At 38.7% G+C, this 72,089-nt stretch overlaps 1 protein-coding gene across 1 annotated transcript; it reads left to right on the forward strand.

Annotated features, from left to right (window-relative positions):
• The first annotated feature begins 2,670 nt into the window (after window positions 1–2,670).
• On the forward strand, window positions 2,671–55,210 carry ADAMTS5 (ADAM metallopeptidase with thrombospondin type 1 motif 5). The gene is made up of 9 exons (XM_055279384.2): window positions 2,671–2,721; window positions 3,030–4,888; window positions 15,406–15,538; window positions 26,748–26,915; window positions 35,595–35,878; window positions 37,298–37,481; window positions 38,207–38,382; window positions 40,331–40,506; window positions 45,772–55,210. Exons 2-9 carry the CDS (start codon window positions 3,785–3,787, stop codon window positions 46,343–46,345), a joined length of 2,799 nt encoding a protein of 932 aa, XP_055135359.2. The 5' UTR covers window positions 2,671–2,721; window positions 3,030–3,784; the 3' UTR covers window positions 46,346–55,210.
• The last annotated feature ends 16,879 nt before the right edge of the window (window positions 55,211–72,089 follow it).

Raw genomic sequence — 72,089 nt, forward strand, 5'->3', positions numbered from 1 at the left:
GAAATTTCTCATTAAATATGCACAAATAGGCCGGGCGCGGTGGCTCACGCTTGTAATCCTAGCACTTTGGGAGGCCGAGGCGGGCGGATCACAAGGTCAGGAGATCGAGACCATGGTGAAACCCCGTCTCTACTAAAAATACAAAAAATTAGCCGGGTGTGGTGGCGGGCGCCTGTAGTCCCAGCTACTCAGAGAGGCTGAGGCAGGAGAATGGCGTGAACCCGGGAAGCTGAGCTTGCAGTGAGCCGAGATTGCGCCACTGCACTCCAGCCTGGGCGACAGAGCGAGACTCCGTCTCAAAAAAAAAAAAAATATGCACAAATAAAACTGTTACTTGGAATAAGTAGCAGTTAGTCTGCTTAAACATGATTGCTAATATATTTTTTTTACTGTAAAAATAAAAACTTCAGCTACTTTTATCCAGTGTAAATTACTTCCTTAGAGTGACAGATAGTAATTTTTTCCACAACATAGCAGCTCATCCTAATCCACTAGTGTAATGTTTTAAAAATACTACCAAATGAAACTTCTGAAGTGTCCAAGTTACTTTCTAAAAAAAAAAATTATATCCAAGTAGAAATTTTCTGAGATTTAAGAATTTACTCATTGTATTCATAAGATTTAGTATTTATTTCCTTGTGAATATGTAGCTCTAGTAAATATTCTGTGCTTGATATTCAAGTTTGAAACTTTATCTGTGTCTATCCTGTTCTCCCTATGTATTTTTAAATATTTGAATAAACTGTGTACGAATGTCACTATATAATTAAACTTAAAGGCATAATATTCAGATTCAGGATTCAGCACAGAGTTTGTGAAAGAGGAGAAAAGCTTCATTAAGAAGAAAATTCAAGCTGGCACTGTGTCTCACGCCTGCAATCACAGGTAATCAGGAGGCTGAGGTGGGAGAATCCCTGGAGGTTATGAGTTTAAGACCACCAAAGAAAAGAGAATCTGTTGGAATTTCCTGAAATCCTAAATAACAAATCTGTCTGTGAATGAAAATAATTGCAATGAACAAATTTTAACCACTGTCACCTAAAATGCCTGTCTATTAAAATGATTCTTTGACATGAACAATGACGAAATTGTTAAATTTATTGAATCAAGGTTGTATTAGAAATGGTGTTTAGTGCCAAATATTTGACTCTTTTTCACTGTAACTGGTTAAAAAGATAAAGTTTTCTATTTGTAGGTGCAAAGCAAGGACCACAAAAGAGAATGGCTAAGGCAAGGCTCGAAGGCCTTGGTGGGATAGAGAAGATGGCTGGAACCTCCTATTCTGACCCATCCAGCTGTTAGCATTGGCCTGGGGCAACTGGCCACTGAGAGGCTGAGGCATTGTGGAATTATAAAGCAATGGCCTTCAGCAATAGTAACTTCCTCCCCGGTCCTGATGTATTTCAGAATCCATCAGGGGCTGTTGGGTGTCCCCAAGGCCCCAGTGATTTCTTAATTTATGAGTTAAAACAAGATGTTACATAGGCCCCTTCCAAGACTCCAGAGGGTGTTCCAGGCACAGGGCAATGGGTATTGTTGCTGGGCAATTCTGAAATTCCTTCCAGAGGATCACTGCCACTCTGAGAACCTCCATCCAGCCCTGGACCCTCATGGTTCCCTCCCAGAGAAAGTGATCAGCTTGGGGCTCCATTAAGGCACCCGCCCTGCTATCCCCAGCATAGCCAAAGTTAAACGTAGAAAAAGATGGAAATGTACAAATTACACCACATTCATTTTTCACTGGTGCATTAGTTAATTAGCCTGAAGAATAATTTGGGGATGGAGGCAGCTCTTACCCCTACAGTAGAAGGTAGACCTTCTAACCATAAGTCGTCAGGTTTTCCTTCTCCCTTCTTAGAATGATAATTAGAGGAAACGAAGAGGTCAGAGGAAACGAGTAGCAGTGATAATGTCACCCGCGTACTAATAAGCACCAATCTTCCTTCCGCCAAAAGTATTCTTTTTCTTCTAAAAGGAATTTCTGAGAATGAAGGTAGGTCAAGGCCTATGGCGATAAGTGGTTGCTTTAGAAGAGACAAAAACAGATATAGGAATTTATTATTAAATTATCATTTAAGCAAAAAAATAAAAAATAAAAGTGTGAGCGCAAAATTTTAAAATCTTTCGGAAAAAAAAAAAAAAAATGAGCGGAATTCCCTTTAAGAGTTAACTCTTTCCCGCCCTGCCTTTTTAGAGCAAAGGAAGTTCTAGTGGGCTGGGATTAAGGGACAGATTGTGGACCCTGACGAAAGGCGTGCTGGCGAAAGCTGGGAGCCCACCGTTCGCACACAAAGCTGCGGAGTTCCCAAGCGGCGGGCGTTCTCGCCCCGGGGTACCGCAGCGCGCCAGGAAGCGCCCTGGGCTGTCTGGCTGCCCAGCCGCTCTGCTGGTGGCCGGGAGAAGTTAGTCACCCGGAGCCCGAATCCAGCGAGCGTCAAAGCATGAAGAGGCTGAAGAATGGGAAGGGAGGACACCGGGTGCCGGGACCGAGGGGAGGAAGCAAAGGAAACGCGGTGGTTAGGGGACGCACGGGAAGCTGAAAAGCTCTGGCTGGTGGATGGAGTTGCACGGTCTGCGAGGCCAGAGCGCACGGGTGTGCAAAGGGGAAAAACTTGCGGCAGGAACTTCCCACCGAGGGCGAGAAAAGCAGGCAAGAAGGAGGCAGGGAGAGACTTGAAACGTCTCAATAACTTTAACCAAAACACCCGTTCAGGAGATGAGGTAAGCCAAGGTTAGCCAACCCCAATTGGTTGTGAAATATCAGACAGACCCGGAGCCGCTGTGGCTTTAAAAGTGGCCAAGGAAATCTGTTTTTCTTGCCCCATTACTTTTTTTTTCCCCTCGTCCCTCCCTCCACCTCGCCGGGTCCCAGTCCCTTCCTCCTACTCCGTCTCCCTTTCCTCGATCACCCTCCTCTTTTGCCCTCCCCCATCTGATTAGGCGCGGACTGGGAAGGGTGGGAGTGGTGGGGGAAGCTCTCCCTTTAAGAGGCAGCGTGCAGTGACGAATTGTTGAAATTGCCATTGCAGGATGGCATGCCGCTATAAATTCATTGTTCCACCTCCTCGCATCTTCACAGCGCTCGCGCTGCTCTCGGCGCTCGCAGCGGCCGACTGGGGATGACGGCGGGCAGGAAGACACCGCAGCTGAAGGGACACAGACACGCCGCTTCACCAGCTCGCCTCAGGCTGCCCCCTGCATTTTCGTTTTAATTTTTATGGTTTTTTCCCCTCTCTTTCTTCCCTTCCTCCTGGTCCCAGCAGAGCCAAGGAAACCCACAAAATAAGAAAGGAAGTGGGCCCCGGAGCTTGGAACCTCCGCAGCCGGCTTGTCCAGCGCAGCGCGGGGGCGGGAGGCTGCGCGCACCAGTTGCCAGCCGGGTGCGCGGTACCTGGCCTTACTTTTCTTGAAACAGCGATCGTGCCTGCATTTGGTGGTCTTTTTGTTTTTGTTTTTTTTCCTTTTCCCGTATTTGCTGAATCTCCACTATCCGACTTTTTTTTTTTTTAAATCTTTTCTTTCTTTCTTTCTTTCTTTTTTTTCCTCCTCCTCTTTCTGGAGCACGAATCCAAACATTTTCCCAAGCAACAAAGAAAAGTTCGCACGCTGGCACCGCAGCCGGGACAGGCTGGCGCTGCTGCCGGGCCCCCCTCCCTCCGACACTTGACTCAATCCTGCAAGCAAGTGTGTGTGTGTCCCCATCCCCCGCCCCGTTAACTTCATAGCAAATAACAAATACCCATAAAGTCCCAGTCGCGCAGCCCCTCCCCGCGGGCAGCGCACTATGCTGCTCGGGTGGGCGTCCCTGCTGCTGTGCGCGTTCCGCCTGCCCCTGGCCGCGGCCGGCCCCGCCGCGGCACCTGCCCAGGATAAAGCCGGGCAGCCTCCGACTGCTGCAGCAGCCGCCCAGCCCCGCCGGCGGCAGGGGGAGGAGGTGCAGGAGCGGGCCGAGCCTCCCGGCCACCCGCACCCCCTGGCGCAGCGGCGCAGGAGCAAGGGGCTCGTGCAGAACATCGACCAACTCTACTCCGGCGGCGGCAAGGTGGGCTACCTCGTCTACGCGGGCGGCCGGAGGTTCCTCTTGGACCTGGAGCGAGATGGTTCGGTGGGCATTGCTGGCTTCGTGCCCGCAGGAGGCGGGACGAGTGCGCCCTGGCGCCACCGGAGCCACTGCTTCTATCGGGGCACAGTGGACGGTAGTCCCCGCTCTCTGGCTGTCTTTGACCTCTGTGGGGGTCTCGACGGCTTCTTCGCGGTCAAGCACGCGCGCTACACCCTAAAGCCGCTGCTGCGCGGACCCTGGGCGGAGGAGGAAACGGGGCGCGTGTATGGGGATGGGTCCGCACGGATCCTGCACGTCTACACCCGCGAGGGCTTCAGCTTCGAGGCCCTGCCGCCGCGCGCCAGCTGCGAAACCCCCGTGTCCACGCCGGAGCCCCACGAGCATCCTCCGGCACACACCAACCCGAGCGGACGCGCAGCACTGGCCTCACAGCTCTTGGACCAGTCCGCTCTCTCGCCCGCTGGGGGCTCAGGACCGCAGACGTGGTGGCGGCGGCGGCGCCGCTCCATCTCCCGGGCCCGCCAGGTGGAGCTGCTTCTGGTGGCTGACGCGTCCATGGCGCGGTTGTATGGCCGGGGCCTGCAGCATTACTTGCTGACCCTGGCCTCCATCGCCAATAGGCTGTACAGCCATGCTAGCATCGAGAACCACATCCGCCTGGCCGTGGTGAAGGTGGTGGTGCTAGGCGACAAGGACAAGAGCCTGGAGGTGAGCAAGAACGCGGCCACCACACTCAAGAACTTTTGCAAGTGGCAGCACCAACACAACCAGCTGGGAGATGACCATGAGGAGCACTACGACGCAGCTATCCTGTTTACTCGGGAGGTAGGTCCAGCCGGGATGCGGGGGTCCCAGCCCTGGGATCAGGAGGTAGGTGGAAGGGAATCTTGCTGGTGGCTTTGCTTCTCCCTCAAACCTCCTGCAGCTGTGGATGTGTTTAACTACTTCTTGCAGGAAATCCAACCAGCCTTCAACTCTGCTCCTGTATTCACGTTAGCCCCGCAGAAATTTTTGCCTTAAATGCCAAGACTTGCTTAGTAATGATAAAGACTCAGTAGTGCTGCATGTCATCTAGTCTGAAGTGCTGTGGCATAGGAACGTAAACATAAGAAGGCACTAGGATGCTTGGGGAAATGATACAGTTAAATGGGGAAAAGAAAGGAAAACAAAGTGGCCTTTGGGATCATGGGTCTTCTTCTTTCCAGTGAAAATAAAATATAACCTTGTCCAAACTAATGGAAAGGGCTGGATGGTTCATTCACGGTAGTCACTGTTATCCGATGACCGTCTTTTGTAAGTGTCCACACCTTTTTACTAGAACCCCTTCTGTTACACAGAGGACGGGAAAACTTTCTCAAGGACTCTCTTTTTCCAGGGATTCCTAATGTTCTTCCGTGTCCACCTTGGAATGTCAGTTCCTGGGAAGGAAGGAATGTGGGCGGGCCAGCAGGGTATAGAGACCCAATCAGATGAGAGGACAAACTTGTGAGGTTCCTTAACAACTCCTTTGCTTAGTAGACCAGTGCGTCGCAAGCACTGCCCAGGCCAACTCCGCCGCCTAGGGAGGGTCACATCCCGTTTGAGTGTTTGGGTTTTGGATGAATATGTTTCCGAAGCCCCAGTGCAGGAGATCTGGGCGAAGAGTCAAGACAGAAGGAAGAAATGTTTTCCCAGCATTTCCCCCTTTTAAGAAAGATGGTTATGGGGAAGGAAAGAAATGGATCTTTAAGGCTCAGAGGCTCTGGGAGGAATGCAGTATCTATTTATACAGTATTTGACCACCATGTTAGTGTGACATTTACGCAAAAAGTCTGGGTTGGTTTGGGGCCTGGCTTGCACATAGTTCTAAGCCTCAGTTGTCACAACTCGACTCTGATTGGCAGTTTTAAGTTGTGCCTCTTAAATGCCTGGTAAGAATTGACTTCTAAAGCTCATTCTTTAAGTATTTGAGACCCATCCAGAATAGATTAAGGATTACAGGCTTTGAAGTATTATGTAAAATCGTGGTATGAAATGAAGCAAACAGAACAAGGATAGGAAATTAAATGATGGATTGCAGGAGACTTTAGAATCACACAGCTTCACTACCTAATTCTTCTATTTTTACTAAGGCACCCCTGGTATGAAGGAAAAGTGTTGATAAATTTGGAGTAGAGAAACACTTGTGGTTCATAGGGTGGACATTAATGTAAACCACATGTAAACAAAGATGCTGGAGGGCGGCAGTTTAGGGACAGCCAAGCAGCGCTCAGTGCTGTGCACAATGGAAAACATTTTTTTTTCCTCATTAAGTGATTTTCTGGAAGCTATCCTTTAATTCCTCTGCACAACATTAGTCTTTGAAGCGGTAGAACATTCATTTGTAGCCTTCTCTGCAAAATGAAGTTCTGTAAAACTATCCACTTCTTGTTTGGTTTCCAAGCTCCTTTTTTTTTTTTTTTTTTTTTTTTTTTTTTTTTTTTTTTTTGGTAAGCAACTTTCCATGTCTGGGGTTCCTTGCTCTGCTACATCACAAGAGGATGCCAAGAAGGAGGCTTTGGAGAGTTTATGGAAGGAGGTTCTCTAAAGCAAGAGGAAGAAATACTTTCATAAGCATACTGCGCCAAGGAGTGGGTCATTTTAGTAGTTCACTTTCATTTTTAAACACAAATCCACATTTCATAATTTTAAAATAAATAAAAATTAATAGAAGGTCTGTTACTTCCTACCTCCTGCCCCATAACGTTCGTAATTGTTTCCCAGAAAACAGGAAACTACTCAGTGCTTCTCAATGATTTGTCAATTACTTTTTCTGAATTTGTTTTTTGTCTGGATAGTTAAGTGTCCCTATTTTTCCGAAGTCTGAAACTTAACAGCGTATTTTAAATAGATAAAAAGCAAGGGACAAAAAAATTAATGGTCCATCTTAATTTTTGTCAGTATTATAAGGACATGCATTTTTCAAACTAGTCTACACATGGAAAATATTTCACATGGGCCCTCTCTGGTCTCCTTGCCAAGCAGAAGCATACTTTTAGGAAAGCAAATTTCATTTGTGGTTGGCCCTGTAGTATATACATCTAACTTCACAAGAAGCAAATGTTTGAAATGCATGTGTATATTCAATAGATGCGCCCAATTTAAAAGAGTGTTACTAATTAGGGGGCTGAAAAAATATTTCAAGGCATTTATGCAGCATTCATTTGAGAGTATTTCACAGTGCAAAGTTAATCTCTGCCTAATACTTCAGAGCATGAAAAAAAAAGAAGGCTGGAGGAGAGATGATCTGAGGTCTTCCATCTCATGAAAATCAGATATCTTAAGGCCCGAAGAAAAACTTGCAGAGCTATTTCCTTTTCAGTGAGAAATACCCAGAGTTGGCACCAAGATTCTACTTTTACAACTCTGTTTTGAATGTAAGAAGTGCGTTGCTTAGCAGCCAGACGCCAAGCCATGAAATCCATGTTTTGATGGGCTCTGAGTCCTGTTCAAATTAGGAGAAGTCCAGATGTCTTCTGCTAAATTGCTTGTTTTTTAGGCATGAAGCAAATATATGAGGATATGGTTTATACCTCTGTTTACTAGCTGAGGCCACCTTGAAAGTTGCATCTGGAAGTCAGCAGAATAGAGCTAGTAACTCATTTATCAAACAAACACACTTCACTGTCAGGACCGTACCCAGCACTCCAGTACTATTCTAATTAGAGAGAGTTAGCACCAGTCAATTTCCTGGCATAGAAGCTGTTTTCATTCTGAAATGGCACTAATGCTGGAATTCACACCACTTCTGCCATCAAACAGTAGAAATCCAATCTCCCCAGGATTTAACTTTGCTTTCCAGAATCCTTTCCTTGTTCTGGGCATCCTCTTTTATTTCAAGATAATTTCTTCAAAGACAAACTCTTACAGTCGTTTTTTTTAGACCATTTGCTCTTTAGAAACAAAAGCCTACCTGCTTGCTAACAAAATAGGAAATTGTTTAACATCCCTCCACCTTTTCATGAAAGCAGCAAAAACCTTACTCTTTCATAGATTGAAACACTGAATTAAAATTGAACCAACTAAGAAATTGTGCAATATAAAAAGCTAATTCCCTTTCATTAACTATCAGTATGCCAGTTGATAGATCACTGTCTCAGCTAAAACTCTCTACATTCTGCCTTACATTGCTGGGGCCGGGTCCCCCCACACAGCATTTATCCTTTACCACGTGGCTCCTGGCTTGATTCTGACAACAGGGGGCAGTAGAGGAAGACCAGAAGTTTGGAAGAGGGAGAGGGATGTGCGTTTTCTTATTGGTTTGCTGCCTGGACTAATTCAGTCACATATTTGAGTCGAAATCTCATTTAAAGTCGAAAGTGAACCCTTGTCAAGGAATCAGAGCCTATAGGTCAATTCTAATCAATAAAAGGATAAATAACTCAGAAATGGGGAGACTGGTAGCAGACTAAGCAGCTCTAATTAACATTTTTACAATAAACTGTGAGGGATATTATGAAAAGTCTAAAATCTGTGCAGTATCTGCCTACATGCAGCTCCTATGTGTGAGACTCATGTAGGCAGTTTAAGGTAGCGAGATAGAAATACCTGCTCCCTGCCCACTAGGCGTATCCTCAGCAGAGAGGAAACAGATACATGTGGAAATCGCACTAATGTTAGGAAAACCGATAAATCCCATACTGAGATATAAACAAAGTCTGTGAAAGGAAAAGGAAGGTAACAGTTAATTCTGCCTATGGACCTTTCTATAGGTCTCACTGCAAATATAGAATTGAATTGGTCCTCAAAGGATGGATAGATTGGACTTAGATTCAGCCAGCTGTTATTGGGCATTTCTTATGTACTATCCATGGCCACAAACTATTTTACAATTAATCATTTCAACAATCTGTAACCATTGTATAATTATCTTGACAGAATTCATATGAAGAGAAACAAAGATAAACTTCTTAGAGTAACAGCTAACAAACGGCAGACAGAGAAGAGAGTCCTGTCTAGTGCTCTCTAAACTAAAAGCATTATCACTAATTTATTCAAACCTTTAATATGCTCCTCGTAGGCAGAGAGGGATTCAGAGATTTAAAAAGTAGCCCCTTTCTTAAGAATCTATTCCTGGAAACAGAAAGGGAAATGGTCATTGCTGCACAGCATGATGACTCTTACAGTAGATGTATTTGCAAGGTATTATGGAAGTGCATTAGAAGATTGCTCACTCCATCTGAGTTCAATTTTGAAGAAAGAGTGGGAGTTAGCCAGATACATGAGGAGGAGATAGGCATTGCAGACATCAGCAAACCATCATGTTCAATGGGAAATGGTAATAGATTAGTTTGGAGAAGATAATAACAACCCAACTATGGAAAAACAAAACTATACACTATGTCTACTAGTCTGCTCAGGCCACCGTAACAGAGTATTGTACAATGGGTGGCTTTAACAACCGAAGTATGTCTTCTCACAGTTCTGGAGGCCGGAAAGTCCAAGACCAAGGTTGCAGCCAATTTGATTTCTAGTGAGGGCTCTCTTCCTGCCCTGTAAATGGCCACGCTCTCACTGTGTACTCACAAAGCCTTTCCACTGCCTGCAAGTAGAAACAGAGTGAACGTTCTTGGGTATCACTTCTTCTAAGGACACTAATCCTATCTGATTAGAGTCCTGTCCTCATGACCTCATTTAACCTCATTTACCTCCTTATAGGCCCTATCTCCAAATAGATGAATTTGGAGAGGACACGATTCAGTCTACTCCACCATGCCGACAAGTTTTAATTGTAAATTAAGTGCAATGGCAATCATTGAAAAGAACATTAGTAGGAAGACAGCAATGATCAGAGGTGTGTTCTGAAATGAACCTTCTGGTCTAAGTAGTGGAATGGATCCTGGGTGAGCAGGCTGTTTCAGAAATCTTCAAGAGGAGGCTCAAGGTGGTCTAAACTAAAGCAGTGGCATTAGGAATTGAGAGGCATAGACTGGGTCAAGAAATGTTAGGAAGAGGTGGATGTGAGTAAAAATTCTTTGTAGCAGAAGGAATGTCTTGGGCTCAGCTTCCGAGGCCAAAATGTTTATGAGATATGCACAAAATAGTGGACAGAATGGAGCAGGAAGGTACAGTGGAGGCAGACAGAAAGACTGAGGCTGTATTGTGCCAGGTTTTGAATGCCAGGCTAAGGCTGACATGAAGGACTGGAGGAATGTAATAAGATCTGTGCTCTAAGAAGGTGACTGACTGGAGCATATAGATAGGGAAGTTACAGGAGGAAAAGGGACCAGTTAGAAGTCTCAGGTTATAATTCAGGCAGGAAGTAATAATGGAAAAAAATGAGAAATAGAAGACAACTACAGTGACTTACAGTGGCTAATTAGATGTGACAGGTGAGAGAAGGAGGCGAGTTAATGATGTCACCAGGTTTCTTATCCAGTGCTTCCATTTTCTTGTTTTCTGGAATATCTTTCACAGTGTATTTTATATATTTAGTATACCTCTAAATTATCTAGTTTTTCCAACACAGCATAGAGATAAAACCAGGATATTCTTTATTTGCTACAAGAAAGAAATTTGCTTAACCAAGTGTAGATCATGAATACAAAAGATAAGGTTAATGTCAAGAATAACGTATGTGATGATTTAACAAAACCATGCTGAAGTAAGTTCAGGATTCTGAGTGTTTAGATATAGGTTTGAGTTTCATCTTCGGTATGGACAAGCTTGAGATTTGGAGCATTTAATGCCCCTGAGCTTTAATTTCTTTATAAATTGGAATGCTTTTAGTTAATATCAAGACATGCATAGCTGAAACAAACCCTAGAGATGACCTGGACCAAACTCCTGATGTTAATGATGAAGGAACTTTGTCTCAAAGCACGTAAATGATTTACACAGTGCTTCTTACTAACAGCGTTGAATTAAAAAGCAATTTACCATCCATTCACTCTCTAACCAGCTTCCATTTCTGTTTACCAAAATGACTCCATCAACCATCTAGTCCCCCGCTCCCTGTCTCCAACTTGCTCCGTCTCTTCTTCCCCTTCTTACCTCACATTTGTCAGAGAAAGCTTCCTGACTTGGAACTCTGGGCCCAGACTCTCTTTCCAGCTTCCCTGCTAGCCCTCCGCTCAACAGATCCTGCGTTCCAGCCAAAATAAACTTCTTGTCATTCTCAAAAGACTCTGCCTTTTCCCATTCCATTATGTTTTCACTAGTCTTTCCTTGCCAGAGTATCCTTCCTCCCAGGCTATCAGATGCACTCACTTCCGTGGAGACACCTTTATTGATTCCCTCAAGGAGAATTCATCAATGCCTCTTCTGTTCTCCCTCAACAATCTGTTCATTATGGAAGTCACAGTTTGCTTTGTTCTTGACATATCTGTTTTGCTCCTTAGAGCCTGATGTTCCTTAAAGCTTGTGCTCAGATCTTATTTCATCTATTTACCACAGTGTCAGCACTTCCACAGTGTCTGGCAGATTGTAGGCACACAATAATTGTTTTAGGAATAAACACATCTGGATCTCTGGGCCCCTAACCCATCTGGGCTCTGTGTGTTTGGTATCCCTTAGGTGTATCAAGAGACAAGGATAGAGATTGTATAAAATGGGTCATCGTAATGGTTGGCCTAACAGTTCCAATTAATGTAGTCTCTACTGAAGTCTAAAATTAAAACCCCTATCATTGGGGATTGCTGGATAGGTAGCCAGAAAGGCCAAGGACTTCTCATGAATCAGATCCACAGAACAAATATGCAGGGGTGTGTGTGTGTGTGTGTGTATGTGTGGGTGTGTGCATGGGTGTATGTAAGTAATACTTATGACTAAAACATGTACCACACCAGATTAAGTCTTCTATCACTAATCTCTCTTCAATAAGAATTGTGTGGACAGATGGGTAGATATCTGAAACCTAGTTAAACTCTCTTTCATGCTCTTCCCTTGAGCTCCATGCTTGCCCTTACCAAGGGGTAAGATCTATAGAAACAGAAGTTGCTATTATTTAACTCCTATATAAGGTGTTCTTCCTTAATTTCAGCTGCTGTTGCTGCAGCTGTGATGGTATCTACCTGTATCAGCATTGGTGTTGCCTCTGGCTCCCTCCCTCAGCATATTTGCACTGCATGTGAAAACAATCTCTCAGTCAAGACAAGAAATCCTATGAGTCCTGTGATTTGTCCACCTTAGGACATTTGTGTCTGACTGGTTCATTTTCACCACCCAGTACTGTCCACTGGGATTTTCAAAGTTCACACTATCTTCTGAGCATCTGCTTCTCAAGGCAGCATCCTTTACTGGCTCCCTGTCTCCCATCCCATCCCCAAGAAGTGCCCAGTAGATCTTGGGTATTATTACGGCTTCAAAATTCTGTGATAAATCACAAGCTTGGCCATATTTATAGTCTTCTAAAAGGTCATACCTGGTGAATGGTCACAGTGTCAATGACCTTCCTCTCAAATCTCTGCTGGTGGTGCACACCACCATGAATACACTTCTGAGTTAGATACAATGTCTCAGTCTTGTATCCTGGCCAGCACCATACCACAAAACTACTATATAAATCTCTGCAACCTTTGCAACCTTTATATTTTACTAAATCTTCCATTGCATTACTCTCCACACAGTGGTGATAAGATATTGATCCTGCATAAAACAAGCCTTATTTGATATGACAAAGATATCACTTACCTTCAGATCTACACTGAACAAGCAGATAAGCTTTTGTCAGAACTTTTAATTCGTTTACCTCTTACATGGTATTGTATGTGATTCACATCTCTCCAGTATCTCCTGCTTCCAGGTCTGGATTATATCTATCTATCTATCTATAGATACACACACATATATGTGTATCACATATATGTGTGTGTATACATACACATATATAATAGCAAATGTGTATATATGTATACACATATACACATATACTATTGCCCCAATAATATCTTTACTCCTGCTCAGAATTTACGAATTTAAGAAAATGTTCCATAAACTTCAAATAAGGTTACACCTATAAATGTTAGAAATCATCAACAGAAAGTAGACATGAATGTGAGATGGTGTATTCTTAACAATTTGATGCACATTAGTTTTAATTCATTGAAACAAACGTTGTTCACAAAGAAATTCAGATGTTCATTATAAGCCTTGAGGCTGAAACTGTAACTGTTTGCCAAGATTTGAAATTGTGTGAGTGAAACGGAAAGGTTGCCAGTTTACATAATTATAGCTACAGAAATATATAGTGCGGCTGAGTAGTCAAGGAGTTTAATCAGTGTGGTTAAAAAAATAACAAGTGCTTCTGTTCACAATTTTGTCACATTTCCGTGGCAAAAGGCCAAATGCATTTAATCCCATTCAAGGATGACAAGGAGGGTTGATGGCCTCTAATGAGCAATTGATTAGCAGTAAACAGAGAGATATTAAGAATCTAGTTTACTCTCTATTGAGAACAGGAGGGTCATTTCCCTTTGCTGTGGCTCTTCATCTTAGCTTATTTGTAGGGTAAGAAGGGAAAATGTAATTCTTGGATTTTATTATTCAAAGATAAATACCCCAAATTGCGATATAAACATAAATCTTGTTTTAAAAAAATGTATGCAGATATAACCTAAAGTGTCTAGCAGCTCCCTTAAGGCATGACCTAGGTTTTTGGTCCTAGAGATAGTGAAATGATTGTGAGGGAGGTACTTAATGTCTTGTGCTATATTATTATCTCAAAGACTGATTATTATGCAAAAGTGTGTTCCAATTTCAATTTGAAAAACTACTAATTTGTACTCAACAGCTGTAATTTGGCATCCCATGGGATGACATGTGAGGATATATAGGAAACGTCGGAAGGCTGTTGGTTTTGTGACATGATTAACCAAGCCTACTTGGCTGAGATTTCCAGTGTCTAAAGCTACAGTAATGTGGTGGCCACACTGTAACTAATCTCAGCTGGGAACTCATAATAAACAGAACACAATGAGGACCTGAGCATATAGTAAGAGAAGAGAATACAGCTGAGTTTTTAAATACTCTTCACCTTGGTAGGATTTTTATGCAGCAAAATAGCAAAGGGTTAGAAGAGTATGTTGCCGTTGAGTATGTAGCATTGGTTATGTAGTCACACTGCCTTGTGCTGGTTGTCTGGAGCCTGCTGAGGTCCTGCTGGCATACAGCATATTAAAGATGTGGGAGCACTATAATGTATCTGACTGTAGGTCACAATTCAACTCAATGAAACAAATGTTTGCTGAGTTCCTACTATATAAGCTGGAGAATATGGAAGTTGGGCATATAAAGATGATTGCTGTATAATGGAAACATGTATTATTTTAACTAATAAACAGTTGTCTTTACAATAATTAATATATTTTTAAAACTTTTCCTTTTGGAGTTCGTAACTTACGGCTTACTAGAAACATGATCTTGCTCTTTGGGAATATAAATGAGCACGTTGTTAGTAAATTTTCATGGAAAATTGTGGTCAAGCACAAGAAATGCTAATGTCCATTAATACTCAAATAGCATTTAAAGGGAAAGTTTATCGTCATGAATCTGTCATGACAAAAAGTTGCGGCTTATATTTTCTCTTTATGTTTCATATCTTGAGGCTCGTTGATGTCCCTTTCATCTAAATTGATCATTTTTCACCATTATTGGGGTGGAATCATGTTCCTATTTGAGAATCTCTTAAAAGATTATATGACATCTATGAAAAGCTATGACTTTTTACCAGAAAAATGCATGTATTCATGTATACACAATTAATATATGACATATATTTTCTGCAGATTGGTCAGGTTGAGAAATGCTACATTAAATGTTATGAGTAAAAATGTACAGATTTCAGAAGACACAATCTATGAAATTACAGCTCATTTGGGGAGTAAAAGATGACCTTTCCTCAGATTATGAATTAAAATTTAGTTTTCTATCCAAATTTCTAATAAATTTATACTCTGCTGCAGATGTCTGGCTACAGTTTGCCCCTGTAATAGAAAACAAATTATGAGGCCAGATTTTGATAAATTTAGCATGAATTTCCATCAGAATTTTAGGACTTTCCTAAGCATGACCATATGGGAAAGTGATCGGAGACGTATATGCATTATGGCTTTGTTAAAGCTGCGGGTGCTATTGTAATAGACAAGTTACAGTCCTAAGACATCTTTTTAAATGTAATTGAGTTCCATTATCCTTCTGTGTTTCTGGGTCCCAGAGCGGTTTAGAAGAGTCTCTGCCTTGAGTTTCCCTTTGGAACGTTTCCAGAGAGGAACAGGTGATATCATAAACACATCCCCGTTACCATTTGGGGTAAGCAAGTGGCTCTATGCGGCGGCTCCTTCTGGACGTAAATTGATTGTAATGATTTCTTTCTTTCTCCTGGGCAGGATTTATGTGGGCATCATTCATGTGACACCCTGGGAATGGCAGACGTTGGGACCATATGTTCTCCAGAGCGCAGCTGTGCTGTGATTGAAGACGATGGCCTCCATGCAGCTTTCACTGTGGCTCACGAAATCGGTATGCAGCGCCTTTTCTTTTCCCTCACCAAATCAAACACTTGTAACAGCTGCAATAGGAACCAAAATACTTAGCAATTAATTCCAGATTTCTCCTGGTTCAGATGTACCATGGGGGATTAAATTTGTTTATATTTACACTTTTAAGGTTAACTAATATGAGCGAGAGAGTAGGCAAAGTCAGCAACACGGTGGTGGATGTTTTCTTCTGACGGTGTCATTTAAAAGTTCAAGAGGAATTTGCTACTGCTACTGCCTTCCTTCTATCTTTTTAAGCATCCCTAAATGACCCCTGGATGAAATTTGTCACAGGCAACTTTGGTATGCAGAGATGTCCTTCTTAGAAGTTACTGCAGACAATATTGGCTCATCCAGGGCTAATCAGTTTGCACAGAAATTTAACATGTTTTATTTCATTGTCAGTGATAATTGTAGGCTCTTGTCAAAGGTCATCAATGGCTTATGGTAAATATTTCTGTCTGGTTCTTAACAGCAAGGAAAGGAAGCCAAGCCTGACACTCAACAGGGTTTGCTTTAAAATGTCACTTACCTAATTTGTTTGTTATAAGAAATACATCTAAATCCCACGTCTATAAATACAGGACTGAGTTGATTGCTAAAAAATATTTCCAAAATAAAGAATATGTGCTTCCTAATGACTGACCTAGGTTACTAGGTGTATGAGAAATTGGCTTAGTACATTTAGGACTAGATGTTGGAATTAGACACAATTTTTATGTCTAATTTTTTTCTGTCTAATTCCAACATCTAGTCCTAAATGAGCTCAATTTTTGCTAAGTTACGTTCTACCTATGTCACACTGGTCTAATTATTTAAACTCACTGAGCTCCAGTTTTCATATCTGAAACATAGGGATAATAGTGCCTATTTCAGGGAGTTGTTTTGGGGAACAAATTGGGTAGAGTTTAGATAGTAGATGTTATTTATATCCACATGTACTTATGTTTTGCTTTTTAGCTAAATAGTTCATTTGCTTTTGAAATGTCTGTATCAACTCAGCATCACCTTTTTGGGAGCAAAGCATGGTTTGATAATTATTGTACCTTTTGCCATCTATAGCAAAAAAGATTTTGATTTAAACAGATTTTGATTTTTAAGGTTAAAATTATAAGTTTTAAATGGGAATTAAAACTACTTTTTTACATTCCTAATAGGCAGAGAATATTTTCACAAAGCATCCATTTCTAACTGCTATGTTTTCTTTGGGGAGTTAAATAACTTCTAATCCAAGGTACAGTGTAATTGCATAATTCACAATATTGCCCCAGTAAAAGAGAATTCAGTAGTTAAATGTCAATTCTTAAGTATGGCATTAATGTTCCTGACACGTTTCTTACCTCCTAAGCAGAAAAACACAAACATAAAACCTAAACGTAAATAATTATCCAATAGCATCACTGAGAATAATTCAGTGTTTTATTGATTAGGCATCTTTGGCTTCAGCAGTCAAAGATCTGAGCGGAGTCCCAGCTCTCTCTCTGGGCTCTCTGTTTTATCTCAGACAAGTGATTTAGATACTTTGAGTCTCCACTTCTTCCCTATAATGTGGGCTAATGAGGAGGCATGGCTGTCTTCTCAGCTGCACGAAGAGAACTGGTCAGCCTGAAAGCGTCTTTAAAACACATGCTATTTAGGCTGCAGGGTAGGGATTATGTCTCTCATTTATGCCTATGAATCCTTACTGATAAAAACACAGCCTAATACAGAACCTTAATCAATATTTATTACATATCTATGTATGTGCTTGACTGCGTAAGCGGGAGAAAGAAACATGAGACTTGCTCAAGGCAACATTCCGATCTGCAGCGGAAACTAAGAGGAATTAGTCCAAATACTCAGGAGGATGTAATTAAATAGAGGAGACTTTTAGAATACACTAGTAATTAATCACCATCATTCAGAGTGAGAGGAGTCCCGTAAGAAAGGTTCTAAGTCCCTGGAAAGGCAGAAGCTGATTCGTCACAGGTCAAGTGGAGAAATTATGGGGAATAAGCAGCAGAGTTGAATGTTGGCATCATCCATCCACAGGATTACGGGCTCCAAATCCTGATCTTCAAAAGGAAAGATTCCACATTCCTTAAAGGAAGGGCAGTTTCTTTCCTTTCTAGTGATTGGTTTTCACACATTGACTGCATCTGGGAGATTTCTCTGTATGTGGCAATAAATGCAGCTTCTTCAGTGCTGCTTTGACCTCAAGTTAACTAGGGTGGAATGAAAAGCCCTGCAGGGTCACCTTGCCCAGCTCTCCTGAATTCCTAAGGCAATCTTGGGTTACAGGGCTGATGCAGCAGTCTGAGAGGCAGGAAGCCAGATGCTGATAAGCACAACGTTATATTAAAACTAAATATATACATGTGTGTGTACACACACAGTAAGAACTTTTCTCAATAGTACAAGAATATTAGACATAGTTATACAAGGAAACAATGTAGGAGAAAGGTGGGCTTCTCTATGAAACCTCAAACCTAAATCTTTGATACATGATTGTGCCCTTCTGTGCACTTAAATTTTTGGTTGGATCATCTTTGTTTATTTCTTTGGAAGTCCCTGTAATTCATTGTCCAATCAAACACTCTCTACTTAACTTCCCTTTTGTGTTACATATGCACTAATCTGAGCTATTTAAGGTCTGGAAGTGGGGGAATATGGATTCAATTCTGCTTTCATAAAAGAATCTGGCTTTCATTCAGTTTATTTTCTAATCTCTTTATTATTCTTTAATTTCACTTTTTGCGTAAATATTATGAACATGTGTTACAAAAAATAAGCCTTCAACGTTTAGGAAAGATAGCCTGACAAAAGATTTCCTGATCATCTGTGTATTATTACAGTCTTGCCCCTCCAGCCAGTGTGATCTTGGATAATGCAGCTTGCTGGTTTGTTTCCCATGCTGTACTTTTTGGATTGCTGTGTGAAGCTCTCAGTCTGAGCTAACCATGCTCTCGATTCTAATTCTCCTCAATTCCTGCAATCTTCTCTCTTCCTATTTTTTTTTTTTTTTTTTTTTTTTTTTTTGAGATGGAGGGTCACTCTTGTTGCCCAGGCTGGAGTGCAATGGCGCAGGCTCAGCTCACTGCAACCTCCGCCTCCCAGGTTCAAGAGATTCTCCTGCCTCAGCCCCCCAGGCAGCTGGGATTATAGGCACCTGCCACCACACCCGGCTAATTTTTGTATTTTTAGTAGAGATGGGGTTTCACCATCCCCCTTCCTTTTTACTAGACATTTGTGACTTTCTAGATTTGGAAGTTGTGTATATGGTCAAAGTATGGCGATGAAAATGGCGTTTTGAATGCTCAGTTTTCCAGTGTTTTAAATTTACTCTAGCCTCATTCCAAAATGTGTAATTTCCTTTACGCAAAGTGTGAATGTGTTACTGTGCTCAAAACACAAGCTAGGAGAAGATTCTCAGGCTGTTCTCATAATTTTTCTACTTTATTTCTTCTATAAGCAGTAAAAGGATATATTTGAGCAAGAATAACACTTCCATTTACGTACTTACAGGTTCTCCTGGAAATGCACAACTGTTTCCTCTTTCTCTTCATAGTGGTTTAAAATAGAAAGTCATATCTATTTTGTGCATGAAGAAACTGAATCAAAATTTTCTTTTTAGTTCATGAACAGCCTGGGCAACATAGGGAGACCCTGTCTCTACAAAAAATAAAAAAAAAAAATAGCTGGGCATGGTGGTGCATGCCTGTAGTCCCAGCTACTCAGAAGGCTGAGGTGGGAGGATTGCTTGAGCCCAGGAGACAGAGGATAAAATGAGCTATGATTACACTGCTGCACTCCAGCCTGGGTGACAGAGTGAGCCCCCCACCTAAAAAAAAATCTTACCTTAATAATTAACTCATAATGGAAATAGAGGCAGAGCTGAAGTCTCTATCTGACACCATTTCTATTCATGGCATTAGATTACTTGAAGTCAAAATGACACAGGTTAAAAATGAACAATTACGAAAACTTACTCTATTCATATACCATTTGATAACTAGAACACTTCTTTCTGCTAATTTTTTCAAAAAAGCTGCTAGATTTTGAAGGTAACTAATCAACTGATGCCCATACAGACTTCTGGGAGATGGATATTGATTGACATTGACTCTGGATAGGCAGTCATAAAGTGCTTTCCTTCTTGTGTTATATGCATGTAAATGTTGGCTAAATTGTTAAGGCATTTCAGAAAGTCACTTCAAACTATCAAAAACACAGTCCCCATCCATGTTCCTTGAGTGGAGGCAGGAATGTGTTTACAGCCACTTTATAATCCAAATGTGAACTGCAGAAAGTTTTCAAGTTAGTTTAAGTTTACATTTTGAGTTTATATTTTAACTTGTCAAACTTTTATTATTGACTTGTAATAATAAAGATTTCACCTGCTGCACACATGGTTCTTAAAAACAATAATTTCACTGATGTTGGGCCAGCTTCTAATACACTAGGAGGAACAATCTGATTTTATTTAGACAAATGAAATCCATAATCTGCAAACATGCCGAAGCTTTGCTTTATAGTAGTTAATTATAAAATGCACCAAGTGAATCTCTCCACTGTGAAAGACTCCAGTGTGCTTCCTAAGCTAAACTCAGGCAACTTAAAAAGTCAAGACCAAATATACTCAGCTGAGACTTAGGAAGTGGTTGAGACACAACAGCAAAGCCGCCTGTGTTTTGGTGTGGTTAAAAGGTGTTCCCTGGTTGTGCTGATCTGTGTGTGACTCTGCTTCTGTAGATGATTAGATTAAATACGGCCATATTTTGCAGAGCTGCAGAGGTTCTTGAAATACCACAGACCAAATCCAAATACACAGAATCAGATGTCCAGGCTTGTTGTAAGATGCAAAGTTAGAAGGAAACCAGGATTAAACTTGATATTTGCCCACAAACCCATTGCTTTAATCAACAAGCAGTTTGGAGGAAAGCCACACTATATCTTTCTTGGCCCCCAAATAAAATGTGGGAATAAGTTTTTGCTATATGTTGAGGAATATTGAGATATTTTGTGTCTATTGTCAGTTTTTTAAAAACTTAATCCCAATTCATGTTTCTCTAGGGAGAAACCCATAGATTATCTGCCACATGTGTGGAAACCAGCAAATTGAAGGTGGCATAAAAAGTAACTCTATCACACACTTGCTGAGTGATGTTTTTTTCCTTTGTTTAGGAAATTTCCTCTTCCCTCCCACATAAAGAGTGTCTAGTAATATCAAAGCTTGTTGGCTGGTGTGGTGGCTTATGCTTGTAATCCCAACAGTTTGAGACAAGCCCTGGCATCATAGTGAGACCCTGTCTCTACAAAAAGTAAAAAAAATAAAAAAATTAATAAATAAATTAGCCAAGGGTGGTGGTGTGCATCTGTAGTCCCAGCTAGCCAGAAGGTATGGGGATCATTTGAACCCAGGAGATGGAGGCTGCAGTGGACTTTGATAGCATGACTGCACACCAGCCTGGGTGATACAGCAAGACTCTCTCCTCTCTCTCTCTCTCTCTCTCCATATATATGTATGTGTGTGTGTGTGTATATATATATATATGTATATGTATACATATGTGTGTGTGTGTATATATATATATATATATCTCACTGATTACTAGAATACTCATAAGTAAAAGTATATAACAATCCCAGAATATCAATGAGGACAATAAAGTTAGCTAACAATCACTGGTCCTTTGATATATGTCAAGCACATATTCTACTTACTTTGCATGTTTTATATCATTTAATTCTTACAAAATGCCATGAGGTAAGTACCATTAGTGGGTCACCCAAGAGAGAAAATGAAGCTAACACACAGGGTACTTTCTAAACCCGCCTAAGGTCAACAACTAATATACTGCTAAAGTGAGATTCAAACCCAATCCATCTGGCTCCAGAGCTCAAGATGTTTACACGCTTCTAGAATTTTTTTTAGACAGTTTTTACTTTAAAGGCTTAATTCTGAAATGGATTCAAAAGGATATTGACACAGCTAGTTATAAGGTGAAAAAGTTAGAGTTTCTTCCTTCCAAATTACATAATTGATACCACATTTACCATTCATGTTTAATGTTTTGAAATGGGAGTTTTAAGAGTTTTATCACATCTATGTAAAGACTCATGTTTGAATAAGCATGCATGATCCAATGACTGGAGCTCATGGTTCCCTTCTTCAAGGATTCTAGATTCTGATTCCATGTGAGCAGTTGACTCACTTTTCAACCCCCGGCAAGACCTTGCACCTCCATAATCCCAGCTGGAAAATTAGGTAAAATAAAAACATGACCTCATTAAGAAACAGATGCTTCATCTGAGCAGTGCTTTCCCAAGTAAACACATTACAGAGCTTCTTGTGACATTTTTTTAGGATGTGGTACTGTGTCCCCTTGACCATTGGTCAGTTTGGGATCAGGAGACAAGAGCTTGAAATTCTGTTTAATTTGCAGACCAAAGTTTAGAAAAACAACCAATTTCCTTCCTGAGGTTAATGTTATAAGTCAGCCCTGGTTGTACAGTAATACCTGGGTGGAATAAGAAGCTGAACCAACAGTTTCCTTTAAAGCGATGTGTCTTCATCTGGCTACACATTATCACAGATTTTCTAACACCAGATTCTCTTGTGAATTTAATGAAGCAAGGTGTTCTTAAAATCTGTATTGGGAATATCAAAGATAACATTTATTTTATAAAATGTCACCCCTTTGCCAATTCAAAAAGAGGATTTTCATACCAGAAAAGTTATCAGGTGACGACTTGTTTGCTATTTCTGAGCTCACAATGTAACTCAAACTCTCAGCCCTATAGACTTTACTCTGACATAATTTATCATTACATTTATTTTCTTAGATTAATTCAAATAAACTCCTTTCTGATGTTACTTGCTGACAGACACTCAGCATGACTGTTGTATTTAAGACATGATTTAACATCAATTAAGAATAGGTCAACATCATCTAACACAATTTATACCTTAGCTTTTACTAATTATTTCAAACAGTGAAATACAGTTCTGGCTGGGCATGGTAGCTCACACCTGTAATCCCAGCACTTTGGGAGGCCAAGACAGGTGAATCAACTGAGGTCAGGAGTTCGAGACCAGCCCGGCCAACATGGTGAAACTCTGTCTCTACTGAAAATACAAAAAAATTAGCCAGGAATGGTGGTGTGCACCTGTAATGCCAGTTACTCAGAAGGCTGAGGCAGGAGAATAACTCGAACTCGGGAGGTGGAGATTGCAGTGAGCTGAGATCTTGCCATTGTACTCCAGCCTGGACAACAAGAGAGAAACTCCATCTCAAAAAAAAAAAAAAAAAAAAAAGAAAAGAAAAAAGGAAAAAAGAAAAAAAAGAAAATAAATATAGTTCTGAGGTATGCACCGCTTGGAAAATATTCGTGGATTAGACAGTTACATTATTCTCTGAATTTCACTCTGGCTTCTATCTCCCCTCCCCAGTTAAAACCTTATTTAGCGTATAAATACAGAGGCCATTAACAAGTGCATCTATTACACAAGTGAGTTTGGTCCTTAATTGCCTCAGGGTTTTAGGTGAAAAGCTTCCAATTACATCATCAAGAATTAAAGATAGCCGAGAAAGATAGTATTGTAAACAAAATTGCTCAAGCAAACTGCTTTTTGATCTTTTGCATGTCTGCTGATTATAAATGGTCCTAAACACAAATACTAATTCTTCCCTAAAGCAAGACTTCACTACCTCTGCTTTAAATCCTGACAGCAGATAGTTACCTCGAAACCCACCTCTGCCTTTTCTCTTGCTAGGAGTTTCGCATCCTATTTTAGTAAGGGAGCTTTCTCAAATCTTTGTCAAAATGGCTTTCAGTCCTCCCCACCCTTCTCTTGCAACACTCTGACTCTCCAAAAAGAACTCTTTCTCTTTTCGAAGGGTAAGGATTGCCATTCTATGTGGATTTCTCGATTCCATCCCCCTGCCTCCTCTAAAACCTCACCCTCAACTAACTCTGTTGCTCTGTATTGCTCTAAAAACTCATCATGTAATATAATTTGATGTAAACAACAAATTACTTTTGGCATTGTACACATTTTCTCCATACTCTTATATTCTTCATGTGCTGTTTTACTCTCTGAGACAGGGATATCTAATCCTATCTGCTGCTAATGCTCCTGGGGTCTGCTTGTCCAAGAAATGCTTAATCTCCAAACCACACCATTCATTTTAAACATCTCTGTGAATGATTTATGAACAAACTCTCCCTGAAAAGGCAGATGTCTTCAAAGCTATTAGCTTTTCCAATTCCCCTTCACAATCCCTACTTGAAATACACAGTTGTCAGCTGTGACATTGTATTTTAAATTCCCCGGATTCTGGATTTTCTCTGGTAGTTAGCTTTTAGTATCATAACGGGCCACCTTTACTGTGAGCACTCCTTTAAAATTGCTTATACTTGTGTATACTTTTGCTATTTCAAGGCTGATTTCAACTAACAGTAAATGTCTTGGCATAATTGACTGGGGGCTCGAATTAGAAAATACCGCTCCTTTTGCTGTTTGCAGCCCTTAGAATGTGTGTCACGTCTTTCCTGAAGAGCATCCAAACATCCCTCACATTGATCTTCCCTTTCATATCCTGTCCAGCTCCTGAAGGGAAGTCACGTGGTTCTCTCGCCATGCCCTGATTCCAGCTACTCTGGAACTGGGCCTGTTACTTTGGGTGCTTAAGTGTTCTTCACATTGCCCAGGACTCTCACTGCCCTTGAGAGAGCATGCCTCTCCCAGACAGCTGACAGGCTTTCTTCATGGAGGACAGAATGTTCATTCGCCCTCAAAAGAGTGGATCTCTTTCAGTTGACTCTAAGCAGGCTGTTTCTGCCTGACTTTTGGAGATCTTACAAAAGTCACATCCCCTTGCTGAGGTGAAGCAAAGATTTGTTCATGCTTGAATGGCAGTCTTTCGCAGTGCAATTTCTTCTATGCATCTTCAGTGGCAATTAAGTTTCAGTGGAAAATGAGTAAATTTGGGGAGCATATAAGTCATAATATTGTATTAACTAGCATTCCAAAAGATTCATAAATGATGCCAAAATATTTCAAAATTAAATTGACTTGCTTACATAATTGAAACCTTTAAAATTATATGCTTCACCTCTCTGTTTGAAAGAAAGAATGAAGGTACTTTCTCAGGTCCCTCAAAGTGAATTTCGTGTCTGCCATGTGTCCTATATTTTAAATCAGAATTATAAAATCTACCCTCCAAATGAAGTGAAAATCTCTTGATAAAATAATAAAAAGGCATATGGAAAGTGCTATGTATTTATATAGATTTGGAGGGAAAGGCCATTACTTCATTAAATAAATATAAATACCCTATGAAGTAAAATGTATTCGTCACATTCTTTAAGTAAAAACCTGGATTCAAATAAATATTATGTTGCAGAGGTCACTTGGAGACACTTTTCTTCTATGCCAGAGTAAAAAACTCAAGAGTGAAATGTCCACCATATCCCTCAGTGTTAACTGATAAATCTTCTATCTTGGAAAATTTCAGGAAGTGTAGAATGCATTATCAACAAGTATTTCATGTACTAAGTAACTTTAAGTCGTTTCTAATAGTACATGAATGAAAGATTCTTTATTTTTTTTTTCTGTGAGCTGTGAGTTTCTTGAAAAACTCAACAAACACTCAAAAATTAGATGAGCTCCTGCTAATTTCCTTTGCAAGTTATTTGGGACATACTTTATATATAGACTATAATGCACACTTATGCTACTGACCAAACAAAATGTTAAGTGGTGGTGGGAGAACTTCCCAGAGAAAACTTGTTAGCCTAGTAAATGCTGTGGAAGTAAATATCTGGATAAATAACATAAAAATGTGGAGACTTGGAAGGTCACCGAGCCCTAGCCACTTATTTTCAGCCATAACAGCAGTCAGTTGCTCAGTGGACAATTTTGTTATGAGGTGTTGGTAATTTAACAAGTTGGCCCAAAGTAGTCGGAATATAAAGTGAAAGATTTCATTTCTGTTGGGTTTTATTGGTGCAAACTGGACTCTTTTGCTAGAATGGCCAAAGTTTTCTGCATTTGGCATTCAAGATCCCAAGGAGAAGGTAGTCATCAGTTTGCTACAGTGTTTCCTACATTCGTTTTAGTGGTTTGTGTAAGATTCTAGAAAACTTTGTTAAAAACACTACTAGGATGACTTGCTGTCTACTTTTTAGAGTTTGTAATTGCTCAAACTACTGTCCTAGATGTTTTAAATAGCATTGTAAATTTGTTGGGGAATATCATTTTATCCTTAGCCTGCATGAAAATTGATCTTAAGTAATAAAAAGCAATTTACTTGGATTATAAGAATGCAATTATGGGCTCTGTGAAATAATATCGAGCTTGACTGGAACTGCAGAGAACATTGTTGGTTGAGAGGCTTAAGCACAAATATCACCTGGCTGAGTGGTTTTGAACACTCACAACAATCACTTGGGAAACCAAGCTGTCCTTTCTTCAAGCTCTCAAACTCCACGTTATTGGTATTTTGACATTTTAAAATGTAAATGGGTATGTTTTCAAAATGAGCTATATGTTTGTGACAATAGTAAACATTTATAACTCACTAAATCACCAAAAGAAATGAACGGATGAAGCAGGCTCAGTTTTGCATGAAACCGGAAAGTTCCTCATTTCACTTCTCTTTCGTCTCCCCTAGTCCTCCCTTTTGTTAGCCACCTATTTACTTGACTAAGAAAATAAGTCACTGACATTCAGAAACCATCTATTAAGTGTTTGCAACTTGCATAGCACTAAGTTCAATACAGAGGTTTCAACAGTATATGGGAGCAAATGCACTTTGATCTCATGGGGCTTGATTAGAGAAGGCAGAAAATTAGACAATAAAAATGATATGTGGTGAGGGCTATGACATAATCCCACAATTGTCTCGCAAACTCTAGATTCTAAATAAGGCTTTGTTTCCACATGTCATTAAGCATATGTGATCCAGATGAATTATGGGAACATCTAGTCTTTTTCAGTTTCCATCGAAATGTTCACCAAAAGCAACTGCTACACTATCTCCATGCAACTTTTATTTCCCTGGAGGTCCAGTCTCCGGGTGAGAAAGCAGTTAAAGTGAACTCATCTACAATTAGGGGAAAAAAATCAAGCCCTAGCATAATTGTCATGGAAAAAACAGAAATACACAATTACGGATTATGTGTACTTCCTCTGTTGTCTCCCTTAGGACATCTACTTGGCCTCTCCCATGACGATTCCAAATTCTGTGAAGAGACCTTTGGTTCCACAGAAGATAAGCGCTTAATGTCTTCCATCCTTACCAGCATTGATGCGTCTAAGCCCTGGTCCAAATGCACTTCAGCCACCATCACAGAATTCCTGGATGATGGCCATGGTATGTATCATTTAGGAGAACACAGGCTGAGAAACAAGATTTGGGATTCTTAGGAGTTTGACTTCATTATATCCTGATAATATTCATCTTTCCCTCTAAGACAATAGTTGTTTGGATACTGTCAGAAGAAAGACCAAGGAAATTGATCATATGTGGGTATGTACTGCCAACGTCCTTGGTGGCATTTTAGCTATGGTATTTTGGCTTTTGAATTGAAAAAGTTCAAAGGAGAAGCAGTGTGGAAGACCACACAGAATGCCTAGCTAGTGCCCTGAAAGTCTGGCTTTTATTCCTTCTTTTACCACTAGCTTCCTGTGAGAACTTTGGCAGACATCTTGGTTTCCCTGCTATTAATATCACTCTCAGAATTATTTGTTACATGCCTATTACAGGGGTGCAGTTAAGGTGTAGGTGACAATTCTACTGGATTCTCTTTATGGCAACATAAACCCAGAAGAGGAAGCTTTCTAGATTTGCACTGACTAGAAGAATTTGGTTTTATCCTGATAGCAGATTCTCCTGAAAGTAGAGTAAAAACTGCAGAACAGAAATAGAAAAGAAATCTGAATGATGGGAAAACACTTTAACAATTTCAAAAGAAAATCTTTGGCTTTATCCTTTAAATATAGTTCAAGAGCACAGCATACTTTATTAAATTCTGTAAGACTAGGATTAGTGCTGTAAATTATATTAAAATACTGAAGAAGTTACAATTTTTAGAAATAATAAATTCTGACCTCTAAGTAATCTTTGAAACAAGCTGTTGCAAATTTCCTAGCATTCTTTAGTACTTTAAGATAATAAAAACACAGGAGGATAGATGCATTGGCACTGTAAAGAATCTTCAGACATTATGTAGCTTAAATTTCCTATCTTATAGAAATGGGCATATCTCATTTATTTTATGTTCTCTTAAAATTTGTGTTTCTAAAACTAATAGTTAAATTGAAATTATTGATCATAATAATTTTCTATAAAATTATCTCATGATATACAGTTCAAAGTTGAATAATCTATGAAAACTGTCTTTTTCCCACTTCCCCAAGTTTATGACTTAATGTCCCATAATTTTTTAGTATGTTGACTGTTTTGAACTGTGGCTACATAATACCAGAACAATGGAAAAATTCAAATTATTTCAGACATAAAGAAATTCAGCTGCACAGTTCTCTGATACCATGGAGTCAAAATATGTTCATTAACTCATTCTGGCTCCATTCGTGGTGAACAGGTAAGGCTTTAGCTGCCTGTTACTACATATTTGTAGGTCTCATTTTGAAAAGCAATCTGGGCCCAGCTTGGTTTAAAATATATCTCAATACAGAAAAAAAAGTTCCTTTCCGGTTGAAGAAATATGTCAATAATTTAAAGACTTAGAAACAACAATAAGAATTAATGTATGAAGCTTTTTCTTTAGACCAATAATACTATGGTAATTTTATGTTTAGCTCAGTTTACATTGTGGATTAAATGCAGATAAAGTCCTAAAATGAATGTTACCTTACTATCATCCTATCTACACTCATCAGGACAATATCTCATAAAGTCCTTCTTGGTTGGAATCTTAAGTCTCTACCCATAATATTGCTTTCCTGTTTTACTTCTTTTCAGGTTTTCTGAAAATAACGTAACATTAATATTTTATTTCAAAATCACACGTTACACATTCCAAGAAGTTGAGCTAAACCTTGAATCACTAAATGAATGGATTTAGTTGCTAAGGCAGCAAATACTTATGGCTAAAATGAGACCAAATTTTTTTCCCTGTGCAAGTATTAGGTCAGCTAATTACAATGCTGTGGAGAATTTTGTTCCTAATTTTGAAATGACTCATTTATTTCACGTTTATGGAATTTGTGATCTTAATTTCTATGCAGTAAATATGCTTTCAGCATTGTCTTCATTTCTAACATTAATTCTATATTTAAAGGAGTCCATGCTCTGATTTTTTAAAGATTTTATAACAAATTTACATACTTTTAAATCTCTGTTTCTGTTCCAAAGGACTCATGATAGAGAACAACTAAGAACATAATTTTAATAGAAATAGATCTTGTTCATTTGCACTAATAAAAAAGTATCTAAATTTCTCATATATATATTAAATACATTCAATTATCAAAATTCCTTGAGCAGAATATGCTTACAGTTTACTTATTTAATTTTTTTCATCCAATCAAGACTTTCTCACTTTTGAATATGTTGGTTTGGTTAGGCAGCCTTTTGTTTCAATAAAAATAATCCTATTTTATCAGTAGCTTATAACATGAATAAAGTGATTTCAAAATAACAGAAGCCAAAGAAAAGCAGTGTGGCACAATGACAAAGCTCAGTTATGTCTTCGCTTCAAAAGAGCACACTCAGATTCCGAATTGAAACAGTGGTACTCCCTGTAGTGCTATTATTTAAAGATGAATTGAAATAACTGAACTTTTAAATTGTAACCAAAAAGCTGACTTAAGTCAATATAAGTGAAAGTGTGGCCATAGAAACTACTAAACCCACTTTAGAGATGATTGAGGTGCTAACATTTCAACTACAGAGCATGAGAGAGAACTAAGAAGACAGTCACAGTCCAAGATGATAGAATAACAAACAGATGCATCTTTGTTAGAAGACTAAACGATGTCACAAAACTATATTATAAAACCTTTTAACTTTACTCATAGAAAGCTACACAGGCTTCCACTCAGAGCCCATTTATTCGTATTTTACAGTTCTACCATTTTTCTGTTCTAATTTTCTAGGACACTCAATTTTTTAAGCAATAAAATAGTCATGATGGATGAGGGTAGGGAGACTTTAGACAGGTAATCTGAGAGCAAGAAATGATATTATTTAACAATAAGAGGAAAGCTATAAATAGCAGCCCAAAAACATGAAAGGCACAGTGGTCTGGTACCATTTTCTAAAGGTCAAAAACCCTATCTCACCAACACGGTCCCTCAAGTTAGTACTATATTTCAGCATGATAGAATAATTGACACACAGAAAAAAATGATTTTCAGTTATCTAGGAAAGTTAAACTGTGACCACTATAAAGGCAGAAAAGCAATTGCTATTTTTAAGCAGGTAATCTCACAACACATGTACAATTTGTCAATGGTACCTAAAGAGTACATTATAAATGGGAATTCCATTTATGTCTAATATCTTACCCCACCCCCTCTCACCTTCAGCAATACTGGAGAAATGAGGTCAGAGAGTAAAGTTAAATTCAAAGCATTTGATTTATTTTTAAAATTATTAGCCTTAAGTAGCTGGACATTTGTAGCACTCGTCCACTGCCAAATGTAAATTCATTAGTACTGAGTGTTTCCTGATTTAGTTCCAACAAGAAATATGCAGCAATTAGGTTATGGTTGAAAAACCAGTGTGCTCACTCTAAAGTCACTGCATCTGTAGATTTGTGATTCAGAAAAGGAGAAGCCATGTCTCATGGGACCCCCCTACTCCCAACCTTGGCCAAGATACTTGTAGACATTCTGCAGTATTTATACAAGCTAGCTCTAGGCAAGCTGGCTAGGAGTATGATCCTCAAAACTAAAGGTAAGCACTGGCAAAGAAATTGTGCAGTGAAAGCAGGTTATTGAATTTCCTTTCTCAAATGCTTACTAACCTTGCGTCCAGAAAAGATAGCTGTGTCTGCTGTATCCCTGAGTCAACAGTGCCAGATGATGAGAAAGGCCATGACTTATGTAGATACAGCTCAAGAACACTCACAACACAGGTTGCTAAGGAAAATCTATAGATGGTTTTGAAAATTCGTCATGTAGTGTAAAGAGCTAAGTTTACAGCCACTTAACTGAACACAGAACTTTGCACATAAAATGATATTGGAAAACCAGTTCTCCGAATCTTTTGTTAAGTATAGACTGTAAAGCTAGCCAGGAGAGCTTAACATCAGTTTTTAAGGTGGCGTTAATAAAATTCAAAGCCAACACTATGGTTGTATCTTGATTTTCATAGTAAATATGCTCTTTAGTAGAGTGTGCAAATAAGACATATAGTTTAAGGCCATGGTGACTTATATTTTTAAAAACATTCCTTTATCCTCTATCACAGGGAATCTTTAATTTAATTTCCTTGCCATTACATCTGCTAAACTGTATACCTAATGCATCTAACAGTTTCACACCCAGACCCCTCGAACTGCTTTTCGACAACAATTGTCTGGTGTTTTGAAGTGCTCTTGTTCCTTCTTGTATCACTGGGCCCAAAATGAGTGATCAAAGAGCAGGCAAATGCACCCATTTTTCTTTTAACATTAGACATTCAAGTAAAGACCTAAAAGCAGAGGGGCAAAGGCAGTGAGATGAAGAGCGGAAGCAAAGGGAGATTGTAAGCAGTGGTGTTAGGCTTCTTCAGATGAGTTTTGTTAGGAACATTAATTGATTTCTCCTAGATCATGAATATTTGGGTCATGCTTAATTTCATACCTGCATATTGAAAAGAAAGAGAAGATGGAAATAATTTTGGTGCTAGAAATAGGGAAGAAAAAATTGAAAACAATGAAGAACAACAACTTTCAGACCGGGCATGGTGGCTCACGCCCTGTAATCCCAGCATTTTGGCAAGCCAAGGTGGGCGGATCACCTGAGGTCAGGAGTTTGAAACCAGCCTGGCCAACACGGCGAAACACCGTCTCTACTAAAAATACAAAAATCAGCTGGGCATGTTGGCGCATGCCTGTAATCACAGCTACTCAGGAGGCTGAGGCAGGAAAATCACTTGAATCTGGGAGATGGAAGTTGCAGTGAGCCGAGATTGCACCACTGCATTCCAGCCTGGACAACAGGGCTAGACTCCATCTAAAAGCAAAACAAAACAAAACAAAAAAAAACTTTGATAACTTTGGTTAATCATTAATATGAGAGACAAATAGTATTGTAAGTCAGACACATAAAACTAGAGATATTTCTGTTCCATTTCCTGGAGGCATGGCATTCCTTCCAACACCTTTAGTGGAATTCCGCCAACACATTTTCTTACTGGTTCGTCTCAAATCACAGCATTTTACTTTTTATTTTTTTGCCTCATTTTAAGCATTTCATTTAACATGAATGGTAAAAACATGTATGCAATATGCACACATTCCTGTTGACTTTCTTTTTTTTTTTTTTTTTTGAGATGGAGTTTTGCTCTTTGCTGCCCAGGCTGGAGCGCAATGGTGCGATCTTGACTCACTGCAACTTCTGCCTCCCGGGTTCAAGTGATTCTCCTGCCTCAGCCTCCCTCCCGAGTAGCTGGGACTACAGGCACCCACCACCATGCCCAGCTAATTTTTGTATTTTTAGTAGAGACAGAGTTTCACCATGTTGGCCAGGCTGGTCGCGAACTCTTGACCTCAGGTGATCCACCTGCCTCAGCCTCCCAAAGTGCTGGGATTACAGGTATGAGCCATCGCAACTGGCCTGACTTTATTTTATAGTCTATCCCTTTATATATATACAATGTTAAAAAAAGGAAGAAGGAAGGAAAGGGGAAAGGGAGGGAAGGAGGGAAGAAGAAACTTGTCAATTTGTAGAACAGACCAAACAAAATGTTTTCAGCAAGGTCCAGATCAAATTTCAGACTGTGATGAATTAGAAAATATGTGAAGTAGATGTGAAGAAGTGGTTGAGGATAAAAGTAAAACAGATTAAGAAAAAAATCAGCAGTAGGTTGGATGCCTCTAGAGGTCATTAGAAATGATACTGAAAGGTTGATCAGTTTCCCCTTTTACTCCTTCCCCAAACTGTATACATTTTTTAAACATATAAAATGTATATCCAATCTGTTATTACTTAGATTGTAAACATTTTATACTGTGAGATTTAGACTTAGGCTCTGTACTGATTTTTGTTATTGTTTCTTGGCACCATTCTGCCATTTGGTAGAGATGCTTGTACCTATTTTGTTGCAAAAGGACATAATTCAATGTAAAAATGAAATCGTATATACTTTGGCATAAACAGAAATTGATGCAGCTACAAATCCTAGTACTGAGAACATTGGCATAACACATTAATTGCAATTCTGAAATAAATGTTTTATTTTAAGCAAGAAAAGGTCATCTCTACATGTATGACCTCTAAGGGAAAATTACAGAGCTGATATATCTTGTTTTGAATAGAAAGCTAATGTGTTATTTATTTTTAAAACTTACAGTTCTAAGTTAAGCTTTTTAAAGAGATGCCACATCTTGAAGTCTCCTTGTTGGAAGCCGATTTCAAATTGTTTGCATTACACGTTTCTTTTTCACTTGTCATCTACTAGTGAGGTAGAACAGGTGTCAGTGACTGTGTATGCATAGTCAGGTGGTGAGTTATTTTGACTCCAGAAAAATGAGGTAGATCCATGCCATGTGCATGCACACATGGTAAAGACTTCCTAGCTAATATTTAGTTACCCAGTCTTACGGTCTGTGCTTTTTAGTAAAATTTTTTTAAAGAAACTTTCTTAAAACAGCACTTTTGAAGAATTGGAAAACATTATTGCAGACTCAGAGATTTGTTGACAGTCTTCTAACATCAGCAGTCTGCCAAGTATCCCCTAGTGTACACAGTACTTCTTTTGTGATTCTGCAGTGAAGATAACGTTTTTCGTGGAGTTCTGAAGCCCTAATCGCACTCTGTCTTATAAACAAAGCTTAGTGAGCTTTTACTATCATTCTTTCCTATTGACTTGATGTTCGTGTTTTTCTTTTAACTTGGTGTTTTTCTCCCAAAGTTCTCTTTGGCTGGATACTTATTTTTAATGCTTTTTCTGGCTTGCCTTAAGAAGCTTTACCTCTTCAAACGTTCTGGCTCAGAAGTTAAATAGGAACTTTGCTCTTTATTAATTTTCATATAATGCCCCCAACACAGATTGACAAATTCTAAGGTATTCACTTTGAAGAAATTTGAATGTAGTCCTTAAAAAATTTACAGTATACTTAAAATGTGCTGAATATTCTATTTCTCAGTGGCACATGAGGATTTGAATATGACTTTTTTGTTGAATAAAAAGAATAACTGTAATACATCTAAAAGGCTGTTAAATACGCTGGGAGAGAACTACCATTGCTTTGTATTTTTCTGGTCACCCTTAATATCTTTGTTAGCTAATTTCACATTTACAGTATTACAGTGAGAAGAGAAGCATTATGCAGATCTTGAAAATAAATTAGGGAGAGGTTAGCTAACTTAGCCAAGGAGCACTCAACCATTTAGTATTTCACCAGAGTAAGACTTCAGACTGGGTGTTTCTTCCATTAAGCTCAATATCCACCACTTAAAGGATCCTTACACATGGCTGCCCTTCAGCAATACAATCAGGCAGCTACTCACATGCTAACAGAAGCCATATGGCGTCAGAAGAGAAGGGCAGGCTCTGAGCATGAAACCATAACAGCTGTGTGACCTTGGGTAACTGGTCTGCCTCCTATGGGCCTCAGTTTCCTTATCTGTAGGATAAGTAAAATACGCACTAGAATCTGCCTGATGGGGTTGTGGTGAGGATTAAATGAGCTCATATATGTATAGGATGGAGAATAGTGTGTGTAACAAATATTTGTTATTTTATTGCTATTATAATAATTGTGTAAATCCTAAAATCAAGTAAACAGAAAAATACATAAACAGATGGGCAATATGCATGCACATGTGGGTGACAAAAGAAAATTAATGATGTTAACTCACTGGACAGGGATTCTTAGGGAAGCTTTTGCGGGGAGGGGAAGGAGAGGACGAGGAAGCAAATTTAAGGTTTTGGATTCTCATCATCCATGTTCCAGCTTCTGTGGATTCCCCATCTCACCCCTCTGCCTGTACACTCTCATATATGATGCAGTGAGATGCCTACCTTGTTTCGGCGGATAGATCCAAATACTCAACAGACACCAATTCCATTAAATAGATATAAAGCAAAGAGTATAAAGACTAACCTAATCCTAAATTATCAAAGACTATTTTTTCTTTTTTCACTGCTCCTTTGTTCTGTGAATCTGGAAAACTTTTTATTAAAATTTTATCTGTCTGAGAGAAATACTTTATCTCCTTGACTTTATTGGAAGGCCTTCAAAGGTAGATCTGGGTCATTTTTCTGTATTTCAGATACCTAGTGTGTTTTCTAGAACATCGTAGGTGCTGAGCAAATGTTTGTCGAGTGACTGTAAGAATGAACGAGGAGCCAGCTTAGCTATTATTTATGGAATTAGTGGAAAGGAGACGTGATAGGCACATGGGGAAGGGGTGAGTTAGAAATGGGTAACGGGTTATACAGATAGAGTGCCAAGGACAAACTCTGTTTCTCAAAGTGGTAGAGTAAATGCTTCCTTATCATTATTATTATTATTATTAAAATTCACCATCTGATTTCCTCTAGGTCCATCCCAATTTTGTTTAGTGCCTTAGCACAAGGGTTGTTTTCACAACTAATCATTACAAAATCATTTTATTCCATCACACCCCTGCCAACCTCACCTCTATTGTTACAGACACTCCGGAGCGTATCACCCCTGAGAACCCTGGAGGGTATCGTGCGTCCGAGGAGGCACCCAGCCTCGTCCCCACGGAGTCCCTCTCCAGAGCATTACACTGCAGATTCATGGGTGCCTCATGCTCCAACACCAGCCGGGGCATTTCATCTTTAGATCCACGATTTTAGCAGTTTGAAACCTAAACACAGAGCCGTGGTGAATCTCTGTTATTCTTGTAGGTAACTGTTTGCTGGACCTACCACGAAAGCAGATCCTGGGCCCCGAAGAACTCCCAGGACAGACCTACGATGCCACCCAGCAGTGCAACCTGACATTCGGGCCCGAGTACTCTGTGTGTCCCGGCATGGATGTCTGCGCTCGCCTGTGGTGTGCCGTGGTACGCCAGGGCCAGATGGTCTGTCTGACCAAGAAGCTGCCTGCCGTGGAAGGGACGCCTTGTGGAAAGGGGAGAATCTGCCTGCAGGGCAAATGTGTGGACAAAACCAAGAAAAAATATTATTCAGTAAGTGATTTTCTCATCAGTCAGTGCCTGGAGGCCCAAGAAGTGAAGTTCATTCTTGTGACGGGTATGGGCACTGTCCTCAGAAGGCTTTATTTTCTAATTTAAAAACTTTTCATTTTGAGGTTCATTTACAGCTGCCTCTTTTACCCACAGTAGCCATTCTCAGTGATCCGAGATTTACTGGGGAAAATGCAGATACTAGGAATTTATTTGCAGTTTACATCTTTTAAGGAATACTTATGTAACTCAGATTCTGTCTAATGGAGACCCCAGGTAGGACCCTATTAATTGCTTTTGGGAAGTTTACTTTCAAACTTCTCTTGCTAAAGTTATCAGAATATAAGTATTTAAATTCAGTAAGGAGGTAATAGCAGAGCTGATACATGTGGTCCTTGTACATATTTGGTGAGCTCTGAATGGTCACTTTTTTCCCCTTGACAATAAGTTAATCTAAATTTAGGAGCTAAAGTAACTTATGGCTGCTCCGGGGAAACACGTCGGCCACTATATACACAGTCCAGCTTCAGGTCAGCAACTGCCCTATTAATTTTCAAGGCCTGAGTAAAACATGTGCTCGCTTTCAACCCACAAGATTTGCAAAGTCTCTAGAAGAGAATTATCATGTGCCCATTGCCTGTGTCTTTCCAGTGTATCACCCAACCATGCATCATCAGATAACCCGACACAGTCAGCCAGAGGCAATTCAGATTCCCTCAGCAAAGCAGCTGATCATATTCTTCCTTTCAGAATCTCTAAGCTCCCTCCCGGAATGTTTCCAGAGAAATAGACTTAGGTTGCCATAAAAGGGCTCTTCCTTCCCTAAGGGGTGTGTCTGCATGTATGTCATGAGTGCATTTCAGTATCTGTCACATCTAATTAGGAATTAAGCCAAGTTGGGTCCAGTACATTTATGAACGTCATGGAGTCGGTCACAGACGGGATGTGGGATGTCAACAAAGGGACTGCAGAGTTTTACTGCTAAAGAGATGCAAACACAATTAAATAATGCCCAGTGCCATGCAGATCCTTCAGCATTATACGTTTCAATAAAGATCCAAGATCAGAGTGGACAAAAAGTTACCATGGTTCAGTGATATTAACAGAGATGGACCATGTTAGAAGACATAATTTACAAGGGTCCATAGAAACCAGTAGGTAATAATCTTTGTGGTGTGCTCAGTACTTAGGATGATGCTTTCAGATCTTCTAGTGCTGGAGTTGGGAGCGTGGAAAAGATGAATTGCTTAGCACTGGAAATGTGTTGCATTTCCAAAGCATGATCATGTTAAATTCAGTGAAAATATAACTGTATCTGTGACAAAGTTTCCACTTTGTCATTAAATGCAAGTGATTTCCAAATGCACACTTTCAATGTTTTTCTCTCATCGGAGTTAAAATATATTCTACTTTCTATTTCAGACGTCAAGCCATGGCAACTGGGGATCTTGGGGATCCTGGGGCCAGTGTTCTCGCTCATGTGGAGGAGGAGTGCAGTTTGCCTATCGTCACTGTAATAACCCTGCTCCCAGAAACAACGGACGCTACTGCACAGGGAAGAGGGCCATCTACCGCTCCTGCAGTCTCATGCCCTGCCCACCTAATGGTACGCTGCTCCCAAGTGTCAGCAACCATCATATGCTACGTGTCATTTTTATTCTAGCAATAATGAATAAGGGAAGCTGGGGAAATAATATTAATCTTATACTGCACAGTTCAACGAATATGCAGATCAATAACAAACACATATGTGTGTGTGTGTGTGTGTGTGTGTGTGTGGTTTTTTTTTGAGATGGAGTCTCACACTGTTGCCCAGGCTGGAGTGCAATGGCACGATCTTGGCTCACTGCAACCTCCACCTCTTGGGTTCACGTGATTCTCCTGCCTCAGCCTCCTGAGTAGCTGGGATTACAGGTGCACATCACCACACTTGGCTTTTTTTTTTTTTTTTTTTTTGTATTTTTAGTTGAGGCGGGGTTTCATCATGTTGGCCAGACTGGTCTCGAACTCCTGACCTCGTGATTTGCCCACCTCTGCCTCCTAAAGTGCTGGGATTATAGGCATGAGCCACCACACCCGGCCACATATGTGATTTTTAAGTTATTATTATAAGCAATATTCAGAGAATTGGAACAAATAATCACCATTTTGAATTCTATGTATAGATAAAATGCATCAGCACTGGTGAGTAAAGAGACTGTGCAAAAAACAACAACAACAACAACAAAACAACCTTTGCATCTTCCCCTTAAAATTAACTATTTAAACCCAAAAGAATACATCTAAGTTTCCGAACTGATAAGGTAACACTGTAACATGTTTGTTTTCTAGGTAAATCATTTCGTCATGAACAGTGTGAGGCCAAAAATGGCTATCAGTCTGACGCAAAAGGAGTCAAAACTTTTGTGGAATGGGTTCCCAAATACGCAGGCGTCCTGCCAGCGGATGTGTGCAAGCTGACCTGCAGAGCCAAGGGCACTGGCTACTATGTGGTATTTTCTCCAAAGGTAACTACACACCAACTGTCCAGAAGCAGTAGGCGTTCTGGTGGAAATTATTTGGTAGAATGAAGCCTGCGGACACCAGATGTAAACAGTTATTAGTTTGGGGTCAGTTAGATTTTGGAAGGTTTTTATTTTCATCTCTATAACTTCTGTATTTTCAAACTTTACACAATGAATAAAAATTATTTCATAAACAGAACAAGTAAATGTTTTAAAAGCTATATTTAAAAGGTGTAACTCACCGTCAAGGAAGGCAAAGTGTGACCTTAACTTTAAAGTAACCATGAAAACAACTAGTATTTCCTAAGCACCATTGTAAAGGAGACTGCAAAGCAAGAAAACTTTTTCTATTTTTCTGTGATTTACTTAAGAATTCCTTTGATGAGCCATGGTGATGGGTTTCAGGATCATATACCTCTGACTCAGGTTTTTGAATAAGTCAAGAACCCTTAATATGAATCAATGTCCCTCTAGTTATATGTAATATTTGTGTATGTGTATAATATTTGTATATGGAACATGCCTTATTTTTCACAAGTGAGCATTTTCTAAATCTGTAGCAGAGTTTTATTCTTATGGTCAGTGTTATACAGCAGTTTACAAATTTGTAAACAGTTACTACATTTAAAATCACCTATGGCTGGGAGCAGTGGCTCACGCCTGTAATCCCAGCACTTTGGGAAGCTGAGGCAGGCAGATCGCAAGGTCAGGAGATTAAGACCATCCTCACCAACATGGTGAAACCTTGATTCTACTAAAAATACAAAAATTAGCTGGGTGTGGTGGCTCACGCCTGTAATCCCAGCTACTCGGGAGGCTGAGGCAGGAGAATCGTTTGAATCCAGGAGGCAGAGATTGCAGTGAGCCGAGATCGCACCACTGCACTCCAGCCTGGTGACAGAGCGAGACTGTCTCAAAAAAAAAATTACCTCTGAAACTTGGCCTTCAGATATTTATAACATGTTATTGAAAAACAAGCTAATGTCCAATTTATGTAATTTTTTAAAGATCCTGTTTTTGTTAGAAAATAATGCATTTTCATTTAAAAATGTTACACAGAAGTAAAAACATAAAAATCACCTGAAAATACCACCATCTACAGAGCTATTAACCTGATGAAGTATATTCTACTTCAATTCACACACACACACACACACACACACATATTCACAACATACTCATACACATGCATAAAAAGAGTTTTCTATATACATAAACATAAAATTTACAGGCTTATTTATATATGTGAGTGTATATATATTATATATACTCCCATGCACAAGCCACAATCTATATACACACTGTTTTATAACTAGCTTTTAAACTATACACTAATCCGTTTATTCAAAAGATATTCAGTCTCTTCCAGTAAGTCCGTTCATCTAACTTCCCCAGACTCATTTTTCTGTACTAATTTGGTTGTGTCTGTTTCAGTGTCTGACAGTTCAACACACAATAGGGAATGCTCTCCAACCATGACATAGTTTTGAATGTCAAGCTTAGATTTTCAAATTTGTCATTATAATAACAACTATGCAACAAAGAAGGATCTTTGCATTCTCAAGCCTGCTCATATTCAGTTCTGCACACAAACGATAGTCCAAAACACTAAATGAAAAGATTACTTCCATTGTAAAAAGCCAAGATTGTACCGTGAGAATGTATTATGCATACAAAAACGAAGATGAGTACCTTGTGTCTCTTAACACATTCAGAGGTAAGCTTAAGAGAGACAATGTGTAACCTAGGCTTATCCAAAATCTGCTTTCTGGCAATATGCCAAGGATTTTTCAGTTAGATACTTCTGGAAACTATGTTTTTTGGCTTTTTTTCAATGGACTGTCTATACCAATCAAACTCAAAAAATCACAAATGAGAACTTACTAGTTGACCAAAGGAGCAAATACTGATGCACACATTTCCCACTGCTAATGCTTTTGCCATGATTCAGGTGACCGATGGCACTGAATGTAGGCCATACAGTAATTCCGTCTGCGTCCGGGGGAAGTGTGTGAGAACTGGCTGTGACGGCATCATTGGCTCAAAGCTGCAGTATGACAAGTGCGGAGTATGTGGAGGAGACAATTCCAGCTGTACAAAGATTGTTGGAACCTTTAATAAGAAAAGGTAATATGATAGAACCTTTGTCTTTATGTAAATTGAACAAAGCTTTAGACTCTTGAAAAATTGATACAGGAGGATTCATATTACATCATAAGCTATCTGTACAAGGAGGTCTAACGTGGCTCTAGAAACACATTTTAAATATGAGAAGGAAGAGACAGGAGATGAATAAAACTCTGATTGCTCAGGGAAAACTCATGGCGCCTCTGGAAGCAGATAAACTGCAGTAGCCATGGGAATCAATAGCTTGTAGAGTCAGAAAACTGAAAAGAAAAAGTGGGGGACATTCCGCTTTAGTGATATCTTGCAGATCTATTGTTATTCCTAAAACATAATTTAGGGAAGGTTGGTTGGTTTCGATCTTAACTATATTTTTAAAAACAAATTCTCCTTACACTGTGTTTTCCTTAAGAAAATATTTCTCCTTGCAAAATGTAAGTTCATTGCAGTGGTGTGGGCAACAATCCTAGTGAAGTATCCTGGTTTATATCTACTCTGTAAAGAAATATATACAGCAGTGTCTGTCTCCTGCTTCCTCTTGTGATCCTAGATTTTTGCTTTAAATATTCAAGTTTATAAGTACCAATTTCTGGCATAAAATATGCTATCAGGTAGGATGACTGAGTTGACTAGAGTCTGGTGAAATTCAGGCTTGCTTTTCTTCCCAAACCACTCTTAGGCTGAGTGTTATTAGTCAAATGTATCTGTATTGATGTACGTCCTGTGTTGTCTGTAACTTGAGAGTAATATGCAAACCAAATTAACAATAGGATTTATTAAAATAATTAAACATGTTAATGTAAAAAACTATAAATTTTCTCTGATGTGATTTGAAAATATATGGCTGAAAAATTTATTCTGAGTTAAAATATGCATTACTAATTCTATTTGCTAATGAAATAATTATTCACCTAATTGTGTTAGACCATCTATGTCAAAAACCCCGCATGCCCAATTATATCCTGCATTTTTATATGTTTCAAAGGTATAAAACACCTTGGAGATGATCAGTCCAACCTTCTGTTTTAAAAATGAGATGGACTCTGAAAATATAGGAGTTAGCCAATTCTCCATGGCTGATGAATGCCAGAGAAGAGCAGACACCATAACTGAAATCCTAGAATACACAGATCACTTTGAAAAAAAAAAAGAAGAAAGAGAGAAAGAGAGAAAGAGAGAAAGAGAGAAAGAAAGAAAGAAAGAAAGAAAGAAAGAAAGAAAGAAAGAAAGAAAGAAAGAAAGACAAAGAAAGGAAGGAAGGAAGGAAGGAAGGAAGGAAGGAAGGAAGGAAGGAAGGAAGGAAGGAAGGAAGGAAGGAAAGGAAAGGAGGGAGAGAATTCAGGAATCAAATTAGAAACAAAATTACTTTTAAAAAGTAATACCTTATACACTTTATGGTACATATTCTCTTCTATATAAAGTTATAAACCACTTTTCAAATTGCTAAATTTAGCATTTTAAGTATTTTTGTGTTGAAAACTAATATCTGCACATTTTTCACATGAAAAGATGAAGAAATTCATTATAGCAACAAGTGGTATGCAATGTAACCACTTGAAAATTGGTTTGACCAAGATTCTACTATGGTACAAATGACATGTTTGAGTAGTTCAAATTAATTACTTAGAGAGGCCATAGTAATTTGTATGATTTATAAAAAAGAACATTGATCTCATACGGGAATATTTGTAATCAAGCTTTGGCTCAATGATTCCTTAGACATGTGATCTTTGAATTGTCACCTAATTTCTTTACCATGAGATTTCTCAAAAGTACAGTGGAAATAGTAGTAATTATTATCATACAGTTAATAAAACTGTTGTGAAGGTGAAATGAGGTAATACATATTAAAATATTCCATCAAGTTTAAGCCCATTCACAATATGACCCTAATCTTAACTGGCTCCTCCCTCAGTTTTCCTCATCTCAGTAAATGGCAGCTCAGCCTTTCTGCTATTGAGGCCAAAACTTTGGAGTCACGGTTCACGTCTCATTTTCTCTCACACCCCACATCCATCCATCAGCAGATCCTGTCAGTTCTGTTTCCACCACATCTTCAGAATCCCCTCACCACCGTGACCACTCCCACCGCAATCCAAGTGTTCATCACATCTTGCCTGGACTAACACTGCAGTCTTCTCACTGACTTCTGGATCCTTTGCTCCTCAATCTTGTCTTACCAAGCAAGGGAAGCCATAGCTATTACCTAAACCAGATCATTGCATTCCTTTGATCAACAGCCTCCAATGGCTTCCATCTTACTTAGAGTCAATACCCAAGACTGTTTGTAATCTCTAAGGTGCTAAAAGATCTGGCCCCTTCCCTCCTCTATGTCTTTTCTACACTGTCCCTTTCTCGTGCTCTGCTCTGACCAGAATGCACTTTCTGGCACTTCAAAAACATGACACCAGGTATGAGAATGCTGTTTCCTCTGCCTGGAATGCTTTCTGCTATTAATGAGCAGTACACCTTCCAGAATCTTTTTAGGTCTCTGACAAATGTCACCTCCCCAGATGGTGGCTATCGTAAATGAACAAGAGGACATCTCCTTCACTCCCACCGCTACTGTGCAACTTCTTACCTCACTCTGTTTCTTCACAGCTCTTATGAATTGATATCACCACATATTTTGTTTGCTGGGAGCGGACTAAAACATCCCTTCCCTGAGAGTATGCTTGAATATAAATGAATATATTTCTTCATGACAGACATTGCCCTTGGTACTGTGCAGATAGCTCTGAACAAAACAAGATTCCTTTGCCCTGCCAGCCATACTTTGTAAGAGTTGTATGAAAATTGCATTCACGTACGGTAGTCAGGAAAGCTGGTTAGTGTCTGGAGTTTAAATGGTACCAAGCAGGATGTAAAGAAAAGGAATCAGGAATATCAAGAGAATCATCTTTTACTAAGGCACTAAAAAATCAGGGCACTAATACTCAGGTTTACCAGTGCTTGTGAAACTCAGTTTGAAGACCTGCAGCAATACTGACCATCGTGCTAATTCTCATCAAGATGAGACAAGCTCTAAGGAACGAGGGTAAACGCCCAAAAAAGCTTTTCTTACCCTTTATTCTTTATTTTACTTACTCCTTACTGGGCATCATTTAAACTGTGGACATAACCAGAATTTAATTTCATTTAACTGCTATAACATATGGCTGGCAGGGGTCAGGATTTTATGCCTGGGGACATAGGGAAAAAGAGCACTAATTGGGAGTCAAGAGCCTGGCCTTTTTTTTTTTTTTTTTCTTTAAGACAGAGTCTCACTCTGTTGCCCAGGCTGGAGTGCAATGGCACAATCTTGGCTCACTACAACCTCTGCCTCCCAGGTTCAAGCGATTCTCCTGCCTCAGCCTCCAGAATAGCTGGGATTAGAGGCATGGGCCACTATGCCCAGCTACTTGTTGTATTTTTAGTAGAAACGGGGTTTCACCATGTTTGCCAGGCTGCTCAGGAACTCCTGTCCTCAGGTGATCCCCCTGCCTCGGCCTCCCAAAGTGCTGGGATTACAGGTGTGAGCCACAGCATCAAGCCAAGCCTGGCTTTTAAGCCTAACACTGCCACTAATCAGCTCTAAAGTGAACTTGTTCAAATACTGTCATATATCCCCGTTTCACACTCATTTTGTGTAAGATGATATATTTATCTCTAACTACCTTCTGTTTAGACAGGATCTCATTCTGTTACTCGGGCTGGAGTGCAGTGGTGCAATGGTGCAGTGGTGCAATGGTGCAGTGGTGCAATGCGCCACCATCCCTGGCTAACTTTTTTCCTTTTTATAGAGACAAGGTCTCCCCTGTATTTCACAGGCTGCTCTTAAACTCCTGGCCTCAAGGAATTCTCCAACATCCCTTTTGACTTTCTTTGAAGCCACTATAGTTTCATGGATTATTTATTAATATTAGGTACTACAAAACACATCTGTAACAAAATCTGATCTGTAATGTACTACAAAAATAAAAATAATCAATCGAGTTAGACAGAATAAGGAACACCCTGAGCATTGCATCATCTCTCTTCAACACTGTAGGAAGCTTTGTCACCTGTCTGGCTGTCACTGTAGAACAGATTGCCCTGCAGACGGGGCTTCCTTGGCGATAAGCTTCCTTTCCAGTTCAGAGGAAACTCTGGAGTAAGGGAAACACACTTGGATTTTTAGCATGTGAATGAGAACTGGAAATGAGACAGTTCAGCTCCACACGTCAGTCAAACTGCCCAAGCCAATAGTATTCCTGTTTAAATAACTAGGAAAATGAAAGGACCCTATTATGAAATTACTTAAAAAGGCAAAAATGTGGACAAAATTGATTCCTCATTTCACTCTTGGTGCTTAATTAGCATTTCCATCCTAGCATTCCTCACAGGTTTATGGGTATTAAAGATATTTATGTCTTTCCCCATTTTTTTGTCCAGATGATGGCTCTTTGAAGACTTACATGTCACTCACCATAAAGCCTTTCTCAATCTATCGTATCTTATGGGCACTAAGAATTCAGAAAAATTTTCTAAGTCATTTAAAAAAATTCCCCTTTTATGATGCTATTAGTAATATCATTACCCAATTTCACAATTGCATGCTTCATTTAGTGGCCTGTCCCACAAAATCCAGAATTTTAGTAGAAAGGAATGCAGAGACTCTACTCACCTCTAGTCCAAAAACTAATTAATTCTGTGTTCCCAAGTTAGTCTGCACATTGGAACAATGTGAGAAGTTTCAAAAGTGCTCTTGACTGTGCCCGACCCTGGAAGATGGGGATTTAATTGGTCTGAGGTGTGGGTAGGCTCTGAAAGATTTAAAAGATCCCCACGTGATTCTAACGTGGAAGCAATCTGAGAAACATTAAAGAATTATGTGAGATTAAGTGAAGGCATATTTTTGTCAGTTTGTGTTTAAATATATCCCATTTTGTGCCAGAAATAATGTAAAGTAGATTTGTAAAGATGATAGGATCTGTTAAGGATGAAAATGGTTGTATAAATCTTGAAAGTTAGCATAAATGTTTTAAATGAAGGCAGGTTGCTAGCATCATCCTAATTTTGAACACCTCAATTAAAGTGTATACAATACTGTCGTCTAATTGCAATTCTGTAATAAAAAATAATTTTTAAACCCAATTTTAAACTAATCTCTTAAATACATTAAAACTTTGTGTTAAGAGAAGACTTTTTAGAGAACTTCTGTTTATTTATTTGTTAAGTGTTTACTTATTTTTTCTCCTTTTTTTTAAACCACCTCTCCCCACTTCCTGTGAACATTCCTACTTCCAGTAAGGGTTACACTGACGTGGTGAGGATTCCTGAAGGGGCAACCCACATAAAAGTTCGACAGTTCAAAGCCAAAGACCAGACTAGATTCACTGCCTATTTAGCCCTGAAAAAGAAAAACGGTGAGTACCTTATCAATGGAAAGTACATGATCTCCACTTCAGAGACTATCATTGACATCAATGGAACAGTCATGAACTACAGCGGTTGGAGCCACAGGGATGACTTCCTGCATGGCATGGGCTACTCTGCCACGAAGGAAATTCTAATAGTGCAGATTCTTGCAACAGACCCCACTAAACCATTAGATGTCCGTTATAGCTTTTTTGTTCCCAAGAAGTCCACTCCAAAAGTAAACTCTGTCACTAGTCATGGCAGCAATAAAGTGGGATCACACACTTCGCAGCCACAGCCGCAGTGGGTCACGGGCCCATGGCTCGCCTGCTCTAGGACCTGTGACACAGGTTGGCACACCAGGACGGTGCAGTGCCAGGATGGAAACCGGAAGTTAGCGAAAGGATGTCCTCTCTCCCAAAGGCCTTCTGCATTTAAGCAATGCTTGTTGAAGAAATGTTAGCCTGTGGTTATGATCTTATGCACAAAGATAACTGGAGGATTCAGCACCAATGCAGTCATGGTGAACAGGAAGTCTACCTAACGCACAGAAAGTCATGCTTCAGTGACATTGTCAACAGGAGTCCAATTATGGGCAGAATCTGCTCTCTGTGACCAAAAGAGGATGTGCACTGCTTCACGTGACAGTGGTGACCTTGCAATATAGAAAAACTTGGGAGTTACTGAACACCCCCTGGGCTTACAAGAAACACTGATGAATGTCAAATCAGGGGACATTTGAAGATGGCAGAACTCTCTCCCCCTTGTCACCTACCTCTTACAGAATGTCTTTAATGGCATCATAATCATTTTCACCCATAATACACAGTAGCTTCTTTTTACTGTTTGTAAATACATTCTCCCTTGGTATGTCACTTTATATCCCCTGGTTCTATTAAAATATCCATATATATTTCTATAAAAAAAGTGTTTGACCAAAGTAGGTCTGCAGCTATTTCAACTTCCTTCCGTTTCCAGAAAGAGCTGTGGATGTTTTACTGGAAATTAAGAACTTGCTGCTGTTTTAATAAGATTTAGTATATTTTCTGACTACAGGAGATAAAATTTCAGTCAAAAAACCATTTTGACAGCAAGTATCTTCTGAGAAATTTTGAAAAGTAAATAGATCTCAGTGTATCTAGTCACTTAAATACATGCACGGGTTCATTTACTTAAACCTTTGACCGCCTGTATTTTTTTCAGGTAGCTAGCCAAATTAATGCATAATTTCAGATGTAGAAGTAGGGTTTGCGTCTGTGTGTGATCAGTACTTAAGAGTCTAAAAACTAGTTTCCTTGTGTTGGAAATTTAAAAGGAAAAAAATCGTATTTCACTGTGTTCTCAATTTGTATTTTCACAATTACTTTCTCTCTCCAGAGCTTTCATCTGGTATCTCACAATGTATGATATACATACAAAACACACAGCAAGTTTTCTATCATGTCCAACACCTTCAACACTGGTACACCTCTTACCAGCAAGCCTTTAAAATGCATTTGTGTTTGCTTATTTGTTTTGTTCAAGGGTTCAGTAAGACCTGCAATGTTTTGTATTTCTTGACTTAGTTTATTAGAAACATTAAAGATCACTTGGTAGTTAGCCACATTGAGAAGTGGTTATCATTGTTAATGTGGTTAATGCCAAAAAGTGGTTAATATTAATAAGACTGTTTCCACACCATAGGCAATAATTTCTTAATTTAAAAAATCTAAGTAAATTCCTATTGTACTAAATATTTTTCCCAACTGGAAAGCACTTGGTTGTACCCGTAAGTGTCTGAGTGATGAAATGTGATGATTCTCAGAAAGTTGTTGTTTTTGTTTCCATAGCCTGTTTAGGTAGGTTGTGAGTTTGAATAGTTAGACATGGAAATTATTTTATAAGCACACACCTAAAGATATCTTTTTAGATGATAAAATGTACACCCCCCCATCACCAACCTCACAACTTAGAAAATCTAAGTTGTTTCATTTCATTGGGATTTCTTTTGTTGTGAAACACTGCAAAGCCAATTTTTCTTTATAAAAATTCATAGTAATCATGCCAAATGTGTCTATTGTTAAAGATTTGCATGTGAAGATCTTAGGGAGCCATTGTTTGAGTTCTACAAGCTCATGAGAGTTTATTTTTATTATAAGATATTTTTAACATAAAAGAATTATGTAACTGATCACTATGTCACATCATTTCAGTGGGCCAGGAAAATAGATGTCTCGCTGTTTTCAGTATTTTCTTAAGAAATTGCTTTTAAAACAAATAATTGTTTTACAAAACCAATAATCATCCTTTGAATTTTCATAGACTGACTTTGCTTTCAATGTAGAATTTTTTTTTCTTAATAAGTTATCAGTTTGAGAAATGAGGCCTGTACAAGGCTGATAACCTATATTTGATGCAGATCACCCAATGCCAAGGGCAGAAAGCAATCCTAGTCAAATAGGTGGGAAAAAAAGATAATAATCCCAGTGTCATTTGTCTGTGCAAAGAGAATTAGGAGAGAGGCTAATGTTACTTTTTTCCATTTTGGAAATAATTTTAATCAAGTAACTCAAATGTGACAAAATTTATTTTTATTTTTTGTGGTTATATTCCCAACAACATTAAAAAATACTTGAGGCATAAATGTAGTTGTCTCCTACTCTGCTTCTCTTACTATACTCATACATTTTTAATGTGGTTTATCAATGATTCATGTTTCCCTCAAATAGTGATCGTTTACACTTGTCATGGAAACAATCCCAGAGAGCTCAGAGCAAATAAACCACTATTCCATGCTTTTAAGTAGTTTTCTCCACCTTTTTCTTATGAGTCTCACTAGATTGACTGAGGAATGTATGTCTAAATTCCTAGAGAAGATGATATGGACTGGAAGCTGGAATTCAGAGAAATGGAGTGTTCAATAGATACCAAGAATTATGAACAAAGGGAAAATTCTATACAACTCAATCTAAGTCAGTCCACTTTGACTTCATACTGTCCTTCCCCTTTCCATTGTTGCATCTTGAATTTTTTAAAATGTCTAGAATTCAGGATGCTAGGGGCTCCTTCTTTAAAAAAAAAAAAAGAATTCATCTGAAAACGCTCAGGTTTGTAAGAATCTAATCTCACTTACATAACTAAGCACTCCATAATAAGTTTTATTAAGTACAAAGGGAGCCAGAAAAAAATGACATTTATTTCTTCTAGATCAGAAAAATTTAAATTAAGCCCTGCCTTGCTGTTTAGAAATATAAGGGCATTGTTATAATTTATTCAATAAATTTATCTTCCTTTGCCTTCCTGTGGAAACAGTTTTATCCCACTAAACTAGGAATTAGGGGATAAATCACAAACAAAAAAAAAGTTGCAGCACTGAAAAAAAGTAATTTATTATTTTTGCAACTGGTATGTGAATTTGTGTGATAAAATTATTTATTCTTATTTAACAAAAATATGTTCAAATTTTTCTATATTTAAAATGTTTTGCTGTTGTCCTACTTTTTAATTTATGCTTCATGTTTATGTATAAAGTACACTTTTACACTTTGTGAGTTTACATAATATACAGCACTGGTTGCTTTTGTATTTTTTTACAGAAAGCTTTCTGTGTGAAGCAGGTGTGTATGTATATATTCCTCATGTATTCTTATTCTGATACTATCATTTTTCTTTCCAAGGAAATTTTAATCTGTCACGACTAATAGTGTTCATTACTTGTACCTATGATAATAGGTCTTTTACATCACATTAACACTAATTTTTCCAAGTCACAAATAAGAAAAACACTTTTTCAATGAAACAAGGTGCAAGTTTTAAATTTGGGTACACAAATAGCCTAGAAGCTTCCTACAGACGCTAAGACACAGCCAATAATCAGAACCTTTCACTTCATCGAGAAACTTGGACAAGTCGATATTGATGTATTAGATACTGAGGGATACAAATGATAATAAAACCAAATGTTGTCTTTTTCTCCTTTAGAAACACCTCCTAAAATTAATATCATTTAGTCTCTAGTGTCTGTAGGATTCTACAGATGAGCACAAATAGATTGGGTTTGTATAACAAATGCTAATAGTCATAACTGTTTCTACAAATATGGGGTGTCCATTAAGAGAATGTGATGTTTTCCTACTACTGTTGAATCCCCTGGGGTGATTATAGGACTTGAAATAGGCAGAGTCACCTCTGATGACATCAGCTTGCCTCCGTGATTTCACAGTCTGATCCTGGCAATAAGACAAAGCACCCTTGGACACATAGCCAATCTCTGGTTGTGATATTTCCCCATTGATTCCTTCCTTGTTAACAAGGTCATTGTAATGGTTCAGGTGAGGACAGCAGCCAGATTCAAAGTCTAGAACTTGTGCTGTTAGTTAGAGTTCACACTGTAAAATAACATTGAGTTTAATAATAATCAAATTTTTCTAGTAGTCTGTGGCAGAGTATATAATCTCATTGGCATGATTGGTGAATATTATTAATCTCTTTATAATGAAATGATGCTCTACAAATACCTTATATTTGCTAACATTTCAAAACTATTAAAGAAATGAAATAGCCATGTGTACAGAAATGGTCATCAAAAGCTTTAATAGAACCAAATTCAAGACAATGTATCATTTAGACACACAGGAAAGGAACTTGTGTGTTTTCCCTATTATTTTTCTCATTTCTCAACAATCTATAGTTTTAGATTATCAAACAGATAAATCAACTTAACTGGCCAGTACATTGAAAAAAATCTTGCTAAGAATCCTTTGTTAGCATAATCTATCGAGATAATTTCTCAAATTATATTATCATGATGCATATAAACTCTATAATGTATAATTGTGTTTCATTTATTTAATGTATGAGAACATATTGAAATACAAAACCATGCATTAGCCAAAAAATTGGGATACAGGCGGTGTTCAGATCAGCAAAACATTCAATCTGGTAAATGCCTGCCTGGGGCCATGGTATCATTCTCAATGCAGGTTTTATGGGAAAACTAAAAGAATATGTTGTTAGATGATGTTGGTTTTGAAAAAAAATAAGACATTAACATACACATTAGTTAGCCCAGTTAATTGCATTCTACTAATATAGTTGCACTTTAGCAATAATTTTGCTGTCTCTGGTCTTTATTTTGTGGCTTCAACTAACTGGACCATGTGGACTGTAAAGGTCAAATGGAAAAAAACGAGCAGTGGCCCCTCATCCTATAAGGTACTGCTACATCAGAGTGACCTAAAAGTCTAACACTGTGAGGAAAACTGTGATTTGTAGGAAAAAAACAAAGAAACAAAAAACAGGGCAGTCTTTTTAATTTTTTTTCCACTTTCCTTTGGCACATCCAATGAACAATTCTAATTTTTATTGAGGTGCTAACATCTTTCGTGACCAACTGTCAAATGTGGTATTTCTGAGTTACTATTTTTCTGCATGATTTTACAGTTTGCAAGAAAGACCTCTAAGCTTTGTGTCACGGTAGGGCACAACTTGATACTCAAAATTTGAAAAATAAGCACATTCAATGATTGTTTTGACCAACAGTGGTCAGTGACATAAACTGCATGTGCATCTGAGGACATTTAAGGGGTCATTAAAACTTGAGGAGCATCAGGCCAGAGTAGCAGACTTTTAGATGAGTCATATTTCAGCATTCACTAAGTCCTCAGCATTCCATTCAAACTGTCGTGTATATTTGGCCTGATTTTTTTTTCAAGCTTTGCAATAGTTTATATTATTAGTAAACACTCGGTGACTATATCTCAGCCTTTTCTTTAACAACTCACAATATATTAGAAACACGTCTACCTATACTGAGAGTATATTTACAATGGAAGACCATACTGTATGTGACTTTGCAAAGCTAGACTTTTGATTAAGAAATATATAATCTCTGGATGGTATTTTTGCATTATACACTCAGGTACAAAGTAAACATTGATGTTTCATCTTGCTAAAATTAGGAGTTGAAAAACACTACTTACGTATTTGTATGACCTATTAGTCAGAGGAAATCATACATATGTTTTGTAAATAGACTTTGCAGATAACTAAATAGACTGAAGAAATATGTTGCATTTGATAGAAGCAATGGCATAAATATTTGGTTTCTATATTAGAGTCTGTGAGTAAAGTCAAGTAATAAACCTAAGTAGGTATAACTGAGATTTTTAAACCTTGAAACTTGCTTTGATGGTAGAGAAAATCATTGAAGATTTACATACTGTATATAAGATGTAAAATGTAAGCTGCTTATTACCCTCAATTTTCCAGAAGCAATGGTATATAATGCAGTTGAAAAACCAAAAATCTTGGAAAACTAAGACGGGTCTTGTTTAAAATGTCTCTCAGCTTTGGCAACCTTCAAATCTTAATCAACTATTTAAAGCATTACTGTGTCTTGTAGCCTGCATTCCACAACAGCTCTGTTATTCAGGTAAAAGACTTGAACTGAGCCGTTTGGGGCCTATACTGTAATATTTTCATTGAGGAACAATATCCTATTTTGTAAAGCACTTCCCTATGTGTGACTTTAAACTGTAAAATTAAACACTGCTTTTGTGGGTTCAGTGGGCATAATAAATATAAATTGTAAACTAGGTTAAAGTATGTACTGCATATAATATGTTTTAGAGTTGGAAACTATTGTTCATTTATTTTTCATTTTCTCATAACAGTGGTAGCACCAAGCTGGGTCTCAGGGAAGTCCTAGGCTCTTTATAATTTCTATCATTGCTCACCCTCTTTGGCATAGACAATTAATACTTTATCTTAGTTAAAGTTCTATGAAACTATTGCTTCAAGTTCTTTTTACCAGACTATCAACCCCTGAAGATTGCATACTATTAAAGTTCTGGTGTTAAATTAGAAACAGCAAGCAACATAATCTACCGCTTCATTTTTATTTTTTGTGTCTAAACTTAGTCCAGATATAAAGTTAAAGAGTTGAGATAATAATGCAAGTATAGAAATTTAAAAAAACCTGAAATTGACTAGCAAAAGTCTATTTTATAACATTTATAACATTAAGCTTCCTAGGAGCATTAATTCTTTTTAAACCTGGAATCATTACTTTTTAGCGTACATTTCAAACACTGAATTTCCCTCTCATATCAAATAATATTGTAGAATGGCAGTACTTTAAATTTTCTTCTTAGGAGGATGTATGCTTTTAAAGAAATTATTTAAAACATCTATATTTTTTAAAAGATGGTATAATATATACATACACACTAGCTATCAAAATATAGCTAAGATTTGTTCAACATCTCATTGAGTTAGGCCCTGTGGTAATCACCCCACAAACTTTCTACCACAAATTTCTCTCCATGCCTTTTGGCTCTTGTGATACAAGTATTAAGATTCCATGTTACAGATAACAGTCACAATATAATAGCCATTAATTATTAGCTATTCGGTTGGTGCAAAAGTGAATCTGAGCGAGAGATTGCAGGGTGGTTGAAGGATTGACTGTGAGAGATTAGAGAAATGGACGGAAGTGTTTATGCCTAATGTGTAGGCCCCCTGAGTAAAAGCAAAAACGTTCCTAAAATTCCATTGAAAATGGTAAGGAAACTATGAAGAATTAGGCAAGCAGTAAGGATACAGTCAGGAGCTGAAGGTGGCATGGAAGATTGTTGTTTAAGGAAAGAGGAGAGATAATTTGATTTAGAAAACTAAGAAATTGCTGGTAAGAGTGTTTCAAAAAAGAGTTTGGTATTTTACCTTACAAACTCCTTCACAGCTGGAAATGAGTTGGGTCAGACAAGGTCAAAGGCATAAAAGTGGTAATGGGGATAGCTTTTGGATTAGGAGTAGAATGAACAAAGGGGATGCTTAGAAATGGAACTCTAGATGTTTGTGAAGTCCAAATCATCTCTCTTTCTCAGATTCTGTTGGGTCTTTTCTGATATATTATTGATATATCATTGATTGATATATATTGATTATCTGATATATTATCTGTTCAATTAAATTCATGTTTTCCCACAAAATAAATGATTATATGTCATTATGTAGACACAGGTGAGGGAGTGTAGTAAAATAGCCCTGCTTTTTCTAGTTCCCTTCCATGTCTATCGCATAAGGAGACACGATGCCAGAATGATTAACCATCTGGGGCAGTACCTAGCCCAAGACCTCACTCCAACGTACATTCATAAGATTTTCTGTAATATAAATTCTCCTTCTACTTCCAGCTACCTACATTGCTTTGTCTCCCTACTAAGCCTCCATTGGGATTTGCTTTGAATTGGAATTACAGACTTCTTGTTGTTATTTACTATAAGAAGCATCTAAATCTTGGAAAGCATGGAAAAATATTTTTTAATCACTTATAAGTAGACTGCTTCCAAAAGTAGTGGCTCAGCTAGTTTTAGATTTCAAAAAGAGTATTTTATCTACAAAAATTTGAGAAGCATTAACTTCTTCATCTTCCAAATATGTCTGGTACCTACTAGACATTGTAAAGAGTCCACCTAGATTGTTTCTTTACTGTCAAGCTCCTTTACCACCCCTCTGCCTGTTCAAAGATGTTGCTTTGAACACTCAAAGGAAGTGCCTGACTATGACCAGCTATAGGAGTGTCAGACAGAATATTAGTATATAAGAACAAGCAATAGATGTCTCTTTTTTTAAGATTATGTTAAGACCAGCCAGTTCATAGCTCCTACACTGCTACCACTTGAGTAGAATCCTTCAATCTTTTCTATCCTGAACAACAGCAAATGCCTCTTTATGGGACTTCTTGCTGCCTTCAGCAGCTAGACTAATAATGAAAAACCTTAAGTGAGATCATTGAAATCCTCTGCCAAATATTCTCCAACACCTTACTAACTCACTGAAAGTAAGAAACAATCTTCTTTCCACAGGCTTCAAGGCCCCACAGGATCTGATACCACCGACCTGTCTGATTTTCCCTCTTTTTCTCACCCCTTGGTTCACTCCCTAGCTACTTTGCCTCTCTGCTACTCTTTACGTCATCAAGTTTAAGCCTTTTCCAGAATCTTTTGCCTAAAACACTCTTCTCCAGATATATACTGGCTCCCTGTCTTCCTTCAAGTCTCTACTTAAATGTTATCCCTCAGAGAGTCCATCCCTGAGCCCCCTAAATTAAATAGACACATTTCTCCTTCATTTTTGTTCATGTCACTTATAAGTTCCTGAAATTTCACCATACCCTCATTTGTGTAAGTCTGTTATCCCTATCATATAACCAGATGTAGAAATGTACATACTTTGAGAGCATACTATTTTGTATCATTGCTGTATTACCAGTTCCTAAGAAGGTACCTGGCATATATTAAGAGTTCAATAAGTACTTGTTGAATAAATGACTGAATCAATAAATTGATGGCAACCCAGTCAAATAATAATTATTAAAGCGACCAGGAAATGGTTGATGATGTCTCTGCAAAATGGGCAAAATGTGGGTATATAAATATTTTTAACAAGTAATGCTGTTAAAAAAAACATTTTAGAAAAAAATCAAGCCAAGTTTAGGCCCAAGAAGTAGAGGAGCCATGGTAGATGGGTGGTAGCAAGAACCTGGCTACTTGATTCAAAGACAGATCTTCAGTTCCTGGTATGACACCAACTTGGAAGACAGAATTCTAAACATGTGCCCCCATAGTTCCTGTCCCTTGGTCATTCAATCAAACACAAATTGAGGTACTGCCATGAAAATATTGTGGATATGGAATTAATGTTAATAACCAACAAATCTTAAAATAGGAAGATTAGTCTGGATTAATTTGAGAGCCCAGTTTAATCACATGAACTCTTAAAAGCAGAAGAGAAAGGCAGAAGGGAAAGTTAGAGGAATTCCAAGCATGAGAAAGAGTCCCTGCTCCATTGCTGGCTAGGAAGATGAAGAAAGGGATCAACAGGCTAAAGGATTCAGGCAGTATCTAGAAAGCTGAGAATGACACCTGGCCAATGGGACAGCCAGCAGGGAAATGAGAACCTCAGTTCTACAATTTCAAAACAAATGAATTCTAGCTAAAACATGAAGGAATTTGTTGGAATCAGATTCATCCTCAGATCTTCTAGAAAGGAATGCAGCCCTGCTGATACCTTGGTTCCAGCCTTGTAATCCCAGAGCAGAGGCCCAGCTGAGCTCTGCTGAGCTTAGATATCTACGAACTGTGATATTATAAATAGGTTTGGTAAAGATGCTGAATGATTGGCATTTGTTATGGTATTAATAGAAAATGAATGTACACATGAAAACAAGGAATAATCTCAATCTAGAGTGGATTATTAGAAAGGCTATCATGTTAGGCCCATAAGCAGAATGAACAAGATTACAATCCAGTTATTGGGGTTGATGCGGGATTTTTTTCTGCTCCTTAGCTCAGCTAGGTATGGATTCTTGTCTCATGACCAGGAATAATTAGGCACACAGATACCAGAGAGTGAGTAGAGTAGAATGTATTAAATGAAAGGAAAGCTCTCAGCAAAGAGAAAGCATGGGGGGTGGGGTGCTTCCCCTACCTAAAAGCAGGTAAGTCCCCCAATATGGCTGAGCCTGGAGCTTTTATGGACTCAGAATGGGGAGTGCATGCTGATTGGTTTGTGAGTATGCAAAAAAGTTTGAAGCGAAAACACCACTCAAAGGTGGGCACCACAGTGTAGAAAAACAATTAGGAAAGGGTAGGTATATGTAAAATGGGCTAAGGGTGGTGATCAGTCAGAGGAAAGCATGCCAAGCAGGAAGACAAGTTCTTAATCTGGTGTGAAGATTTAAATTGTAGCTTGGCTTTCAGGCTTTAAACTGTCTTTGGATAGGACCTGCCCCATCAACCTAGGCATTTGGTAGCCTCCTGTCACTATCAGGCTTACAGGACAAGGTGGAAACAAGAAAAATTCAAACTCAGAGTTACCAGATCAGACACAAAATCTTGGAACAAGACCATCAGCTAATCTAATTTTGCTATCAAGTCACTTGAGCTGTTAACAAGGGCTGCATATATACACACTGACTCCAGGACAGGATTAGTTAAAAATGTGATGTAGAGTAGCAATCTGTAGTCACAGTGATAAAAACCAGCAAACACAAGGCAGAAAACAGGGGCAAGAAAAATGGAAATTGATGGATATGGAGATTTATTGCCTGGAAAAATGTTTTCCAAAATGCAGCTACAAATTCTTTGTTGGAAATCAATAAATGCGTAATGGTTTTAATCAAATGAGTCAAAAATTTGACAAATGTGTTTTGGTTATATATTGCTGTTAATACAATTTCCCAAAATGGAGTGGTTTAAAGCAACACTTTATTGAATATTATGATTTTGTGAGTCAGGGCCCTCAGCTGGGTGATACTTCTGCTCCACACACTAACTGGACGTGACTGGAAGGTCCAAGACAGGTTTAATCACATGCCTCATGTCTTGGATGGGACAGCTAGATAATCAGTCTCAGCTGGGTTCCCCTCCCTCTCCAGGTATTCTCAAGGCCTTCCGGTGTGGCCTCTTCAACAGGGTATTCACTCTTCTTACAAAGTGGCTCAGGGTTCTAAGAATCTCTAAGATGTTTTATGCTCAAGCCTTGGAAGTGCCAGAGTATTCCTTTATAACACAACTAATTAAAAATTTCACAATGCGTGAATCAACAACACTCAAAGATACTTCCTTGATTCTTCTAGAAATGGAAAAATTATAAAATATGCTGCTTTATACTCTGGTTACCAACCTTTTAAAGTAAATTTTTCATTGTTAACATGTCTTTCCTACGCACACAAAAAAAATGAGGCTTTTCTTTCAGAAACAACAATATTTAGAATTACAAAGGCATAATAGTTATCAATGAGGAGGAGATTACTACCCTTTGTATCCATTCAAGTATAAAATACTACACTTACTCTTAGCCAAAAGGCTGAGAAGCGATCAAGTATAAAATAAGCAAACTGCAGACAAGAAGTCACAGTCTTGTAATTAACTTAATGCTCTGACTGGGGAAGCTTCCCGTTGAGGGTGGGGAGGATGAATTGATTCTTTTGCTTGTTTGTTTGTTTGTCTCCCAATCTAAATGCCTTACCCTGAAAAAAAAAAATTCAACATTTCTGAAAGGTGTTGTTACTCTGTGAACCAGAGGTATTCAGACATAAGGTAGGCAGGAAGTAAGGGGACCATTCTGTGGATCAGGATGTAAGCAGGCCCCAAATATATTTTCCGGTCGGAAAGAAAGTTTTTATCTGTTCTACATGTAAAGTTGGACAAGGCATCTTCATTTTACAAAATTGATTAAGCCAGATGTGTACAAGAGTATAATGAATTGTTCAGGCATCTGCTGGGTCATTTCATGAGCAACTGAAACCCCTCTAATGAGGAAAATGAAGACGGGAAATGTGATATTTAGAAAATGTAGCTAGCCTTAGTTTGGATCTATTTAATGAAGCTACAATTAAGTTCCAGCTCCATTCAAGTGATACAGCTCACTCCTAAGTCCTGCGTGTTCCTCTGCCATTGCTCCTACGGGGCTGATCAGAGATTATGGATGAATTATATAAATCCTTCAACACAGACTTTAAAAGGCACCTACTGCTAAAAATGGGTCAGGAAACTACAGAAAGGACAGCTTGTATGTTGCACCCTCCTCATACTGAAAGAATGAAACTATTTTAATATTGATTGTTTCTGGAGCCCATTATCATTATTTTTCCAATCCATTAGAATCAGACTCCTAAGCCATTTCCAAAATTTTTGCATTGACTGGTCCCCATTATGTGAGCTCAGTGACAGAATTAGACATAAAATCCAGAATTGTCGTTGTAGATTTTTTTTTTTTTTTTACTTTGGGGTCATAGTAGGAAACAGAAATCTCTCTAAAATAGGCCCCAGCTGGCTGTCACATTTTCTTGAAAATAAGTGTTCTCTCGAAGTCCTTTAACTTTGATCTTTCATTTATCATTTTCCAAAAAAATCTGTATTGTATAGGAACTTAACATGTGATGCAGGGGAACAAATGCTTCTTTAAGAAACTTATTAAAGCTGTAGTTTACTTAATAAGTGAGCATGCACACAAAATATTATGTACAACTTTGAGAGAATTTATATACCTCCAGAAGCTAAATAAGAAAATCCACTGTAACATAAACAAAAAGAAATGTGCTGTAAATGGAAATTTTCTAAGAAGTAACTTCTCGCAAGTGAGAATTTTGCTCCTAAAATTAGAACATATTTAGTATTCATTGATGTTTTAAACAATTCTTGAGCACATATATAATATGACCCAGAAAAATACAGGGATGTGATCACAAATAAGACTCAGTTTCAATATTGAACAAGCAAAAGCCAAGGGGGTGCATATATAGGAAATTACATTGCAGTGGAATAGCTTCTATGATACACGTAAATACAGTATCAATCACGTAATACAATACCCAGAGAAGCAACGAGGCTCTTACAGTGCATTAATATAGTTATAGATGGTGATGCTCTTCCTAATCTGCATTAATAAGGTATGTTGCAGATTCTGACAATGCTAACTTCCATTCCACCTGCTTTTTTTGTTCCACGCTAACATCTGCTCAGCTAGAGACTAGGTCTTTGAGCAGTTGAACAAATATCAACAATTAACCATCCCTGGAATTTTTGTTATGTAAGAACTTTTTTTGTTAAAGGATTAAATCACTGCAGGATATTCTGAATTTTGTAGACAAAAGCATTTCTAACTGATTCAGTTTCTCATGGGAATTAGGATTCTCAACCTTGGGAATCTTAATAGTAATATAAACAGATTGAAGCTCCGTTTAGAGAAAGGTTAGAAAGATGGAGGATCTAAAACTATGTCTTATTTTGTATAACAAAATAAAGTTTGGAAAATGGACCTCAGAACAAAACAGCATGTGCTTTCAAATAGTTGAAAGGCTATCATGAAAAAGAAAAGTTATAATTATTTTACATAAGCCGAAGTGTACAATGAAAACCAATGAGTTGGTCAAAGTAAGAACCAGTGTAGAAAAAAGTTTCTACCATTCTCACATTTCATTTTTTCTTCCAAACACAGTTGCTTCAGAAGTGTCATAACTGTAGAGGTTTATTTTTTACCACTCCCTTTCACCCATGAAAAGTTTTCCAAAAAGTCAATGTATGCTTTGTGTTTATACACATCACTGTAAGTTAGTTTTATGAATATTTGTCCTATTATTTTTTCACTATGTAGACTGCTTATACTTCATGCATTCAGTATATAATGCTGACCAATTACAAATTTCTAGTTTTAATTTTCCCTTAGTACAGTGGTTCTAAATCAGGAAAAATTTTCTCCCCGTGGGATATTTGTGATGTTTGGAGATGTTGTGGATTGCCACAATGGTGGGAGGGATGCTATTGACATCTAGTAGAAAGAATCCAGAGAAGCTTTTGAAATGCACAGAACAGCCCCCCATCCCCCAACACAAAGAATGATCCTCTCCAGAATGTCAGTAGTCCTGAGATTGAGGAACCCTGCTTGACTACTCCTGTCCTATTGTGCCTGTGTCATAAACATGCTCAAGGGAATACTTCTTACCTTCTAATTAGATGTGATCAGTATGTCTGTTAGTCTTTTCTCCTTGCTGCTATAGATGTTGGTGCAGCAGAATCTGGGAACCAGAGCTTCATTCTTGGAACATTGGCATGTACTGTGTGTTTCCTGAGACCCAAATAACCTCAGGTAGGTTATGAGCTGTGGGCACTGTTGGGACAATTGATGGATTATGCAGGTGAGCATGGCATAGACTGATGACAGGCAATTACTGTAAATCACCATTAGTTCTACTTCCAGCCATATGCAACTGATTGCAAGAAATCTATGGAAAACAGCCCTGGCCCATCCATTTTAGAAAATTAGGGTTGTACCTAAAGCCAGTTTTGCACGTTTTCTGAATGAGTTAAATGGAATGTTTTCCATATAGCCAAATGAAAAGAATTGAGAAGAATGAAAGTTTTGTTTCCTCAATGGCATTTTTAAATAGTATCTTATTTTAGGTGCAAATAGCATGTATTTTTAAATAATAAACTCTGTAAATGACCATGTTTTAGTTTTTAGGGAATTCTAGGAAGTACAAAAACATGATACTACAACAGACAATCCTAATTCAGTTTCCAATGTGCATTTCTTAGTATAGATATTGGTTTTTTGTTTAATAATTTTTGTTTAAAAATTCTTAAACTTTTGCTTGAGAGTAAGAGTTATTTAAAAGCTTGTACATGAAGATTTATGCCAAAATATACATTCTTAAACTGTGGCACTTTTTAAAAATACCTGTGGAGCAACAGGAACTCTCATTCATTGCTGGTAAGAATGAAAAATAATACAAGTACTTTGGAAGACATTTTGGCAGATTCCTAAAAAACTAAATATACTATTACCATATAATCCAGCAATTGTACTTTTTGATATTTACCCAGAAAGACTGAAACTTCTGTCCACACAAAGATGTTTATAGCCGCTTTATTCATAATTGCTAAAACCTGGAAACAACGAAGATGTCCTTCAGCAGGTGAGTGAATAAATAAGTTGTGGTACATCCAGACATTGGGATATTATCAAGTGCTAAAATAAATGAGCTGTGAGCTATAAAACCATAAAAAGGCAATAGCAAAAACTGAAATGCATGATACTAAGTGAAAGAAGCCAATATGGAAAGCCTGCATACTTTGTGATTCCAAATGTTTGACCTTCTGGAAAGGGCAAAACTATGGAGACAGTAAAAAGATTACTAGTTGCCAGGGTTTGGGGGTAGGGAGGGATAAATATGCAGAGCAAAGGAGATTTTTAGGGCAGTGTATTAGTCTGTAGTCATGCTGCTCATAAAAACATACCAGAGACTCGGCAATTTACAAAAAAAGAGGTTTAATTGGACTCACAGTTCCACATGGCTGGGGAGACCTCACAATCATGGTGGAAGGCAAGGAGGGGCAAGTCACATCTTACGTGGATGGCGGGAGGCAAAGAGAGCGTGTGCAGGGCAACTCCCATTTTTAAAACCATCAAATCTTGTGAGACCCATTCACCATCACAAGAACAGCAACGGTAAGACCCGCCCCCATAATTCCATCATCTCCTACCGGGTCCCTCGCACAACACATGGGAATTATGGGAGCTACAAGATGAAATTTGGGTGGGGACACAGAACCAAACAATATTAGGCAGTGAAACTGCTCTGTATGATACTATAATGGTGGATACCTGTCATTATACATTTGTCCAAACTCATAGAATCTACGACACCAAGAGTGAGCCCTAAAGCATGGACTTAGGGTGATAATGTGTCAATGTAGGTTCATCAGTTGTAATAAATGTACCATTCTGGTGGGAGATGCTGGGAACAAGGGAGGCTGTGCATATGTGAGAGAAGGGTGTATATGGGAAGTCGCTCTACCTTCCTTTCAATTCTGCTATGAACCTGTAAATGCTCTAAAAAACAAATCTATTAAAACAAACAAACAAACAAAAAACAACATCCAGGCCTCACTCCAGACCAATTAAATCAGAAGCTCTGGGTTGAGGCACAGGCGTTTTGTTTCCTTTTTTTTTTTCTTTTTCTCCTCAGGAGATTTCCAAAGTGAAGCAGTGAAACAAACTATTTCTGTACATCTTTATGACAATGTTCTCATTCCTTATTCTAGAATTTTTTTCATAGACTATATGCTTTGGTTTGGTGTTTAGTTGCTCATCTTTGAGTGGAAAAAAATTGTCAATCCAGATGATGATTTTTGCAATAAAGAGAGGAGCTAGCCTCCATCAAGTTTCACTTCATTTAGGGGAGTTTTCTAGTCTTGATCTGAAAGCCAAAAGGAGGTGCATCACCTCGCCTGGCTAATTTTTTGTATTTTTGGTGGAGAGAGGATTTCACCATGTTGCCCAGGCTGGTCTCAAACTGCTGAGCTCAGGCCATCCATCAATCTCGGCCTCCCAAAGAGTTGGGATTACAGGCGTGAGCTACCTCGCTCCACCCCCAGGCCCCAGCTTGGTGGCTTCTTTCTTGTCCAAGCTCAGAGATTGGAACCTAGAATATGGAACCCAAGAATATGCTTTTCAAATCTGTCACACCAGAGATGAAATTAGAGAAAATTCTGCCCTTGTTCGCCTCTTTAATTTATAGTGCTGCTGCCACTATCTGTGTATTATTATGGGAATTTTAAAAGGAAGTTAAAAGGAGGTATACTATTAAGCATGCCTAGTATTCTAACTCAGAAATCATATATATACTTTTTTTTTTTTTTTGAGACAGACTTTCATTCTGTCACCCAGGCTGGAGTACATTGGTGTGACCTCGGCTCACTGCAACCTCTGCCTCCCAGGTTCAAATGATTCTCCTGCCTCAGCCTCCTGAGTAGCTGGGAGTACAGCTGCCTGCCACCATGCCTGACTAATTTTGGTATTTTTAGTTGAGATGGGGTTTAACCATGTTGGTCAGGTTGGTCTCGAACTCCTGACCTCAGGTGATCCACCTGCCTCAGCCTCCCAAAGTGCTGGGATTACAGGCATAAGCCACCATGCCCAGCCTCCTATATACTTTTATAACCAGAAAAAAATAATAATAAAACTAAAAATTCTGGTGTTTGCCCTATGTTCTGGAACATTAGATATAGTTTATGAGTTTCATCTGGATGCAGGCTAGCGGCTCACATCTATCTAGTATCCCCGCTCCCAGTCTCTTATGCCTAAGGCCAGATCTCCCATCTTGAAGCCTGTCTTGAATCCTCTCTTGAATCCTGAATCCTCTTGAAGCTCTAGGTTTTGTTCAATCAATAAATGTGAATCAAAATTATCAATCTATAAATCTTAGCAAGTTTTTAAACACCTCTGAGCTTTAGTTACCCCATCTGCATGATAGGGGATATAGCATAACTATATAATATATAGCACAGAGGAATAGCTCCATAAATATTTGGTCTCTTTTTTTTTCAGTGATTCTTTCTTTCTTACCCCCTCTTTTTCATGGAACTCTACTTAAAGTTGTTAAAGGCTACCAGGTGCCAATTATTAAAATAAAACTCTGAATCCTGACATGATAGAGTGTGGGCAAGCCTAATTTTCCTGCTTTACCTTCCACTTTGCCTATGTCCTGCACCCTGAGGTTACTCAACCACCTGACATGACTTGGCTGTCTCCCACATCCTTGCATTCTAGGAGCCCATCCCCTCTGTATGAGTACTCTACCCTGTCCTTTTCTTACTGAAATTGTGTCCTTTCCCTAAAGGCAAATTTAATTGTTGCTTCCTCCAGGAAGCTAAGAGGGCCTCACTTCAAAGAACTTCTTCCAAATTTAGAGACTCAAATTCATCCCTTGCCTTGTTAAGTCAAAAGTCAAATAAACCAAGAACATGCCAAGAACTTATTTAAGTTCACGGTGAAGTCAACAAATGAAAGAAGAAAATAAATATACCCGAAAAAGAAACATTCTAAAATATATTTTTAATGAAAAACCTAATGCTTCATTTATATTTTTTTCTTCTAATTTTAAAAAGATAAGCTAAATGCAATTTGTTTCATTTTAGCTTAACCTTTTTTCACTATAAAAGGGCGAGTGTTTATACTAATCCTCTGTGTAGATGAAATACTTAGATTGTTAAGGGGTCTGGTATACATCCTGTTTGCAAACTAAAATTTCTTTTTGAATGAAGAATAAATTGTACATGTGCAGACCCGAAACAAAAACCTCACTTTGGGGCTTTGCTATTAGTTCCAATCTTTATAATCTGCATCTCTAAAATGTTCCACTTCACAAAGTACAAAGCTGTTTTCATATTTCCTAAAGCACTCCAATCAGTTTTATGCCAGTGAATGTCTGTTGTGTTTATTATATTTTGCATTTTCTCCACCCAGGCCCCCACCCTCAAACCCCACATTGTGAGCAAGTGTTTTGAGTATCCAAGTTTTTTAGCAAATTTTCCAGCAAATAGAATTTTTTTCGAATTTTTTCCACCTTTGGTTGATGGGCTTACCCTGAAATAAACCAGTCATGTTTGTGCTAAACTTCTAATGGAACTTCGCTTCCACTCACATTTAATGAATGAATGACAAACTGAATATACCAACAAAATCAAGTCATGAATAAAAATAGAGAGAGACAGAGAGTCACTGAGTAAAACAGAAAGAATGTGAGAAGAAAACTTTGGGAGAGAGAATAAATGTTTATTCCTGTGGCTCCTATAACAAAAACTTAGCAAATATATTTTCCCTAGGCTAAATATGAGCATCTGAACATCTGAGAGAATCAACTAAATAAGTTAAACCCTTATTTTATTTCCACTAGATCTACTTAATAATTATTGGTCCCCTCTACTGGCATCAAAATGTTGATAAGCTTATTACTAACGTAAGCGTTAAAAGTCACAAAGTGAACGTGAGATCACTTTGTGATTTGGAATTTGGAATTTAAATACTAACTAGACCTATCTAGCTGAGTCAAGAAGCAAACAATGACATAGCCTTACACAAAACATCAAACCAAATGGGATCTAGACTTTCTTGCTTCTGAGAAGGCCTTCGGCCTCACTTATAGTCACTCCTTTAGTTTTTGGTCCCACACTATATCCTTTCATTTTAATTTTCTTAATTTCTGTGTATTTTTTTAATTTTTTTTGCATTTTTAAAAAAATTATTGTGGGCACACAGTAGGTGTATATATTTATGAGGTACATGAGATATCTTGATACAAGCATGCAATGTGAAATAAGCACGTCATGGAGAATAGGGTATCCATCCCCTCAAGCGTTTATCCTTTGAGTTCCAAACAATTCAATTACATTATTTAAGTTATTTAAAAATATACAATTAAATTATTATTGGCTATAGACACCCTATTATGCTATCAAATAGTAGGTCTTATTCATCTTTTCTCCCTTTTTTTGTACCCATTATCCATCCCCACCTCCCCCTCAACCCCCCACTACCCTTCCCAGCCTCTGGTAACCATTCCTTTATTCTCTATGTCCTTTACCAAAAGTGCTAAAGTGTTAGCTTTGAACTAAATGAATAACTGCCTAGCAATAGGAAAATGAGGGGGAAAACATCGACCAAACAGAAAGAAATGTGTTCAAAGCATAAACATCTTGAAAAATTGTCACATCTTCATCCTCTAAATCAGTTTCACATCATGGCTTAACCTATAAGCATTGATTGTTCACTTCACTAAATTCAGTCTCAAGAATCTTAGGAGACTTGAGAAGATGATCACAGTGTACGCCCCGACCTTAGATAATGCTAACAAAATGTTATCAGTCACTCAAGATAGACACTTCTAAAACCTCAAATCCCCAGAAAAATGATAATCCTTTCTTATACATAAGATAGTAGTGTTGTTTTTATAAATGCATTCAAATACTGCATCATACTTTGTCTGACTAACTCAACGTAGGTGCTGATTCAATGTTTGCTCTGTTGGATAAAACTATATTAAAATCACGTGAGAAATTTTCATGTATATCATGGATGTAGGAAATGGGAAACCAATATAAGTGTTGGTTGGAGACAGTGCTTGATTTGTATGCAGCCAAATCAGAGCTTAGTGTCAGGCTTGTTGGAAGAGTTGACACACCAGACAGCTGAAGTCAGTTTATTTACCTGTGGGATAAAATGCTTACACAAAGAGATGGCCAGAAGCTGATGATGCCAAATCTAATTTAAAAATGAAAACACTTACATAAAGAGATGACCAGAAGCTGATGATGCCAAAACTAATTTAAAAATCTGTGGTCACCTGCCCCATTGCATGTTTTATGGGACGAGCTCAATAATTCATGACCAGAAGTCAAATTACTTGCCAACGCTGTCAACAGCACCCTTTCATCTATTGGTTCAAAAAGACCAAGTTCACACTGATGTCCTCACAACACTTCACATTTCCATGTGACACTTTTCCATGACTTACCATGGCGAGCATGGTACCATGCCCAACCTCTCCTGTCCCTGCATTTCCCACCGCAAACACTAAAACTAATACCTCTCTGAGCTTCAGAGACTCAGTGAGCACACAGTACTGCTAGTCCTCAGTAGGAAACTTGGGATTGTTCCACCCACAAATCCCTGTGCTGCCTTTGTGATATGTGGTCTGATTTAGAGCAGGAGCAGACACAACTTAAGGAATAAGAGATCGGACAAAGGGATCAAAATGAGATTGTGGCCAAAGTTAAAAGCATTGACTCTATGTGACTTTAAAGTCCTGTTTAAGGACTGAACATTATTTAAAGCTTCCAAAGAGAAGCACTGAAATTCATCTTTATACACTATAAGCCAGGGAATACTTGATTGTCTCTTTTGTGTTCATTTACTTGTATGGCAAAATAATTCAAGAAAAAAGAGCAAAGGAGTTTAGATTAAATACTGGACTTTTTTTTGGCTGATGATCTATTTTTATCCTGTCTTTTTGTATATTTGCTTTTGAATTTGATGCAAGAGTATGATTCTAGTATGTAAAATAAGAAAAAGAAATGAAAACACAAACTACTACAAATATATTCTAAAGAATATAAATTTTACTCTGAAACTATAAATGAAAAATTAAAACAAAACACTTTTGACTGATTTGAGGAATACGGAAGACTTTATTATTCTGATTTGGGGGATTTATTTGGTAAAAGGTTTTATTTTTTGCTGTCACTATCAAAAATTGAAGCCATATTATTATTTTGACAGTCAGAGGTATCTAGGCATTCCCAAAATAAAATGCTAGATTACTAATCTCACTTAAGACCAGCATATTTGATGACCATGTGGATTTTGAAAGTATATTACCAATTATTATTTTGACACAGTTTTAAATTTCAAGATAGAGATTTAAAAGTTAAGAAAGGACAGCTATTTCGGCTTATGACACAGTGACAGAAACTGAACTTGCCTTCCCACTAAAAACAACTAGAAAACTGACAAAATATGTAAAACAGCTATTTTCAGGCATTGGACAACTGGAAGTACAGGACTGCATTGCTTATAAAAAGGGAAACAACAGAGGTGAACTATATAATCACTGCACTTTCTTCCCGGAAACACCTTTCTTAATTTCAGAGCAGATAAGGGGAGCCCAAGCCAAGCATGACAGTCTCACCTAGCTGATGGAGCAGCAATTAGAGTTCAGAGAGGCTGAAGCAGCTGAACTTGCAAGAAAGCGTAAATACCTTTAGAAATCTGTACGGAGCCCCTTGATAGCTTGGTTGAACACTAAGCAATATATGCATGAGGTAAAACTAAGTAATGAATAGGGTAAAACTCCATGAGCCTGGACAAAAATGAAAAGCTACTGGGGAGCTGTAAGCCAAATGATTCCCGAAGATCATACAAGAATGGGAGAAAACTTCACACTGATCAAGCCAAAAGGGGATACCTTGTTGAATGTCTGAGGCATTTAAAAGAAAACGCAGAGGGTACTTCATAGTAGGGCTACTATATGCCACCTTTAAAAAGATGAAAGATAAAGTTCAAAATAATGCACGAATGATTAAATTTTCTCCCAAAATATACTTCAACACTCTTTACAGGAAGACAGCAAGATCCACACACTTATCACCATAATTTCATAATGTCCAATATCATATAAAAACTACTGAACATGAAGCAGGAATTTATGACTCATAATCATGAGAAACATGATAGAAACAAATTACGGAGATGATGGAAGTAGCAGACAAGTACATTAAAACATTATACATAGTCTTAAGGATTTAAAAGAAAACAAGGTACTAGAGAGCAGTGGAAGACTTGAGAAAACAAATATACTTTATAGAGTTGATAAGCATAATATCTGAGAGAAAAAATTAAATGGATGGACTTTGTAGTAGATAAGAGACTGTATAATAAAAGACCAATGAGGGGTGGAGCCAAGATGGCCGAATAGGAACAGCTCCGGTCTCCAGTTCCCAGCCCCAGCAACACAGAAGACTGGTGATTTCTGCATTTCTGTTTGAGGTACTGGTTTCATCTCACTAGGGAGTGCCAAACAGTGTGTGCAGGACAGTCGGTGAAGCGCACTGTGCGCGAGCCGAAGCAGGGCGAGGCATTGCCTCACTCGGGAAGTGCAAGGGGTCAGGGAGCTCCCTTTCCTAGTCAAAGAAAGGGGAAACAGACGGCACCTGGAAAATCGGGTCAGTCCCATCCTCATACTGTGCTTTCCCAACGGGCCTGGAAAACGGCACACTAGGAGATTGGATCCCGCACCTGGCTCGGAGGGTCCTATGCCCACGGAGTCTCGCTGATTGCTAGCACAGCAGTCTGAGATCAAGCTGCAAGGCCTCAGTGAGGCTGGGGGAGGGGCACCCGCCATTGCCCAGGCTTGCTTAGGTAAACAAAGCAGCCAGGAAGCTCGAACTGGGTGGAGCCCACCACAGCTCAAGGAGGCCTGTCTGCCTCTGTAGGCTCCACCTCTGGGGGCAGGGCACAGACAAACAAAAAGTCAGCAGGAATCACCAGAGGCTTAAACGTCCCTGTCAGACTGACAGCTTTGAAGAGAGTAGTGGTTCTCCCAGCACGCAGCTGGAGATCTGAGAACGGACAGACTGCCTCCTAAAGTGGGTCCCTCACCCCTGAGCAGCCTAACTGGGAGGCACCACCCCAGTAGGGAAAGACTGACACTTCACTGGGCCGGGTACTCCTCTGAGACAAAACTTCCAGAGGAACTATCAGACACCTGAATTTGTGGTCTCATGAAAATCCGCTGTTCTGCAGCCACCACTGCTGACACCCAGCCAAACAGGGTCTGGAGTGGACCTCTAGTAAACTCCAACAGACCTGCAGCTGAGGGTCCTGTCTGGTAGAAGGAAAACTAACAAATAGAAAGGACATCCACACCAAAAACCCATCTGTACATCACCATCATCAAAGCCCAAAAGTAGATAAAACCGCAAAGATGGGGAAAAAACAGAGCAGAAAAACTGGAAACTCTAAAAAGCAGACCACCTCTCCTCCTCCAAAGGAACGCAGTTCCTCACCAGCAATGGAACAAAGCTGGATGGAGGATGACTTTGACGAGTTGAGAGAAGAAGGCTTCAGACGATCAAACTACTCTGAGCTACGGGAGGAAATTCAAAACAATAGCAAAGAAGTTAAAAACTTTGAAAAAAAATTAGAAGAATGGATAACTAGAAAAAACAATGGAGAGAAGGGCTTAAAGGAGATGATGGAGCTGAAAGCCAAGTTTCGAGAACTACGTGAAGATTGCAGAAGCCTCAGTAGCAGATGCGATGAAATGGAAGAAAGGGTATCGCTGATGGAAGATGAAATGAATGAAATGAAGCGAGAAGGGAAGTGTAGAGAAAAAAGAATAAAAAGAAATGAACAAAGCCTCCAAGAAATTTGGGACTATGTGAAACGACCAAACCTACGTCTGATTGGTGTACCTGAAAATGACGGGGAGAATGGAACCAAGTTGGAAAACACTCTGCAAGATATTATCCAGGAGAACTTCCCCAATCTAGCAAGGCAGGCCAACATTCAGATTCAGGAAATACAGAGAATGCCACAAAGATACTCCTCGAGAAGAGCAACTCCAAGACACATAATTGTCAGATTCACCAAAGGTGAAATGAAGGAAAAAATGTTAAGGGCAGCCAGAGAGAAAGGTCGGGTCACCCACAAAGGGAAGCCCATCAGACTAACAGCTGATCTCTTGGCAGAAACTCTACAAGCTAGAAGAGAGTGGGGGCCGATATTCAACATTCTTAAAGAAAAGAATTTTCAACCCAGAATTTCCCATCCAGCCAAACTAAGCTTCATAAGTGAAGGAGAAATAAAATACTTTACAGACAAGCAAACGCTGAGTGATTTTGTCACCACCAGGCCTGCCCTAAAAGAGCTCCTGAAGTAAGCACTAAACATGGAAAGGAACAACCGGCACCAGCCACTGCAAAAACATGCCAAATTGTAAAGACCATTGAGGCTAGGAAGAAACTGCATCAACTAATGAGCAAAATAACCAACTAACATCATAATGACAGGATCAGATTCACACATAACAATATTAACGTTAAATGTAAATGGGCTAAATGCTCCAATTAAAAGACACAGACTGGCAAACTGGATAAGGAGTCAGGAGCCATCAGTGTGCTGTATTCAGGAAACCCATCTCACGTGCAGAGACACACATAGACTCAAAATAAACGGATGGAGGAAGATCTACCAAGCAAATGGAAAACAAAAAAAGGCAGGGGTTGCAATCCTAGTCTCTGACAAAATAGACTTTAAACCAACAAAGATCAAAAGAGACAAAGAAGGCCATTACATAATGGTAAAGGGATCAATTCAACAAGAAGAGCTAACTATCCTAAATATACATGCACCCAACACAGGAGCACCAAGATTCATAAAGCAAGTCCTGAGTGACCTACAAAGGGACTTAAACTCCCACACAATAATAATGGGAGATTTTAACACCCCACTGTCAACATTAGACAGATCATCGAGACAGAAAGTTAACAAGGATATCCAGGAATTGAACTCAGCTCTAAACAAAGTGGACCTAATAGACATCTACAGAACTCTCCACCCCAAATCAACAGAATATACATTTTTTTCAGCACCACACCACACCTATTCCAAAATTGACCACATAGTTGGAAGTAAAGCTCTCCTCAGCAAATGTAAAAGAACAGAAATTATAACAAACTGTCTCTCAGACCACAGTGCAATCAAACTAGAACTCAGGATTAAGAAACTCACTCAAAACCGCTCAACTACATGGAAACTGAACAACCGGCTCCTGAATGACTATTGGGTATATAATGAAATGAAGGCAGAAATAAAGATGTTCTTTGAAACCAACAAGAACAAAGACACAACATACCAGAATCTCTGGGACACATTCAAAGCAGTGTGTAGAGGGAAATTTATAGCACTAAATGCCCACAAGAGAAAGCAGGAAACATCCAAAATTGACACCCTAACATCACAATTAAAAGAACTAGAAAAGCAAGAGCAAACACATTCAAAAGCTAGCAGAAGGCTAGAAATAACTAAAATCAGAGCAGAACTGAAGGAAATAGAGACACAAAAAACCCTTCAAAAAATTAATGAATCCAGGAGCTGGTTTTTTGAAAAGATCAACAAAATTGATAGACCGCTAGCAAGACTAATAAAGAAGAAAAGAGAGAAGAATCAAGTAGATGCAATAAAAAATGAAAAAGGGGATATCACCACCGATCCCACAGAAATACAATCTACCATCAGAGAATACTACAAACACCTCTATGCAAATAAAGTAGAAAATCTAGAAGAAATGGATAAATTCCTCGACAAATACACCCTCCCAAGAC

Source organism: Symphalangus syndactylus, chromosome 5, assembly GCF_028878055.3.
Source record: "Symphalangus syndactylus isolate Jambi chromosome 5, NHGRI_mSymSyn1-v2.1_pri, whole genome shotgun sequence".
Taxonomy (NCBI): domain Eukaryota; kingdom Metazoa; phylum Chordata; class Mammalia; order Primates; family Hylobatidae; genus Symphalangus; species Symphalangus syndactylus.

What these genes read in the sequence shown, in the direction of transcription:
- ADAMTS5 (XM_055279384.2), top strand. Translation starts at nt 3,785, where the DNA reads ATGCTGCTCGGGTGGGCGTCCCTGCTGCTGTGCGCGTTCCGCCTGCCC. An exon ending in CTATCCTGTTTACTCGGGAG is followed by an intron (nt 4,889 to 15,405) that starts GTAGGTCCAGCC and finishes TCTCCTGGGCAG; the next exon opens with GATTTATGTGGGCATCATTC. An exon ending in ATGTGGTATTTTCTCCAAAG is followed by an intron (nt 38,383 to 40,330) that starts GTAACTACACAC and finishes GCCATGATTCAG; the next exon opens with GTGACCGATGGCACTGAATG.